General features: G+C 46.3%; 1 protein-coding gene and 1 long non-coding RNA gene across 2 annotated transcripts; one reads left to right on the top strand and one right to left on the bottom strand.

Moving 5' to 3' along the window:
• Positions 1 to 11,389: 11,389 nt before the first annotated feature.
• Positions 11,390 to 15,541, bottom strand: SOX9 (SRY-box transcription factor 9). The gene is made up of 3 exons (XM_035724629.1): positions 14,632 to 15,541; positions 13,453 to 13,706; positions 11,390 to 12,861 (listed from the first exon to the last, which is right to left on the bottom strand). Exons 1-3 carry the CDS (start codon positions 15,060 to 15,062, stop codon positions 12,011 to 12,013), a joined length of 1,536 nt encoding a protein of 511 aa, XP_035580522.1. The 5' UTR covers positions 15,063 to 15,541; the 3' UTR covers positions 11,390 to 12,010.
• Positions 15,542 to 15,646: 105 nt separating this feature from the next.
• LOC113939730 lies at positions 15,647 to 49,606 on the top strand. The gene is made up of 3 exons (XR_003525329.1): positions 15,647 to 15,679; positions 48,107 to 48,159; positions 49,404 to 49,606. It is a non-coding gene; the product is annotated as an uncharacterized LOC113939730 (long non-coding RNA).
• The last annotated feature ends 21,741 nt before the right edge of the window (positions 49,607 to 71,347 follow it).

Raw genomic sequence — 71,347 nt, 5'->3', positions numbered from 1 at the left:
TCAGTTGATCGTTGGACTCCTAGTTTTGACTCAAGTCCTGATCTCAGGGTCCTGGGATTGAGCCCCACGTGGAGCCGCATGTTAGTCTCCACGCTCGGCAGGGAGGGGGGGTTTCTGCTCTCTCTCTCTCCCCCTCTGCCCTCCCTGCCTTTCTAAAATCAATCAATCAATCAATCAATCTTTTAAAAAGCTCATAAGAAAAATGGATATCCAAACTCTTCCCATCCAAAGAAAGGAAATAAACATCTGAGTTCCAAAAGAATGTAGGGGATCATCAGATCTGACATCACATTAATTCTGTAATGCAGAAGAATGTGCAAGAGAATTACACAGGGCATCAAGGAAGAAGGGTCACTGTAAATGCAAATTAAAATCACAAGATACCATTTCACAAAAATAGGCATCAAAATTTTTAAATCTGACAACAAATGTTGCCATTGACATAGAGGAACTGGAATTCTATTTCATATGGGGGTATATAATGATTTAGACACTTAGAAAAATGGTTTCGAAGGTACTTACAAAGTCGAGCATTTACCTGTTCTACGACCCAGCAGTAACATTTCGAGGTATTTGCCCAAGAGAGATTTCTATCAGCTCTATTCGCAGTAGTCTCAAACTAGACAAAATCCAAATGTCCCTCAGGAGGAAGATGGATGAACTCGTTGTACACTTATACAAGGGAATGTGATTCAGCAAGAGAAAAGAATCAACTATTGACACATGCAACATTGATGGGCTTCATAGAAGTAGAATAGAATTGTGAGGAGCAAAAGAAGCCAGATATAAATAGGTACACATTGTATAATTTCATTTATGTGAAGTTCAAGAACAAGCAGATATAATGCGTGGTGATAGAGATCGGACCGGCGGTTTTCCGTGGGAAGGTGGGGATTGACTGAGGTTGACGAATTGTTCTCTGGTTATGTTCCCTAATTTGATTGGGGTGGTGGTGGCTCAGATGTATACATTTATCAAAGAGTGCAGAGGTACACACACTTAAGATCTATGCATTTCACCATATGTAAGGTTTTGTTTTTGCTTCCATTTTTTTACCTCAATAAAATAAGGGAGGGGCAGAGACAGAAAAAGAAAAGAGAATATGTGAAGGATGCTTTTGGGGGAATTGCTGCCATGCTCTCCATGCTCATCCTTTCTTCCCTGGGGAACATACGGTAGCGTTATCCACTATCTTCAAGTTTAGCAAACAGGGCTTTAAAAGATGCTACACTCAAAGCTTTGAAATGCATTCTTATAGTCAAGAAACGCAGACACCTGGTGCCTGACTCACGAGTCTAGGTAACTCAGGTGGGATGTGAGAAGCGGTGACTTCTCCTGGGTCAGCGATACGTCTCCACTCACCCACTGGGGTTCCCTGGGACAGAGATCAAGCAGGGGCGCTTCTTGACTCCTGTCTAGCAGAGTCGTCTGCACTGGCGAGACCTCACAGAAAGAGGCTGAAGGTGTTCTAAGGATGCTGAGCTGTGGCGTGGGAGTTGAAAACCACCAGTCTGAATAAGATATATGCCTGAGTCAAGGCAGCTGCACAAATGAAACATCCTGAAGGTGGCCCAGGGGAAAAAGTCAGCTCTGATCAAGTGCCTGGCCCACCAGGGTACCAGCTTTGACTATCTGCCAGGACCCGACGTGGGGTGCCATCCAGATAAATGTTTCTTTCCCTTTCCTCGACTTTCCTCCCCTGTTTGTCCCATCCCTTGGGACTCCGTTGGGCAGACAGGGAACAGCAGCTAGCCAGTGGGAGAGGGGCAGCGAAGGGGAGGGCTACTCTCTCCCCAGGTATGGGTTTCCATCCGGAAGCCATCATGAGGTGAGGACAATTAAGCCAATTCAGGTATCTCCTGAAATGGGACATTTCAGTGACTGAAATGGGACCTTGAAAAGTGATTATTATTTTGTAACTATATCACCAGAAGACTTTCTATTTTCTGAGATTGTTGGGACGGGTCATGCCCTCATTCCCCTCAGCCCCAGTCCCACCCCCACGATCACTCAGGGCCAAGCGAAGAAGACCCCAGCTCCTGAATAAAGCCTACAGAGACAGTAAAGGAAAGACTAAAGTTGCATTTTTTTTTTAAGATTTTATTTATTTATTTGAGAGAGAGAGAGAGAGAGAGAGAGAGAGAAACAGCATGAGAGGGGAGAAGGTCAGAGGGAGAAGCAGACTCGCCGCTGAGCAGGGAGCCCGATGCGGGACTTGATCCCGGGACTCCGGGATCATGACCTGAGCCGAAGGCAGTCGCTTAACCAACTGAGCCACCCAGGCGCCCTAAAGTTGCATTTTGATCACATCCCGCACGCTATGCTTGTTTTGTATTAGAGGTTACACATGTATTCAATGCCCACTGAGTATGCCCCTATATTCGACCATGTGTTCAATGGCACCACCTCTCACCAGGTCACCAAAGACAGAGCGCAGAGGTTATGCTTGACTCCATCCACCTTCTTGGTCTATATCCCACCAGTTCTCAAACCCCTCTTCTACCTCTTGAGTCTCCTCATGGTCATCTCCACTCCAATGTCTCCCCTTTTACCGCCCCTGCCTTAACCTTAGCTCAGGTTTTTAACGTCATCCGCAGTGGACTAAGCGAGAGACTCCCAAGTGGTCTCCCTGTTTCTGGATTTTGACAGCAAAATCACAAGTCTGGCTTGGTGTGGAGGAAAGAACACCCTCTTTTTAGAACACAACGGCTCTTGTCATTATCCCGGTTAAAATTTTTCGAAAATTCTACCCCTGCTTGTCTCTCAACTAATTCCCCTCCATTCTACCCACCCACATCCGACCTTAGTTGCACCCAACCAACCTGCAGTGGCCCCGAAGCGTGAACCTGTTTCACATCCCCACATTCTCACCTCGTCCCTTCTCTGTGCGTGAAATATTTTCCCTCAGCCTCCAGAAGGCTCTCTCTGCCAGGCATCTTCTGTATTTTTATAGCATTCTGTACGCACCTCAAGCTCAACCCTCGACACTATTGTTGGTTTAATGACTTTGCTTCCATCCTTTTTCTTGTGAGCTCCTTATCTTACTTGTTTCGGAGTCCTCAGCTTCTAGCCGGACGCTCATCACATGTTCACTTCATTGATTATTTAATTACAGAGGAATTGACGACTTTTTTTGCTTCTTAATCCCTAATACTCAATTCCCACCTGAGTAGCCGGGGGAATACAAACAGCTTATTCTCCCAGTGAACTTGTCAATAAATAGTGATGGAGCTCCTGTTATGCGTTAAATGCTTTTCCAGGTACAGAGGTAAGTTGAGAATAAGACAAAGTTTGGGGGCACCTGGCTGGTTCAGTCAGTAGAGTATGCAACTCCTGATCTCAGGGTTGTGAGTTCAAGCCCCATGTTGGGTGTGGAGAGCACTTAGAAATAAAATCTTAAAAAAAAAAAAAAAAGCACACACACAAAGTTCAAAGCCTTAGTCAAAGGCGCTGGACACAAATGACAAAGATGCTTTCAGAAAGTGATGGTGTTACAGCAGTAGACAGGATAATGGGAGAGTGACTGGGGTGACAGCACTGTCGACCGCTCGATCTAGGGTGGCCAGGTCCCATGGAGAAGATGACATTTGAGCTGAGATCTGAAAGATGGAAAAAGAAACATGGGAATGATGAAAGGGTGCTTCAGGCCAAGGAATTAGCAGGTGCAAAGGCCCTTAAATGGCAAAGAGCTTGACAGATTTGAGAATGAGAAAGAGGGCAGAGGGGTGGGGTCACGGGGAATAAGGAGAGTAATGGCAAAGGACGAGGTCACAGAAACAGGCAAGGGCTAGAGAGTGTAGGGAAAGGGTGAGTAAAGGGTCAGCTGGTAAATATTTTAGGCTTTGCAGATCATGATCTCTATTCCAACGGCTCAATAGTGCTGCCATAGCAGGAAAGCAGAATACATGATCTAGAAGCTAATGGGTGTGACTGTGTTCCAATAAAGCTTTATTGGCAACAATAGGTGAGGGGCTGGAGTTAGTCTGTGGGCTATAGTTTGCAACCCCCTGGAGGATCCTCTGGGAGGGATTTTGGATTGTATTCCAAGTGAATAGGAAGACATTGCAAGGTATTGAGCAGGAAGTGGGGGGGGGGGGTCATATGGTCAGATTTTTCTTCTAAAGAGATTCCCTATAAAATAATTTACAACATAAAGGGTGCCTGGGTGGCTCAGTTGGTTAAGCGACTGCCTTCAGCTCAGGTCATGATCCTGGAGTCCCTGGATAGAGTCCCTCATCGGGCTCCCTGCTGAGCAGGGAGTCGGCTTCTCCCTCTGACCCTCCCCCCTCTCATGTGGCCTCTCTCTCTCTCTCTCTCTCTCTCATTCTCTCTCTTTCAAATGAATGAATAAATAAATCTTTAAAGAAATAATTTACAACATAAGAATTTATTCCCTTTTTCCCTATTATAACTCTATTTCAAATTTTCTTTTGAAAACGGAAGATTCAGTAGGTGGGGGTGGGTAGTGGGTTGGGAGGAGTCAATGGTAGTTGTCTGTGCCATTTATTAGTTACAGGACCTTAGCTAGGTTAATTGTTTAACCTCTCTGAGCCTCAGTTTCCTCCTTAATAAAACTGTAATAATAACACCTGTCTCTAAGAGTTATTAAATGGATTAAATGAGATCATGTATATAAAACATCTGTCACAGTGCCTGGCAAAGTAAGGGCTCAATGATGTAAATCCCTTTTCCTCGTTTTCCTTCCACGGAGCCTGTATATATCACAGTCCAGTCAAGACAGAGACAAATGTAGAGCTTGGTAATTAAGTTCAAAAACTCAGTTGTACAATTACAGGATAGGTGAGAAATATCTCACCGTAACATAACTGGGTGCTTTGGCTACCACGACAATGAATACAGTTTTAATTTAAATTAATAAAAGCACAGTTTCTGATTACAAAACGGATGAATCAACTTATCTTCCATATTAGTCAAACTATATTTGGAGTCCTGGAATTAATGTGGGGAATGCTAGTAAGTGAAATACATTCAAAGAAAAATGACATATAATGTATTGTTTCAGAGGTACAGATCTGTGATTAAAAAAAAAAAAGAAAATGACAAGTTAGGGAAGGGTTTGGGGAACAGGTCATGTGTAAAAGGTACTGGAAATGTTTAGCATGCAGGGGAAAAAAACTGAAAGAAAACTTGAAAACTGTATAACTAATTGAAGGGCTATCATGTGAAAGAAAGACAAGTCTCCCACCATGTTGGTGTAGAGCCAGGTCACCTTGGACTGTTGGTAGAGACTGCAGAGATAAGACTTTTGCACAGTTAAAGCTCTCCTGGACAGGGGCATCTGGGTGGCTCAGTTGACTGGGCCGCTGACTCTTGATTTTGGCTCAGGTCATGATCTCAGGGTCATGGGATTGAGGCTGGCATCAGGCTCCGTGCTCAGTGGGGAGTCTGCTTGAAATTCTCCCTCTCCCTCTGTGCCTTCCCCCATGCTCTCTCTCTCTCAAATAAATAAATTAAAAAAAAAAAAAAAACACAAAAAAACCTCTCCAGGACAGGGAAAGTGAGTTCTCAATCAATGTAAGCATTCTAGAAGAGATTGAATAGTATTCAACGGCTGAGATATTGCATAAAGAATTTTTGCAATGAGAACACAAACTAAAACAGCTTCCATGTCTGATTCCATAAACCTGTGGGGTACATTAAGCAAGTCTCTAGAGATCAAGAGACCCTCTTGGATTTCAGGGACTGGGTCATTCTTCTGAGATCTCTGGCAAAAAGAGAATTAATTGTGTGATACATGAATGTGTGGTTCATCAAGAGGTGGAAAGACGAAGAGTATTATTGCCGGGGGCCAGGAAAGAATGACTGAGGTAAAAACAGAGTGGGTCACTTTTATGTAAACGGGGTCAGAGTAAATTCACCTCGCTGAAAAATGGATGGAGATTAGAAGAGAAAGAGCTCAGGAAGTTTTCACCAAAAATCAGTCCCAAATCCATCAACTACCCAGTCCCTCTGCATCCGAGACTAGACCACCATCATCTTTTGCCTGGATGATGAGACTCCCAACTAGTCCTAATCAGTTGCATTTTTTTCATAGCCTTTGAACACGAAAATACCAGAGTATGATTGGTTTCTGCATGGCTTCCTTTGCTACTGTGAAGTGTAAGCCCCCTGAAGGCAGGGACCACATCTGTCCTTGTTCACTGCTGAATCCTGCCCCACAGGAGATGTTTTGCAAATGTTTGTGGGGACAATGAGGAATAGATCTTCCTCAAGTGGAATATGGTGGCATGATATCATGGTAATTGGATTAAGTTTGATATAAAATCCCGAAATTTCAAGGGATGTGTCTAGCAGCAGCTTCAAAAGAATGTACATATTGCCTTGAATTTTGCCTGGTTGTTTCACATCCAAACCTGATATTGCCAGCCCCATGTTGTATTTGGTCTAAAACCATTCTTCTTCAGGGACGCCTTGGTGGCTCAGTGGGTTAAGCGGGTGCCTTCGGCTCAGGTCATGATCTCAGGGTCCTGGGATCGAGTCCCGCATCGGGCTCCTTCCTCAGTGGGGAGCTTGCTTCTCCCTCTGCCTGCCGTTCCCCCTGCTTATGCTCTCTTTCTCTGACAAGTAAATAAAATCTTAAAAAAAAATAAAATAATTCTTCTTCAGATATACAGAGGAAAAGGGGTCTGGTCTGTGAAGCACAGCAAAGGAATAACCCAGTCGGGGCCCAACAAACCTTTGTGAGGTGCAAGAGTCAATGGGACAGGCTAAGTAAATGCAAGAAAGAGGTGGTGTCAGACAGGAAAAAAATAGAAATGAGTCAGAAGTGTGAAGGAACGAGGAAGGACAGGTAATGAACAGTTTTATGCTCTTTACTTCATATAACCTCGATGATGCCCACGAAATAATATTTGAGAAATGAAAATCGTTTGCGTCTCAGGGGGCTAAGAAAACTGTGTAAGGTCTCATGCTAGAAATGGCAGATTTTTCAGTGATGTGTTCTGTGACACTGCCACCAAGTCCACGTGTACGATGAAGGGTCGTCGTTCCGTAAGTAGACCGTGTGCCAGGCACTGGTGAGAATGGAAATAGAAGTATCTACCTTGTATCCTCTGATGTCGGGCCGCGGTTTGCCGTCCAATAGCTCTGGTCTTGGGCAGACCCAGGTCTTGTGGGGCCTGGGGCTTATATAGTTCTGTGTGTGTGTGTGTTTGAGGGAGGGCACTCTTTAAAAAAAGGGGGGGGATGTCCATTTTTATTTCTTTATTTTTAAAGATTTTATTTATTTACTTGAGAGAAAGAGAGTAAGAGAGAGAGCACAAGAGGGGGGAGGGTCAGAGGGAGAAGCAGACTCCCCGCTGAGCAGGGAGCCCGATGTGGGACTCGATCCCGGGACTCCGGGATCATGACCCGAGCCGAAGGCAGTCGCTTAACCAGCTGAGCCACCCAGGTGCCCAGGATAAACATTTTTAAAATATGAGATTAAGGGGCGCCTGGGTGGCTCAGTCAAGCGTCTGCCTTCGGCTCAGGTCATGATCCCGGGGTCCCGGGATCGAGCCCCGCCTCGGGCTCCCTGCTCGGCGGGGAGCCTGCTTCTCCCTCTGCCACTCCCCCTGCTTGTGTTCCCTCTCTCGCTGTCTCTCTCTCTCTCTCTTTTTGTCAAATAAATAAATAAAATATTTTTAAAAAATATGAGATTAAGTACAGGGCCTTACAAGGACTCTGTGCGAGTGACCAGGCCTGAGGCTTACACATTCTTTGGCATCCACGGTCAATCTCTCCGTGCTATAATGACAGTTCATCAATTAAGTTAATTTACCCAGTGCCCCAGCAATGCCTCAGAAATGTTCAGGGTGGAAATCAGGGAAAAAGAAGGAGTACGAAGGAGTTCAGGTGGGAAAGTCAAACGCACAGCTCAAGCATTCATCCGTAAGTGCCATTTTCATAATTGCCCAAAGGACTGATTCTAAGTGAGGTTTTTATTCCCTTATGTTTATTCCCTTTTTTTTGTTAAAAAAAAAAAAGCCCTTTTTGTGGAGATAGTTTTTTTTTTTAAAAAAAAGGTTTTATTTTGAATGCAAATAAACAAAATAACCCTGGATCTAATTCTAAGCTTTTTCTGTTCTGGAGGACTCTTTCCTAGGTTTTCAATAAATGTCTTGTTGTCAGGGTGATAAGCTCTGCATTTCTAGATTTAGAATAAAAATTCCTCTAAAATATTTTATAATCTGGTGGTGCCGGGCTTTGCCTCGATCTGGTGCACGGGGGTGAGGGAGATTCAGAGGAATTCTGTCTGTGCTTCGTTGTCTCTTGTGTTTTCCTGTATATCAGAACCAGCCTGGGAGCACCCCATTTACTGTTTACCTCGTATGCCAGGCTAGTAGGAGTCCTGTGCGGACCAGACGACTCGGATGCAGTCAGTTGCCAGACTGCTTCTTGCTAAAAACCACTCTAATAGCAACCCTGTTCCAAGAGGAGAGTTTACAAATGTTCTTAACAGAAGGGGAAACCGAGGCATAGGAAAGTAAGCAACTTGCCCTATCCAATTATACCCAAATGGAACCTTCTGGCTCTAAGAGGATCTGTGGAAGGTCACACACTGAGGAAAAGAGCCTATTTCTAGGAGAAGAGAAAACAACCTTGCATACATTACGGATTCGGGAGAGGAAGGGGTGGTCAGGACTGGGTGGTATGTGTTGAGTTTAACAGATAAGGGGATGTAGGTGAATAAGGGTGGACAAGAATTGGAGGACACCACAGACACTTTAAAACGGACTTCGTGAGTGTTGGCAAGGGGACACACAATAGAGATTTTGTAAGAATGGAGGCTAGACTCTTGAGCCTAAGCCAACGGGCAGTGTGGCACAATCCAGCAACAGAATGTGGGGTCTGGGGGTGGGAGTGGGGGCAGGGGGAGACGTGCATAGCACCCTGCAGATCACAGGCCCTCAGTCGCTGTTGAAGGAATTTGCCAGGGAGACCGAGCACTAATGTCTCGATTTGATAACTACCATTTTCCTGGTTGCCATGATCCTGGTGTGGGACCCGAGCCAGGAATCCAAAAAAGCAAAAACAGACAATGTGGCGTAATAGCAGAGAGTCCGGATACCGGTGAAGACTGTCGGAGACAGGGGCCCAGAAGTCAAACCAGCCTGAGGTGACAGGGACTTGCCTCCCTTTGGAGACACTTCCCCGATCAGCCAGGGTGTCTGTGGAGGTGGGGGGGGGTGGGGGTGGGGTTGTCTCTGTGTGGGGGTGGGAGGGAAGGAGTGATTTCATCTGTTTAATGAAAAATGACCTGGACGTTTCTCTGATCCTGGAAACTCCCATCCCACCCAGGCCAAGAAAAACAGGATTAGGTCTCGTAACTTCTGCCACGGCTTTGCATCTTCTCAGAAGGAGTTAAATGGGAAGGAACAGGAGACTAAGGTAACTCGTTCCATTGTCCCTGCATAGACCAGGAAGGCTCTGAATCACACGTAACGGGTTAAAGGAACAGACTTCCCTCCGGTCCTCTTTGAAAACTTTTCTTTTGGCTTCTTCTGCCTCTTAAATGGACACCCTTGGTTGGTATGTGTTCATAATAGAAAGTTTGCTTGACTGAATTGAGGCAGGCAAGTCACCCCCTCTGGCATTCTGTCTACTGCTGACAAGCTACCGATTTCAGGTCTAAGATTCCCCCGTGAGTTCCGCAGGGAAACAGCTTTTGCCCTGAAGCATGAGGCTGTTAATAGCACAACAAACATTTTGCCTGAGCGAACAACTACGGACATGTGATTGTCTAGGCGACCTAACAGGGTGACACTTTCTAAGATTTTTCTGCGTGTATTTTTGGGGACACAGTCTTTTCATCACTGCCAAATTTGGGATAGCTAAAAGTGTAACATAAAAAATGAGAACCTCACAGTGATCAGTACGTAACACTCTTCAGTGCCTCAATTCTTCACATCATCCTTTGAAGGGGAGAAGAGGGCAAATAAGTCAGTCCACAGGGCCGTTTTCTTTTTAATGCAATGTATATTTATTGTAAACAATAATATACAAAAAGGAAAAGAAAAAAAGGAAAGATGAGTTTCACAGAGAGAACAAAAGGTTTGGGAGGAAACAAGCAAAACAAAACACAAACAACAAACCAAACCTTACCTAAGGACAAAACATGATTTAAATGCCAGGTTTCTTAAGTTACAGAAATATTTTTTTAAAGATCTGCTTTTATACAGAAATTGAAAGATGCCATATTATAAGAGTGCTTTAAGATTTTATTCTACTGACTTCTAAAACTGTTAATATATCTTTTTTTAAATAAAAAAAAGTTTGCTGTCTTTTTTAAAAAGCAATCCTCAAACTCTCCAGCCACAGAAGGAATTAAGAATTCAGGTCTCTGGGTGGGCTGATCCCCTCCACTTTTCCTCCTTGTCTCCAAGAGAACATGCACGGGGACTATCCATGACACATGCCAGCCTTGTTTTGTGTCCACACACACACACACACACATACACACACACAAACACACACACACTTTAGGCAGCCCAAAAATCTGTGGCAGAAAAACACTGAAAATGACTCAGTGATACACTACATTTGAAACCTCTCATTTATACAAAAAGAGAAACAAGTTTCCAGTTTGTTTTCAACAAAACAACAAAGGAAAAAAAAAGGACAGACAAAAAGGCATGTATATTATACAAATCTAGGACAAGAAATCCAAAGAAACTTGCTTTTAATAATAATAAAAAAGATTAAAGAGATAAATAAAAAAAAACTGGTTACAGTTAAGAACATAATTTAACAGATGACCATACCCTTTGAGGAAGGCTCCAACAACCTATTTTAAAGAAGGTAAAATTAAAAAAAAAATTTTTTTTTAAAGAAAAAGATTTTTTTTTTTTTTTAACGAAAACCTCTCCTTACAAAATAAATAATTTTAGCTCGTGGGATGTCTTGAAGTTTCACTGCTGGTGTTTGGAGAGGCACAGGTGACAGCACAAGGGACAGGGCTCTAGCATCTGTGTCCCACATGGGGCTCGAGCAGGCAACCAGGGGGCACTTACTGGCTGCTGAAACATTCCCAGAACAGATTTCATCTCCTTTGCTTCGTTTTCACTTCTTTCTTAAGATTGCAACAAACAAGCAAATGCGGAAGGAAGGAAATGCACTAACAGAGAGCACAAGTATTTTCCAGCAGCACGGTTTTAAGGCTCAAGGTATTTTCTCATTTAAAAAATATATATATGATAAAGCTTACCAAATGCTTCTCTAGACTATGGTTTACTCCCATATTTGCAAAATAAGGCCTTTATTTTTCTTTCTAAGGCAGCTCCTTCTTGAATCAGAAAGCCTGAGGAATTAAGCAAAGCTAACCCCCAAAACTTATCACGTAACACAAATCCGTGTTTTTTTTAATGTTAATGCAACAACACACACACACTTTTTTTTTTGTTTTTTGTTTTTTGTTTTTTTTTTGTAAGAGAAAGCTCATCTGTACAAAAATACTCTGGTTGCAGGAAAAGCTAGGGCACACTGTTCAACTAAGTAGTTTAGCTGTTGGAAAAATAAGAGCATTTAATTTCTTTATCTAAAAATATGTATAAATCCCCTCAAAACGGTAATGAATCATACACAGTACATACTAAAAATATTTAAAATAGAGAATATTCCTCACAGAGGACTTTTTTCTTTAATTACTGCTAAAAAATAATTACAAAGTTCAAACAGGCAGAGAGATTGAGCAAATTGGTCACACGATGATTCTCCATTTATCCTCCATTGCTTGCTTTGAAGAAAGTTTTCAAGTTCGGTTTCTCCTCGATTCCGCCGGTCCGCCCGGCCACGAGTGGCCTGGCTACTGATTTGCAGCAAGGTGGTAATGCGTCTGGATAGCTAATGGTTCGGTCCTGGAATCTGGGTACGAGTTGCCTTTAGCTTAAATGTCTTTAAGGAATAAGAAAAAAAAAAAAAATGTCCCAAGGAAATTCTGGTTGGTTCTTTCTTTCTTCGGTGCTTTTTAGGATCATCACGCGGTCAGCATCCCCCTTGGCGCAAGGCCTCCTCAAGGTCTGGTGAGCTGTGTGTAGACCGGCTGTTCCCAGTGCTGGGGGCTATGGGTCTGCGGGATGGAAGGGACCCCGGAGGTGTCGGCGATGGGGGTGTACATGGGCCGCTGCGCGGGGTTCATGTAGGTGAAGGTGGAGTAGAGGCTGGAGCCCTGGCCCGCCGCGTGGCTGTAGTAGGAGCCGGAGTTCTGGTGGTCTGGATAGTCGTACTGCGAGCGGGTGATGGGCGGGTAGGAGGGGCTGTAGTGCGGGAGGTTGAAGGGGCTGTAGGCGATCTGCTGCGGCGAGTGCTGCTGAGGCTCGCTGTAGTGGCTGGGACTCAGCTGCTCCGTCTTGATGTGCGTTCGCTGCGACTGGCCCGGCTCGCTGCTCAGCGTGGTCAGCGTGTGCGCCGGCTGCGGCTGCGGGGGCGCCGGCTGCGGCTGCGGGGGCGCGGGCTGCGGCTGCGGGGGCGCCTGCGGGGCCTGCGGGGCCTGCGGGGGCTGCTGCGGGGGCGGCGGCGGCGGCGGCGCCTGCTGCTTGGACATCCACACGTGGCCTGCGCCCGCCGGGGTCGCCGCCGTGCTGCTGATGCCGTAGCTGCCCGTGTAGGTGACCTGGCCGTGCGTGGCCGGCACCCCCGGGTGGCCATTGGGCGGCAGGTACTGGTCGAATTCGTTGACGTCGAAGGTCTCGATGTTGGAGATGACGTCGCTGCTCAGCTCGCCGATGTCCACGTCGCGGAAGTCGATGGGGGGCTGTCGGCCCCCCTCTGGCAGGGGGCGCCCCTCGCGCTTCAGGTCAGCCTTGCCGGGCTGCACGTCGGTTTTGGGGGTGGTGGGTGGCGTCGGTGGGCCCTGGGATTGCCCTGCGGGCAACAGAAGAGAAGCAGCACAGAAAATCAACAAGGGCTGTGCAAAGGCCCTAATCTTAGGAACCCTCCTGCGACCCTCCCTCCAAGTTAAAGTGTCAGGAGGACCCGCAACCGCGCGGGAGGCGCGGTGCACCCGAGATAAGTCGCCAAATGATTAACCTGCCAGTACACATTCTGCGATCTCCTTTTATGGGGGGGCAGTTCTGAGGCCTGGAGGATCGGGAGCACAGAATTGCTACTTGTGAAAGAACCCTGTGAGTGCTTCTGGGGTGGCGGAGCGAGAGGAGGAAGAAGTCCTGCAAAGCTGTAAAGGCATTTTACCTCGCAATAAAAATTAATCTGCTAGAATGTAGAGATTGAGGTAGGGCGTGTGTGTGTGCGCGCGCGCGCGCGCGCGTGTGTGTGTGTGTGGTGTGTGTAGGAGCTTCTCGGGGCCCTGGGTTGGGAGGGGAGGAGGATTAGGCGCTAGGGGTAGTTTTTCCCTCCCCAGGGAGCTCAAAGTCCCTAAACCTACTCGGTGGAGACCTGGGGTGTGCCCGTGGGGCCCACGGGAGGCTTAGCCTGGGGCTGTGGGGGGGGACTCACCCGAGTGCTCCCCGGGGGAGTGCACCTCGCTCATGCCGGAGGAGGAGTGCGGCGAGTCGGCCTGCAGCGCCTTGAAGATGGCGTTGGGGGAGATGTGCGTCTGCTCCGTGGCCTCCTCGGCCTCCGCCTGGCCGTTCTTCACCGACTTCCTCCGCCGCGGCTGGTACTTGTAATCCGGGTGGTCCTTCTTGTGCTGCACGCGCAGCCGCTCCGCCTCCTCCACGAAGGGCCGCTTCTCGCTCTCGTTCAGCAGTCTGGGGGCGGGGGAGGGGGCGCAGAGAGAAACAGAGGGGGTTCTGTGAAACTGGCGGAACTGTCAGGTCGGCGGGAGGGGGAGGTGACCCCGACCACTCGGCTTCTTCGCACACAACCCCTTCCTCCCTCCTCCCTGCTTTCCAGCCGCTGCTGCAGCTCATAACTTTCCTTAAATTAAAAAAGAAAGAAAAAGGAAAGAAAAAAAAAGGGAAAACTAAATCTCGGTTCTTTTAGTCCGACCTGAGCGGTCACTCCCCGCCCCGCCCTCGCTCCTTCTATTTTGGAAAACCCTGGAGATGAAAATAGCTCTCCGCTGCTTCTGCTCTAAGTGCCTCTGCTACTGCAGTTATAACGCCCCCCCGCCCCCAACACTCTTAAAAGCTTTCCAAAAAACCACTTAATCGGCAAGGAGCTCCTCCTGCCCCCCCCCCCCGCGTCCACCTATTTCCAGCAGCCCCCCCCCCCAATTCCTGCCGGGAGTCTCCTCTGGCCTTGAAGTCTCCCCCCCTTCACCCCATCTCCTTGGTCTGTGGGGCTACACGAGAGAGCGCAGTTGGAGCGAGAGAGGGACAAACTTTACTTCCCACCCAACCCCCCACTTGGGATCGAACTGAACTTCACAGAGACGGGAGATAGGGCTGGCAGCCCCCTCCCACCGTGCCTCCCACAAGTCTTCTCCCACCCTTTGGCTCTCTCGGCCCCCTTCCCCTGCCCCCCTCCCCTCCTTTCCCCCTGAAGAGGAATCCAAGAACTTCGTCAAACTCTGAGCCAAGTTACACTTCGCCCCCCCTACCCAGCCCCCCCCCCCGCCGCCCCCCTGCTCCGGGGCCGGCAACTCCCTCTTGCTGGGAGGCGGGGCGCGAGAGAGTGTCCCGGCCAGCGCCCCCCGCCACCGCGGAGCCCACCCTGCCGCACCGGCCCTACCTCCAGAGCTTGCCCAGCGTCTTGCTGAGCTCGGCGTTGTGCAGGTGCGGGTACTGGTCGGCGAGCTTCCTGCGCGCCGCCTGCGCCCACACCATGAAGGCGTTCATGGGCCGCTTGACGTGCGGCTTGTTCTTGCTCGAGCCGTTGACGCGCACCGGCATGGGTACCAGCGTCCAGTCGTAGCCCTTGAGCACCTGGCTGACCGCCTCGCGGATGCACACGGGGAACTTGTCCTCCTCGCTCTCCTTCTTCAGGTCCGGCTCGCCCTTGGGGAACGTGTTCTCCTGGGGCCGCGTGTTCTCGGTGTCCGAACCGGAGCCCGAAGGGCAGGGCGAGCCCGCCGAGTCCTCGGACATGGTGGGGCTGGGGGCGCCGGACAGGCCCTTCTCCTGCTCGTCGGTCATCTTCATGAAGGGGTCCAGGAGATTCATACGCGGGCCCGGGGCAGGGGGCGGGTGGCAGGGAAAGGCGAGAAGCCGCGGCGGCTCGGGGACTCGAGGCGCGGGCTCCTCTCCCCTCGGCTGCCCGAACGCGGAGCGAGCGGCTCCCGGGGAGCCTGGCACGTCAGCCGGCTGCGGCGGCAAGCACTTGGGAAGGCGCGCGGTGGCCAGCCCGCAGCTGTCTGCTCCAAGTGGGGTAAGGCGAACTGGAGAGGAGAAGAAGGAGGGGAAGAAAGAGAGCAAAAGCGGGGCGCTTGCACCCCTTTTCTTCTCCTCCTGCAAAGAAAAGTTCCTGGGGTGAAACTGGCAAGTCGCGGCGCAAGTTTCCAGTGAGTTTCAACCTCCGCTCTCAGCTCCTCAACTCGCAGCTCTGGGACTCTTTAATAACTACTGCTCCTCACCTTAGAGACGGCCAGCCAATCACAGCACGGCATTTCAGGGGTTGGCAGGCAGCTGATTGGACTGGATTTTGCGAGGAGGAGGATTGTGGCAGTGGGCTTGGGTGACGAGAGGGGAGGGGAGGAGCGGGGAGGGGAGCGCTGCCTCTGGTCTGGCGTTGGGGGGGGGGTTGCAGCGGGGAAGGCGGGGGACCCGGGACGTCCAAGTGTGTAAGTTTGCCATACTCTCGTAATGTCAGAAGTTTGGTGCCGTCTCCGCACGAATTTTGCGTGCGTGTGTGTGTGTGTGTGTGTGTGTGTGTGTGTGTGCGCGCGCGCGCGCGCGCGTCTAGACTAGGATCTGCCCCCACCCCCAAGCATTTCTTTTCACTGCTTTCTGCGCGGTCCCGGAGACTTAGCTGGAGTTTGTAGCATTCGAAAAGCAGTCGTTCTTTAACGCGTAGCCCAGTTTATGCTTCTGGAGCCTGCCTCCTCCGAAAGTGCTTAGAAATGGTCTTTTGAAGCAAATGTTTTGGTGACTCAACGCCCGCTGTTCCTCTGTAATAATCCATATAAATAGATTAACACGCTCTGGTTCGCCGGGACCGGTGCGGCTGGTTGGGATTCTGCTGCGCTCTTGCAAGGGGAATCAATGAAAACCAAAGCTAAGTCCCGGCGAAGGCTGGCGGCAGCGGCGGGGACGCAGTAGCCCCGCGCTCGCGGGAGCCGTCCCCGCGCCACAGCGCCCTTGAACTCTGACAAGTCCTTCTCCAGCCCCCCAAGCCCCCACCCCGCGACACTGCTCTGTGACAGGCAACCGCTTTGACGTTCTGCTTTTCACCTCCTAGCCGAATCCAAACGTCAGCAGGGTTGCCACTGGAAAGAGCTTGCAAACTGCTCTGGCTTTGAGAGATCGAACTTTGCGAATGTGGCCGTCCCGGGCCGAGAGGCTGAGGCCAGTCCCTTGGTTTGTAAAACGCCAAACACACGGGCAGCACCGCAGACAAAACACTCCACTTCGGCGGAGTCGTGCAGCTCGCCTGTTTTCGTCCTCCTTTACAAAACACCTGGAGGGTTAACGCTCCCGTCTCCTGACTGTAATCGGGTTCTTCTCCGACTCGCAGACAGCTAGAAGTCCTGGGGGAGGGATTGGGGGTGTCTCTGGTGTATCACAAGTGTGATTTGAGCACAACCTTTGTGTTTGCACCAACTGCCTTTAGTGCTTGGCTAGGTATCAGTTCTGGAAGAGAAGAAAAAAAAATCCTAGGCTCCTGCGGGTTACATGTCTTCAGAATCACAAATAAACGCACAACTGTGGAAATCTCCTAATTTTTAAACTTCCCCCTTTCTGGCTCTCCCAGATGTCCGCCTCGAATTAAATTATTGTTATGGTGAATCGGGCCGCATCATAGCAAAGACTTGTTCATTTCTAATTTGTATATTGCGGACACTATTGCAAGATTTAAAAGAATGATTTCCTGGAAGATTTAAAAAAAAAAAATCTCGTTTTCTCTCATTTTCTTCCGAAGAAGTCGACCTTTCTTATAGGAAACGGAATTCTTCAGAAGGTAGTAAGTTGCAACTACAGTTAAATACTATTTACTTTTTAAACGAATGTAACTCACTCACAGTGGATGTCTGTAGTACCCTATAGCTTGTTTACAAGTTTTAGAGACCTCCATACAGTAGCCACGTATTCATGGCTCCGTGAATACGCTGGAAAAGTATAAGAACAACTTTGTCCTTTCTTGGGAGAAAAGAGTCCCGCGTAGTGTCAACTGATTTCTGTGTCGTGGTGAGGGGACATTTGTGAGTATAACTGTGTGATTTGTAGGCACCTGACCCAGGAGGACACTCAGAGACTAGAACTTCTGGCAGAAATTTTAACCAAGGCGTCTGTATTTAGTTGCATTTTATTGCAATTCTTGTGTTTACTGGCTTAAAGGCACTGAAGACTGTGACTTTAAGATATTTTGGAATATTTCTCTAAATATTTGTCAAGATAAATAGATGCACATAAATACATATTTAATACAATTACGTCATAGGAGATACGTAATTTATAGAATTTTAAATCATAAATTTACAGTGTTTTGTACATTTTCTGTTCATTTGATGCAAACACTCTGTATTGTTGTATCTTCTTCAAAACTGATAAACTGGACTTTTTAAATGGTGCAATTTTCAGCTTCATCCAGAGGGGGCGCCAAAAGCTCAGAAACTGTTTAACTCACAGAAAGGGCAGGAAAACTTTGATGGTGGTGGGGGCTGGTGGTGGTGTGCTCCACTCAATCAGGGCTGCTTTGCTGCTGAGATTTATCTCTGCAGAAATTCCTACTCGATATTTCCTCCCGTTTGGATTCACCTCTAGGCAGCCCAGTTAGAGGAACTGGGAGACGTGTGTCTATACGGGACCGGGCAAGAAAAGAGCGTTCAAGGTGCCTGACGCTTCTAGTCTGCATGGAACGGGGAGACCGGGTTCAGGAGAAGGACCCCTGTCCCCAGATTCCAGACATTGCCCTCTGCTCGTGTGCCAGGACCAGGACAAGTCTGAGTCGTAGACACCGTTGATTAGTCCTGTATTTCTGCAGGGGCTCCGGTGCCAACTCCCCCACCCCCACTCAGGGGTTCGGCTCCGTGTGAGTTTCTCGGGTCGTCCCTGACCTCTCCTCCCTGCCCCAGGAAGACGCTCGCGGTCCGCGACCAGAGGACCCGTGTCAGAGAGCGCCAGAGGGAAAGGAACCCATTCTCAATGTTCAGGTTACAGATCGGGAAACTGAGGCTGTTGGCTCCGTTTTAGCCAGGGCATGCTGCCGAGAGCCAGACGCGGTGGGCTCCTCTTTCTGGTGGGGAAAGGGCGCAGGTCAAGAAAAGCGGCAGGCAGCGGAGGGCCCTTCACCAGTCTGCGACGTGCATTCCGGGCCACGCTCTAAGCAAGCGCCGCGAGGTCTGCCGCGGGGGCAGAGACTTGGAGGTGCAAGCAGATCCCAAGACGGACCTTGAGAAGCCGAGGTCCGGGATCACCCCCCCGCCCCGTCTCTTTCAGCGACTAGGGCCGGCGCCGGGTTCAATTTCCCTAGCCTGGGCCGCCGAGCTCCCTCCGCGTCTACGCGGGCGCCAAGTCCGGAGCCCAGAGATGTTGGATTACAGCGAGTTTCGTGGGCTCTGTGGGGCGGTGTGAACACACGGCACAGGGGGGTTTTCCGTCTTCGGATGGCAGTGGACGGCGTGGGCGAATGGGGTTCCCTTTACCTGGGGAATTAGAGACCGTAACCTCTCTTTCCAAAATTTCCTAGCAAAAGTGGGGAGCGTGTCTAAATCCGTTTTCAGCAGGGGTGCATGTCCCCGAAGAATTCGGTTGGGTTGAGCAGCAGAGTCTCCTGAAGATCTCAGCCCCGGGCGATGTTCTCTATAGAGGTGCTCAGGGAAGTGGATATACCTTCTCTCTGTCAAATTTTCTGGGGGCTCGGTTCCCTTGAGGTAAAAGACCCCAATCCCTGGCGGGACTCTCGGGTCCCCGCTCTCTCCTCGGTGGTTAGTACTTTTCACGCGGCTGCGAGCCCGTTTGCAGGTCGCTCTTCAGGTCGGACACCGGTTCTCTAGGGAGAGGCGGCGGGTAAGCCGTCTCTCAGGACGGCCCTGGGACTGGACAGCAACAGCGCAAGGGAAAAGGAAAATGCCAGGTAGCTTCGTAGGTGCGCAATAAACATCTGTGGACAGCCGAATAAATGCGACCTTTGGACATTCTGCCCCCTTGGGTGTGGGACCCGTCGTAGGCCTCCAGAGCTCCCAGCAACAGGTCCCTAAACGCACGTGACTGTAGAGTCCTACGTGGATTTCTCCCCAAACGGGCGCCCTACTTTGGGAGATTATCCGACATGTGTCACCTAGGATCATAGAGTCCTAGCGCCCCCCGAAACTGTAGGCCAAAAAGGGCTTTCCGTTTTCTTCCCTTTTCTGTTTTCTAACAGAAAGAGGAATGCGGTGGACGGGAGGTGCTGGCTGAGGGAGGCATGAACCTGCAAAGTGCTCCAGGGTGACCTGGCCGGGTTGTGGGGCCGCGGGCGGCTGTGGCCCAGCGGGGCGCCCGCAGGGTGAGGGCCAGAGCCCAGCAACAGATGGGAAGAGCTGGCTCAACCTGGACGGACTACCAGAGGGGAGGCGGGGAGGGATTGGGAGTAGGAGGTCCCAGTTCCAAAGGGACTGTGCTTCCAGAGGGAGTGTGAGTGTGTGTGTGTGTGTGTGAGTGTGTGTGTGTGTGTCTCCCTTCCTTTTCTGAAAATATCTGTCTTTTAGGCAAGGTACAGGGGAGACGCGCATCATTTGGATTCCCTCAAAGCATCCCTAGAACGGCCTGGAAATTTCCTTAGGCCAAGTTTTCTTTTTCCCTCTCCAATTTTCCTCTTTTTAAAAATCTTTCAGGCATTTTCATTTAAATGTGCACTTTGCCTTGCTGATCTAAAAACATAAATAAAGTTAAGTGTTCAACGCAGCAGTACTCCCATTGGCAGCCCTGTCCACTGAGCCAAGGGGCTCCCTTCAGCACCAAGAGCTTCCTCCGCAGTTCCCGGGCTCACACCTGTGCCTCCTCCTCCCCTTGAGTCCCCTTTCGGTTTAGGGGTGTTCGGTTCCAGGGAGGACATTGGCAGAAAAGAGCGGAGAGTCTCAGGACAGTTTTGTGTGATTCTCCCCGGATAGACTGGGTTCTATAGCGGGGACTTCATCTCAGGCTGAAGAGACTATAACCAGCTACTCCCACTACGATGTCCTATTGGGTGGGTTATGATGTCGGATCTTTATTAATCAGAGAAAATGTTTCCATCAAACCACAGAAAAGGGAGAAATGCTACTAGTATACAATTCCAAAGGTAACTGTAAGAATTAAATACAAATTATCTTGTGACGTTCTTGTAAGCCTTTTCTCTCTCACCCGGGCCTCGGGCTCCCCCGGGCAGAGCGCATCTTCCCGGGGTTACTGGAACCTATAGATTCGCGGGGCGAAACCGAGTGTCCTGAAGCTGCGAGCTGAGCTCGGCTTTGGAGAAGCGTGAGCGCGCAGCGGGGGTTGCCGGACTTTGGGCAGCGGCGGGGGAACCAGGAGTGCGGAGGCCCTGAAGTCAGCCCCCAACTTTGGAGTTTCCTGGAGAGTGACGTCTTAACGCGGGGGGGGGGGGGCGCTCTGTCGGCGGAGGGCTCTCAGATCTGTGACGTCATAAAACTACCCGGAGGTTGGCTGATCCGGAGCCACGGAGAATGGCCCGGGGGCTTCTTCAGAAAGTGAGGGCCCGCAGGGAACGCGGGGACCCGCCAGGCTGCCTACCATGTCATTGTTTATTTCAAATTAATTTCTTGGTGCGCGTTGCTGTCTGCAAGCCTGCGGGAGAGAGAGTGTTATTACAGGATTCCATTCTGGGTTTGTTTGAAGGGGAAGCCAGGGCTCTCTGGTACCGTCTCAGCTTTGAATAGGCAGATCTGGGAATTTGGAGAAAGCAGGTCTCCCCCCCCCCCCCCGCCCCCCCCCCCCCCCCCCCGCTTTCCTGCATTTCCCCTTTCTCTTCAACATCTTTCTCCCAAGACCCTTTCACTGATGTGAAAGGTGTAAGTAGAGTCTTAAATGCCTTTTTCCCCCTCTGTTACATCTCCTCCCCACTTTTTTTTTTTTTTTTAATGAGAATGACATTTGGCCAGGTGAAGGCGAGAGGGACAGTTTTTTGTTTGTTCCTTTCTCCTCCCTTAAATCTCCAGAAAATCTCGCAGCGTCCCTGCTACTATCTTAAGAACACAATGTATTTACATCTTATGAAAGGGCAGGTTGTTTGCTTTCACACAGAGTTCTAGCACTGGAACCTCCTTCTCTCCCAATTTCCAGATTGGCTGAAACTCAAGGGAAGGCCTAACAGAGCAGGGTCTGGACGAGGTATGGGCTGTTTGCAGAAATGGCCTCCCTTTGGGGTGCTCCTAAAGCTCACAAAATTGTCAACTCAGGTTGGCAGTGGACTGTCTTTTTACCCTTAATATCCATGTGCAAAGCAGAGACAAATAAGCAGTTCCTGCTATAAATTAGGGATAAGGTCCCCCTAGATTCAATCATCAGAGCATTTTATTATTCTTTAAAAGAGAAGGTCAAGTCTCAGAGCACCCTAAATGTAGGCATCTTTCCCTTAAATACTTTCTTGGAGCAATGGAGACATCTCACAGGGTGACACGTCTCCTTCAGCAACTAGGAGAAACGGTGGTATCTGGTGAGGGTTGATATCTCTGTAGGAAAGGAAGGCACCCTGGTTGGTCTTGGCTCAGACACTGTCCCCAGTCATTCACCGACACCCCCTCTGCCTCCAGGGTCCACTTCTCCCCAGAGTCTCTCTTGGACAAAGTCTCCCAAGAGAGCCCAGATTCCAGTTTTCCTTTGAACCTTGACTATAATAAAGGCATGAGGTATGTCAGGCAACAGGTGCTTGCAGATTTTGAGGCATGGGTGACCCCAGAAGGCTGTGCAGGACCTGGAACAGCAGGGTGCATGGGCCCCAGCATTGGGCTCCAGATGACAGAGCACAGTTGGGGGTGGATTCAGCCCCTGTCTGCCCATACCCCATTTTGCCCCCCCCAGGGCATTTTGTGTTCTGAGAACCTCTTTCTTTCCTTGCTCTGAAAGAGTGCATGGATCACAGAGGGCTGCCTCCTATCCTTGGTCCTCCGTCAGAGTGCTGAGGGGAAGACAAAGGAGGGAGGAGGGGTCCCTGAACACCTGGCTCAATGGCAGATGCCTTTCCATCCTTTTCTTGGGCCCCAGAAGTCACCTCTCTCTTCCATCGCTGGTGGTTGGTGATGCTGTGCCACTCTTGGCCTGAGCCATCACCTCCCACCCCACCACCCCTCCCCTTTCTCGGTCCAAGCCCAGAAATGCCTTGTAGTGTGTGGTACGCTTCACTCTCTCTTTGGGGGACATCTGCCAACCAGCACAGTGGTGATGACAGTTTCCAGATGATTTTCCAGGAGCAAAGAAATCTTCTGAGGGAGGAGAGAGCGGCATTGGCCAAACGCTGAGTGGGCTGAACATTGTGGTTCCGGAAGAGGCCCAGGGAGGTGGGGTTCTGTGGGGCTCCAGGATTTTTTTTCCCCCTCCAGAGTCTGCCTAAAGCAAAAGTCACTAATTGCTTTTTATTTTCCTGGCACTTAAGAGGTTCTCTGGATTCTGACTCTCCTCCAAGAACTTAGGTCTGAGGAAAGCAGGCTTTCAGGGTGATAACGGGGGAGGGGGGGTGGTAATTGGCCTCCAAGCTCACCTGCCTCAGCTCAGCAGGGCTCGAGACCTGTTTCAGCCAACTTCTGGGCTAGTTTCATTAGCCCAGAACACTGCACATGTCAGACAGATGACGGAAGGAACACTCCCTTACCCCCTTCTTCTGTCCCCAGCCCAACTTCACTTCTGCCAAGGACACTTTGATTTTTCAGTCAAACCAACCAGGAAGTGGGAGTGAGGTTGCCTTTGAGAATTAAGAATGAGTTCAGAGAAAGGATTTGGTTCTCTCTGGATCCTGAAAAATTCCAAGAAATGCTCCCTTAGAAGGAAAGAAATATTACTATTAATTATTATTATTATTGCTCATGCCTAAGAGCATCCCTAACTCCTCAAATCTCCCCCATGTCCTTTGGCTATTTCTCCAAGACCCATGGGTAGAACTAGCCCTGTCTTCCTAGACGAATATACTGGCTTCTTCCCCGTCTTCAAGAGTTTCCTTTCTACTGTACTGGGGAGCCTTCCCTACAACTCTCGCTTGCAGTCCTCATCTCTCTTTTCAGGGAAGGGTGTCTCTCCCAATATAAGCCGTCCTCACCTACCGTTCTCTTAGAAAAGGTGTGAGGCTCATTCAGACTATGGAGTAAATGACTATTAGGGCTCAGTCTCTTCTCAGTCTGAGAGGCATCCAGACTGTGGTAGGGAATGGAGATCCAGTTCAAAGGCTAAACCCTCCGTGAAGACTTGAATTCTCTCCAAGAAAAGATATTTGTGTTCTTATAAGATTTTGTTCATGCCCTTTCATGCTGTCGTTTGTCTACTGTGTGTAGTGTGTATGCTCACCCCCTCAACTGTGATCTCCTTGAGGACAATGACAGAGTGTTATTCTATTCTGTGTGCCACATAGACTCTGCCAAATAAATGTGTAGTGCAGGAATGAATGACCAAAATTTAGCCAAAGCAATGAATACCTGATAGTACATTTCAGCTACCAGGCACATAGTGGGATACCTTGGCCAGTTAGATGAGATGTCTTTATGGCTTCCCTCAAAATGTGGCCTGTAGATGGCTATCTGTGCCACTCACAAGGAAGTCTGTCCTTGCCCGGAAACTTCTTCTAAATTTCCTGTCCTCTGGAAAGGGTGTTAGAGACATGCCTTTGGAGAATATTTGGAGTGATGGACATAAAGCTTTCAGATTGCAATCTTTACACATTTCTGGCCTTGATTTACAGGTTTTGAGAAAACAATCAAACCACAAACTGAAGTCATTATTAACATATCAGAACCTCTAAAACCTCTAGACTTTGCTACCCAAATATACAATGATAATAAATATTTTTTTCTTCCTGGTTTTCTTGCTTGCTTTTCTAAGCACAAAGCACAGCCCTTTCATGGATGAGCCCCAGAGTGGCTGACTGCTGAATGAATGGTGGGTGGGGTGGGGGTGGAGGAGTGGGGGTGGGGGGCAGGGCAGAGGGGACAAGTTTGACCTGCTTTCCCCTGCAGCTCCTCTAAGGAAGGCATTTTCTTTTCTCTGCAAAGGGCACTGCTGTTTGTTTGGAGAAGGAGAGCTGTGGGTATGGAATTAGGGGGTGTCATGTGGGCTGCACGTGTGGCTAGAGCTACCTGAAATCTGTAGGCTAATCACTCCCAGATGGCCCCAGGGACTGCAGTCCCAAGAGCCTCAGGAACACAAATCCCTCCCCAACTCCTCCTGGGGGGAGGGATTTAAAGGGAAAGCAGGATGGAAGTGTGTGTATATGGATGTGCCTTGCCTAGGCACTTTTGGGACTTGTGATTCAGTTTGGACCTAAGGCCCTACATCCTTTCCGACCAGAGGCATTTGAAAAACAATGTCACCCATCTCCTTCCCTGCCCCTAAATCCAAACTGTGATTTACTTAGAAGAAGGAGGAGGTGCAAGAAAATGAGAAACAGAAGGAGGAGAGAAACACTAGCTTCAGGAACTATCCACTGGCTGGAGGGTGGGGTGGGGTGGGGTGGGGTGGGGTGGGCGGAGTTCATTTCAGCAGGTATTTATTTAGGTATTAAATGTCAAAAGTGCCTTAGCTTTTTGCTGCTCCTGGGTGAAACTTTTTTGCTCAGGTGGGTGGGGCCATGCAGTGAGGGGTCAAGAGTGAGCATTCTCTTCTAGCCAGTGGGCAGCCACCCCACGGAGGAAATGTGGGGTGCCGGCTTGGAGAGGAGAAGCCTTCACCTTGGCCTCAGTCTGTCCGGGGCCTGTATTCTCCCTCCTCCGCCCAAGGCACCGTGTCGGCTTCGGTCCACACTGTGGGCTGTATCTCACTTAGGACAGCTCTCCACAGTTCCCACCCAACACGCGTCCGGCCGCTGCAGAACCAGGATCCCGGTGTGGGGGACCGGGGGGGGGGGGGGGGGGGGGGGGGGGCGGGGGGGGCGGTGCGTGGCTGCCGCCCCCGCAGGGCCCTGAGCGGAGAATTTCACACGCTGCTGTGAGCGTGGAGCCCTGCTCTCGGGCACGCAATCGGCCGCCTCGGCCGGGGAGCCCGCTCCCCCGCGGCGGCCCTGTCCTCCTCGCACTGGCGCTGTTTTTTTGGGTCACGCGGGGAGGTTGGGGCTTCGCTCTTTTGTGAACTGCACTTTTTGATCTTATCTCCTCCTTTCTTTCCTAATCAGAGTTTGGCTGTCTCTCTCTCGGGGGAGCAGAGAACAAAGTGTGACTTGAACCATGCACATCTAACGTGTCTTCCCGCCTCTTAATTTGTCTTTCTTGAGAACTGCTCTGGGTTTGCAGGAGTGGCGCGTTGGCTGATTTGGTCTCCCGGCCATCGCTTTGCTTTATTTTACTCTGGTGTGTGTTGGATTTCTTTTTTCTCAGAGGCATGTGGCAACCTTTGTACCCCTTGATCCTGGCCTGTCCAGATTTCCCAAATCATTTTGTTCTGCGGGGCAGAAATGGGTTGTCACTATCCCCTTTAAATCCAGGCAAATCCTCATTTGGAAGTGCAGGCCCTCCATTATCATCCTGGTCTAAATTTTTCTTTTCTACTCCGTTGGGACATTTATTAGCAAGAGGAAATGTTTGCGGAGCCCTTACTATGTGCTCCGTGGTGTGCTAAGGGCTTTCCGTGGATATAGCACCTGGCTCCCCCCCAAAAAAACCTTTCATAGGACTTCTTAACTCCTTTTCCCTTTTAACAGATGAGAAAGCCCAGGTCTAGAATGGTTCATTCTCTTTTCTAAACTTTCAAAACTCTAAGTGTTACGGGGTTAAAAACCCACTCACAACAAGTGTGGAATAAGGAAACAGTAGCTACCAACTCTTGGATGCTTACTTACTTGTGATAATTCATTTACTAGGAGACCAGTCGGGCTATGCCTTCATCATCTCTCTTCTATGGTGGGGGAAACTGTTTACCCACAGTCTTGTATCTTTTGGGCCCCGCCTTATTTTCTCGGGACTCTGTGTTTCATGGGGCAACGCTAATCCACGTTTGCGGTCTTGCATTTAGCGCAAGCCGTGGAGGATGTGGTGTTGACACTCACTGTTTGCTCTTATGAGCTGTCCTCCCCTTTCTGCACAGACTCCTGAAGCTGAAGGACATGTCCTTTTCGGGATGAATCAAAATAGGATCCTCTGGTTCAAATGTGGTCTGAATGATAACGCGTTTCATTTGTACGGCGGACGGACGTTTAAAACTCGGTGGTGTTTCGCATGCCCAGAGAAGGCCGTGATGCCAGTTTAAGGAGAGAGGAAGCTGGTACACAGAAGGTGGGGCAGAGACACTCGGACCCCTGACCATGGTGCGGGGGTCTATCCACTGTTCTAGCTGTTTTTTTTTTTTTCCATGCAAGAGCCAGCTTAGAACTCCCTGGGCCTCCGTCTTCATCTTTGGCAATTATTCCCGTATGATGGGTTGGAAAAGATGGAAAAGTGGGGTAAAGGCGATTGGTAAGGACTATTTCCTGAGAATGAATATACAGAATGCAGACAGCAGATTTCAGGAGGACAAAGATCCCATTTAATTGCTGTTCCCTCAGCTCAGATCCCTCTCAGGGGAGCCAGGGAAACCTACTGGGGACAAGAACGATGACCAATTCAAATGTCAGGACTCCTGCCTTTAAGAAGCTTCCACTATGTTCTAACAATGACACAGAGCTCTTTAAGGAAGCAGCGCACATTCATTCCACAAACATTTCACCAATGTCTAAGAGAGGCCTGGCTCCGTGCTGTATGACTAGCCCCACGGACCAACTCAAGGGCAACTGCATTTTTAAATCCATCATGGCTTAGCTCTAAAGCCCTTGTCAGTTTGGCCTTTTGTGAAGGAAAAAAAAAAAAAAAAAAGAAAGAAAAGAGAAAGAAAAGCCAACAAAAACAAAAACAAACAACAACAAAAAACTCCCAAACAAAACACAGACAAACAAAACCCCACTGCGTTTGGGACCTGATCAGCAAAAGAGAAAGCCACACACCCGTGCCACATAACCGGACCCTCCCTTATCCCCTCCCCGTTGTGGGGCTGACGCTCAGTCATTGTCTTCTTCTAAGTCTGCGGCCACAGAGGTTTCCATGGTCGTTATAAAGTGCTTTGTGTATTGGAAACTGCGAATAAAAAGGTAGGGGGAGAAAAAAAAAAAAAAGGCGAACCACCAAGTTCACCCAAACCCTAAACCTCAGGCTCCTGGAAAGAAGCAGCTGCACGAAATTGTCCCAGACTGCAAACATGCCATCAGCAGGGAGGGCGAATGACAATCGTTGCCTGAGATACTGGTGGTTCTGCCACACTTCGGAGGCCTTGGCTGCCGAGTCCACACCGAGGAGGAGTGGAGATCCTTCATAAGTTTCTGAAAGCAAGGCACTTGCTATCTGCTGCCCTCTCACCTCGCCCCCTGGGACAAGGCTGGTCCTCTCCCCCTGGGGGCTCCTGGCTGACCCCCAGAACTAGCTAGCCTCCTTCTTGAGAGTGGTCACCTTTCCTTCCAATGCTGATCTGGGAGAGCAGGAGGCCTACCTTTCAAATTTCCCCACAGTTTCTGAAAGAAAGTATTATTTCCTCAAAACTGCCCAGGTTAGGAACAAAGGCAGACTCTGGGTCTTCTTTAAGCAGGATAGAATGGAATTGACATTCCTTTAAAATGGCTTGTTATTATAGCCGATTTCTGCTAACAATTACCTGACAATAAAGAAGGGGATCTGACTCCTTGAGGGGCTTGTTGAGTTTCCCTTTCCCCCCGTTTTCTTTTGGTGGAGCCTTAAAAAAATGGACGCATACTTGGAGTTCAGATTTAGACAGGTCTAGTCTATCAACATCCATGACATATGTGTAAATCCTACTGGACAAATAATGATTTTATATGGGTATGCATGCATGTGTGTCTGAGTGTCTGCGTGTGTATGTATGTGTGTTCTCAGGGAGAGGGACATAGAGATAATTTCTTTCCTTTTATAATCAAGTTGTCTTTTCTTGAGAATGGGATGGTAGGAAAAAGAAAAGAGGGAGTTGCTGAATTTTAGAGACACGTATATGGAAAGTCTATTAGGATGGTTGGTCTCACAAGCAGATTCAGTATCTTTTTATTATCTGATTTGAGCAAATGCTGTGCATGTAATTGATGTTCAATAAATATTTGTCGAAAAGAATTGCACCTGCTATGCTTGATGTGTTGAAGGAGAAGGAAGCCCAGACTATGGACTGGAATTTGTCAGCTGGGAGTAACATCTTTTGTGGTTGGTTTGGGGGATATGAGCGTTCCCCCAAATGCGACACAGCATAAACAGTAGGGCTGGACATTTGGTTAAACCTAAATGTTTGCCAACACAATATAACCTCCATATATCTTTCTGATAGTAATCCTGAATTCTTAGACCAGAAATGTGACCACATGTTCCGTGGTCTTCTGTAAAACACCGTGCTTCTCAACAAGCCAGTTTTGTCATATTAAAAATAAGAAGTTGTCTTGTCTGAGTTCCCGTTGATATTTAAGCTGCATTGACCCCGGCTTACTAGGAGTTTTGACATGCCAGATAAGAGCTAGATTCAAAAGGCCAATCCAAACCAGACACCTGGCCTTATCAACATTGTTATTCCAGTAGATCTGTCTGCTTGATAGAGAAACTGGGGGTAGAAGTGGTAGGTGCCCTAAATGCCCCAGCCTAGTGAAAGGTACGGTGCTCCATAAATACCCCTTGCAGCCTGATGGACGTACTTCAGTGGCTCAGTAGACAACCAAACAGAAAACTCCCTGACTGCCAGAAGGTTTGGTTGTTTGGGGATGGCCAGAAGCTGCCTTGGGACTTCAGATGTGGGCTAGACTTTTCAGAGGTAATACGAGCCAAGAGGGGGTCATGTACATGTAATATTCTTTGTAATGTGAGCCTCACACACCCAGTGAGCAGAATCCTTTTTTGATGAGGATGGGTTTAATAGCAGATCAATAGGTTTTTTTGTTTGTTTGTTTCAACCCAAACTGAGGTATCACCTTTCCCTTTCACCCCTTTGTTCCCACCTTTCTGGCTCCCGCTTACGGGGCCCCACACATTGATTTTAATTTTCAACACTTAGCGCCTGACTTAGTGATCTAAGATCACTGACTCAGAAAACGGGAAAGGTCAGTCTGACTAACACCTCACCCAGCGTCCTGGGATTAGCATCCAAAACAAACAGATCAGAGATGGGATGCAGACTCCCAAGAGACAATTCCCACGTGTGAGAAAGCCCAGGAGAAACGGATGGCATTTCTCAAGCTCACTGACGTCACTCAGGTTCACGATCCAAGGCTTTACCTTACTGAGGTTGGGGGTTGGGATTCTACCGGAAGAGCCCAAGAACGAGGCTGGTGGGTTAAAAAAAAAAAAAAAGGAGGGAGAGGGAGAGGCATTCTTTCTGCTAATCAAAGGAGAAACCAAATAAAAAGAATGAGGTCCAAGAAAAATATACCTCTATTGTTTTGGGGGCATAAGATGCTGGCTTGGAGGCTTCACTGAGTAATCCAAGCCACACCCTTTCTCTGTGGGACTAAAGGAATGTTGGCTGTTTCTCTGGAGGCCAGGTGGGAGGTGGGTAGACAGGTCTATGGAGATGAGAATTTCTTGGAGCTGGAACTCTGCGAACATCCCCCATGGCCTTGCAGCTGGGAGGCTGGGGCACAGAGAAGCAGGAATGAAGGGCTGAGTTAGGGCCAGGCACAATGACCACAGTAAGGGATGGGGGGGGGGAGCAGAGAAAGGTGGAAGGAAACGAGGAAACAGGGAGGGAAATGACCCTGTTCTTTTTGTCCTTCTCCGAACAGGGGCTTCTGTGTCCTCAAGAGCCCCTTGGCTTTCTTTCATGAAACCATAGGGCGGATACCCAGGGAGAGGTGGTGTGTCTGGGTCTGAGGTGCGACAGGAAGCAGGAAGTACCAGTCATTTCACAAGAAGGCTTGACAGTGTGGAGAGAGCCAGCGAAAACTGGCAGCCCCCCAAGGTGGGGTAGGAAAGTCTGGCCTGGCGTAAAGAACACTTGGCTCCACATAGTTTTGTGGGTATGTTAAAAAACAGGGCAGTCCACAAAGTTGTTCTGCCAGCCCACCTAAAACATCACTTTCTCTTCCCCATCGCTGATTGTTTCTCTATGATGACAGATCAGCTGCTGGCAGTGAACTTCCCAAGGAAGGCCCAAGGAAGGATTAATGTGACCAAAGGTCTTGGCAGGACGGTCCTTTCCAATAGCAAGTACTTAATTACAATTCTCATGAGTGTATGTAGGCTCCCGATGGACCCTACTACCTAATGTATCCCTCCTTCTCCCCTTCATCCTCTTTCTCTTTAGATTTTAGCAAGAACCTACTTGTATGGATATAGCTCTGGAATCACCTGTAACTCTATTTGGGGGAGAGTTTCACTGTTGGATCAGTGTTGGATTCATTTCCTTCTGAACACTTCCATCCCCCTTTTATTTTTGGATCTTTGTCTGTCTCCTGGGCTGGGGAATCTCTCACTCCAACTGTAGCTCCAATTCCTCAACTTCTAACTTATCTTCTTCAACTATTACTGGCAAAGACTCAGAATATGCCTCTGCTTGGTCATCTTGGATGCAAAATCTGTGAGATTCATCCACAGTGTCCTATCTTGGTCTATCTGAAACTGCATCCCTTTGAGAAAGACTGTATCAGTAGGGCACCTTCACTTTTCCAGAACGCTTGTTCTATAGTTGATTTGTTTCAGTTGTCAGGTCTCTGGACTTATGCCAATGGGCGTTATTAATTATTTAATGCACAGCAGCACTCTGGATTCAGAACTCATGGGTTTGCTCTCTCCCTCCCTCCCTTCCTGTCTTCCTTCCTTCTTTTGTTCAGTTTGCTCTGTGACTCTAGAAAAGTTATAGCACTTGTCTGGGCTCCCATGGTATCTCTTATTCAAAGGTGGTTTTTCATCAAAAGTTAGCATCCACTTATCCTTTCTTTTGCCTTTCCCAAGGCTGAGAGACTTACCTTAGAGATCCGTGACATGCTCCCTCATGGAGGAGTCTGGTTAGAACGAGTTTGAAGGAACTTAGGATGAGGGAAGGGTTGGAAGAAGTCCAGAGATTTTTGGGCTGAAAGATGACAGTCTAGTTGCCTTTCAGGAATCCCATGTCTTACCCTAGAAACAGAGAAGAACTAAGCATCTATGGGGCAACGGCCCCAGAACTTTCAGGGTTTAGAATGTGTATGGCAGCTACCATGGAAAATATCTTTGCACTGAACAGATGAGAGATGAACCAGTCTGGACATATTTCCATGATGTCAATAGCCATGTTTACAGTAGAACATATGGACGAAGTTTAGATTTGATAAGTCTCCATCACTTTTCACAAAAAGATGATCCAGCCAATAAAAGGTATACTTTAGCAAGTGCTTGTGTTAGAATTCTATTTGTCTGATACAGCGTGGAAGTACCCACCTGGGGCATTTTCACATTTTCCAGTTTCTTACCAGAGCTGTACCATCCAGTGTTCTGAATTAAAAATCTGAGCGCTCTGAGCAGTGCTTTGCAAGAAGAGTCTTTGCCACGCCATACAGAAAATAGCTCTCCAGGTGCACCTGTCATCTAGGGTGCTACCCTCACCATACTTGAGGTGGCCTTGACTATTAAAACAATGAGGTACAGGCAGCTGAAGCAATCAAAAACACTGCTGTTGGTTATGTCCTGAGCTGTAATTGGGTACTGATTGGGTGCCCTCTCTAAAACACTACTACAGCTAGTAATAATAATCCTTGAATTATTCCTTGAAAAGCCACTGCAAGTGAAAGCTCTGTACTAAATGAACCATGTGTCGCTCATTTCACAATGGCACCACAAGGCAGTGGCCTGGGTTTTCAGCCGGATTCCCCACAGTCGGTTACTGTGAGGATCTGGGCTAGCCGGTGTCACGTGGAAGAGTTCCTGGCGTCTGATAAATGCTCAACATAGGTTAACTGGAGTTAGCTCGATGCCTATTGTACATTGAAGGCAAACTGAGGCTCAGAACAATAAAATAACACACCCAAGTTCCCCTAGCCGGTACGTGGAAGGGTTGTGATAAAAAACCCAAGTCTGTCTGTGGAGAAAGGGAGTCCTGGCTCCACAAACACCATGCAGAACAAGGCAATCACTTAAAATTTTATCTCATGGGGCGCCTGGGTGGCTCAGTCCTTAAACGTCTGCCTTCGGCTCGGGTCATGATCCCAGCGTCCTGGGATTGAGCCTTGCGTCAGGCTCCCTGCTCGGCGGGAAGCCTGCTTCTCCCTCTCCCACTCCCCCTGCTTGTGTTCCTGCTCTTGCTGTGTCTCTCTCTGTCAAATAAATAAATAAAATCTTAAAAAAAAAACTGTATCTCATGAGTGATGACCCTATGGTTTATTTGTTTTCAAATTTTCTGGATATTTGACATTTTCATAATAAGATGCTAAGAGAATATTGGTGCCATCGGAACATGATGAGGCTCATGCAGAAGGCAAAAGGGCCTCGGCCAGGTGATCCAGGCTGGAATGTCAGCGTCTTCTAGAGGTGAGAGGGAGTAGCCACAGGAGCCGCGGCCTGAAGCTCTGCGCTCTCCCGGGGACATCATCCAGAGGCCGTCCCCACCTAGTTGGAGGATCGGTGGTAAGGAACAAAAAGGCTTTTCCCCCCAGCCCTGGCTGATGGTCACATTACATAATGTAAAGTTATGTGTCTGCTGCGTGGTTGGCAGGAGCTGATCGCGATATGTTGATAATACACGGAGTCTTGCATGCAAACTTTGTTTATACGCTGGGCCCTCCCTCGAGTCTGGGGCAGGTAGCTGGTTGCGCAGCCTCCATCGGAGCCTGGAAGTGTCAGTATTTTGTGGATACTCATGTTTATTTTGCTGTCTAACTATGTTAGCCATTGTGAGTTTGGTTAAAACAACGCACTTGTAAAGACACGGAGAAAGCATCCTTTGATACAGAGGCAACTACACTTCCACGTGTATCTGCCTTGTCAGATGGCACCCCTGTCCACGGAGGAAGGGACCACCCCTGGTCCAGAAGATGAGAGCCCTGATTTGATGCTTCATCGAGTTGCCTAAAAAATGTGTTTTTATGTGAATGCCCATTTAAATACATAACCAAGTTTCATGTCAACTGTGGCTGTTGGTTTCTGAGAACCGAGAACTGGCCTCCTGTCTTTGAAGGGATAGCAGAAAGATGCGTTCCAGTCTGTCTCTTCCAAGCCATCAGATCTGACTGGGAAAAGAGACCAGCCCTTCTCAAGAAGCCTCCACCATCCCAGCCAACAGGGAACTTGGGCCTCAGGTTGAGGCAGGTTCCCACGAAGCAGCCAAATGTTTGCAAAACAAGCACCAGGATGAAGAGGCTCGTTCTGCAGAGACATCCCAAGGTTGCGACAGTCTTGGAAGATGTGAGTGAGCTGATGGAAGCGCCCTGGGGAGCCAGGGTTGAGAGGCAGACCTGCCTGGGAAGAGCCAGGTCCCCTCTGCTCGCTGCTGCCCCGACCCGGCGTGCCGAGCAAGGGAGGGCTGACGGGTTGGGATAATTGTCCTGTGTTTATATTTGAAAAGGGATACTACACTTCCAGGATAATTCCCTCCAGCCTCCTCTTGGGCTAAGATTTCCAATTGGTCTAAAATCCCGAAGAAAAATCGGGGGCTGATTACCTGGCCGACCGGACTGCAATCACACCTTTCAATACTAATTATGTGCTCGTTGAGTTCAATGACATTGAGCATCCAGGCTCTGGCTGGGGCGAACCTTGCCCAGTGGCTTGCCCCACTGGCTTAAGACAATGATTTGAATGGACAAAGTACCCGCACTGTGCCTTGATAAGCAGGAAATGGACGCTTGTTTGCAAATAAGATTGGGAAATGTGATCAGCTTCTTGTTCGGCATCTGTCTTTCAGTAACTAACCCGATAACACTAATGTAGAAATAAATAATATGTCAGAAGACACCAGCGGGAGATCCTTTTTTTATGACTCCCCCTTACCTCCCAACTTTCTGTACCTGAAACAAAGGCAGAAGTAAATGAGATGTAGTTTTGTGGGTCCCCCCCACCGAAAGTATCTGGCTTGAATGTTTCTTTGTGGAGATTTGGGGAAATGATTTGGTGTGAGTCTTTGTCAGTGTGGGGATCTGTTCATATCTGGCTTCTCCTAGATGCCTGTCTTTGATCTCAGTCTTTTCTGACCCCCCCCCCCACGCCCCCGCCAGAAAGCTTTCCTTCATTACATAGAATAAAAATTTTACTTCTCCTTGGATGCAACATAATCAGCGTTCATTAGTTACATAAACAGCTTCAGTGTAGGTTCATTTGAGTGGTGTTTTACTTGGTGACTGGAATGCATTACCAGTGCCTACAGGCTCATGGAGGAGTAGCATAAGGTCTGGGTCAATGGACAGAGAGATTGGAGGCCGGTCATCTGGGAGAGTTGCCTGCATTGTGTCCGTCTTAATGTATCACTTCTGGCGAAGGAGTATTGGGTACGAGGAGTGAATGTTCGTGGTCGTTAATCTTTTCAGAATGTTACTTTCAAATCCTGACTCCTTGATCATGAACTGTGTACCCTTAAAAGATGTTGAAGGCCTGACTCCTCAGGACCTTGGAATGTGACCTTCTATGGACATAAGGGCATGGTAGATGCAATTAGTTAGGATGAGGTCATGCTGGAATAGGGTAGGCCCCTCATCCAATATGACTGGTGTCCTTTTCAAGAGGGGAAATTTGGACACAGAGAGAAAAGAAAGAAGTCACGGGGAGGATGTCAGGAGAAGACAGAGGAGAGGATGGACGCATCTATAAGCCAAGGACTACCTGAGGGGAGCAGATCTGGTGCCTTCCGAGGAGGGAGCATGGCCTTGCTGATACCATGGTTTCAGACATCCAGGTGCCACAAGTGTGAGACAATACATTTGTGTTGTTTTAACTCACCCAGTTTGTGGTGCTCTGTATGGCAGCCAGCCCCAGGAAACGAGTATACCTAGCTCCGCAGATCCAAATAATTTGGATGGGAAGAGCAGTGTCAGCCTGCCCAAGCCAAAGAACACATAAGTCCTTTGATTTTCCAACTTGGGCAATGAGAGGTTCTCGGGCTCCTTGGTCTGTTACCACTGATGTCTCAGAAGTCCCTGGCCTATCTTGGAGGTGTTTAAGTTTCAGGGGACTGAATCAACTATAAGCACACCTCAGGCCACATTACTAACAGAGGTCAGGCTATAACTGAGACAGCTGTTTGGTATGATAGACTTCTACTTTGAATTCCTACCTCATCCCCTTCCTTCACTCTGGAAGGGCAGCCAAGAGAGAAATGCTTAGAATAGGGCTTCACTTTAGAGTCAAGCCTGGTTAAAGGTCCAGATGGTTTTAATGGATTTTCTTACCTACTTGATCAATCTCAGGGCCCTTACTTTTAATGGCCATGTTTAAAACCAGTGGATCATAGAGGTAAAAGGAACTTCAAAGATCAATATTAAAACTTTCTTATTTTTGCTTAAGAATGCTGAGGTCCAAAGAGGGAATCGAACTTGCCCCAGGTGTTCTTGCCTTAAAGTAGACTTTGAGTCCACATATTCTGAACCTTGCTCTTAGTTAGACACCACGGCCCCTTCCTTCCTCTTCTCTGCAAGCTTCAAGGCTTGCCCCATGACTTGACAGCTTCTCACTCCTCTGTCTTCCCCCAAACTCCCATCTTCTTGCCACCAGACCACCCAGGATTGTTCTCTCTTTCCCTACAGAGCCTGGTCTCTCTCCCTAAGCTACTTTGGTCAGGAAGGAAAAGAGACTTAATGTGTGCTGCGTACCTGCTCTTTACCAGGCATTGTGCTAAGTGCTTTACCTGTGTTAGCAGATGAGGAGGCTGCAGGTCAAAGAAGTAAATGCCCAAGATCATGCAGCTATTAAAGAATAGAGCTGGGGGAGGTGCCTGGGGGGCACAGTTATTTAAGTGTCTGACTCTTGGTTTTGGCTCAGGTCGTGATCTCAGGCTCGTGAGACTGAGCTCCGAGTTAGGGCTCTGCTCTCAGGACAGAGTTGACTTGAGATTCTCCCTCTCCCTCTGCCCCTCCCCCTGCACTCTCTTGCTATCTCTTTCTCTCTCTTTCAAATAAATAAATAAATCTTAACAACAACAACAACAAAAGAATAGAGCTGGAATCCACATTTCTCTGGGGAGCTTCTTTCTCCAGCTAGAATAAGGGGACCACACCCAGTGGTACCATGCATGGGCGTAGTTGTAATAAGCAAAGGGTGGGTGAAAATGGTACCTCCATGCTACATTTCCATTCTCTGCCATGTTCTTCCAGCTCATCTGTTTCTTGTTTCCATGCCAACAAGGACATTTTGATTCAATAAGAGCAATGCCTGCTATCTGTAAATGAGGTGATTTATTTTTTTCTGCTCTGTACCTTCCCATCATAAATAGAACACATTTGGTGGTGGTGTACACAGACCGCTTCTTTGCACTCTTATAGGTCCAGCATCAGAGTCAAAGCAAATCAACAAATATTTGGTGGGTGCCCACGATGCCCAAGGTAAAAGGAGTGATGTGTGAGTTCCTCTGTTTGAGTTGGTTACTGGCCTCGAGAGGGATGACTCAGGTGCCACTCAACGAGTCAACGTGCCAAAAATAAGGATGTTCCATGAAGAAACCAGCCGTTGGCCACCCCTCAATTCACCTCCAAGCCTTTTCTGTCACGTCTCCCCACTCCCAGCCTAGTCCTGTTGCCACGGCCACGGCCACATCCTGCTCACTCATTTTGGTGCTGTGGCTGAGATTTTGCCTTGCCTCTTCTGAAAATGGCCCAGATGATGTAGTGGAAAGACTGGGTGCCTGGGCTCCTGACTCCCTGATCCTCCTCTGTTACAGGACCCAGGTGAGGGAAAAACCCACTGGACATCATTTTCTGCATTTGTAAATAAGGGGGCTCTCCCAAAGGAAATTAAAACAGGATATGGAAGAGATATCTACACTCCCATGGTTATTGCAGCATTTTTCACAATAGCCAAGATATGGAAACAACTTAAGTGTCTATCAGTCAAGGGATGAACGGAGAAAGATGATGCAGTACACACACACACACACACACACACACACACACACACACAACGGTATGTTGTTCAGCTATGAGAAAGAAGGAAATCTTGCCATTTACAATAACATGGACGGACCTTGAGAACATTATGCTAAGTGAAATAAGTCAGACAGAGATAGACAAATACTGCATGATATCACTTATATGTAGAATCTAAAAGAGCCAAACTCATAAAAACAGAGTAAAATGGTGATTACCAGGGGCTGGGGATGGGAGAATAGAAGAGGTATTTTTTAAGGGCACAAACTTGCAACTAGGAGACAAGTCCTGGAGATCTAATGCACAGTGTAGTGAATAAAGACAACATTGTATATTGTCATCAAACTTGCTGAGACACTAGATCTTAATTATTCCCACCACAAAAAAAATGATAATTATGTGCCATGATAATTAGGTGCTAATGATCTCAATCTAATGGCAATCATATTGTAATATATCAATGTATCAAATAAACATGTGTTTCACCTGAAACTCACACAATGTTATATGTCAAATGTACTTTGGTAACAAAGAACACGGTAATGAGGGGGCTCTACTTAATAAAAAAAATTTCAGTTTAAACCTTTATAATTTTTCTATGTCTGTCCCTGTTCACTCACTCTGTTCAAGACTTTAACCAAAACTCTTTAAAAATTGTTTTCTCCTAACTCATTGTAATTCACTCTGAACGTCAACACACTTAACTAAGTAGTTTTTTTAAAAAAAGATTTTATTTATTTATTTGAGAAAGAGAGCATGAGAGAGAGAAAACACGAGCATGGGGGAGGGGCAGGGGCAGAGGGAGAAGCAGGCTCTCCGCTGAACAGGGAGCCTGATGTGGGATTCGTTCCCAGGACCCTGGGATCATGACCTCGGCTGAAGGCAGACGCTTAGCTGACTGAGCCATCCGGGTGCCCTTAACTAAGTAGTTTTTATATTGTTTTGTTTTTACAGGCTCCTAGGATAGTTTCACAGTTGTATATTTTGTTTTCGAGCAAGATTGTTGACTACTGAATGTAGAATTGCATCATTCATATATTTACAATCCCAGGCACTCAACAAATTTGTATTGTATGAATAGACCTTAACTGTGAATTCCTATGTATTAACTTGTCGCCGATAATACTTTTCATTTGGTCTGCTGTTAAATTCTTTAACAATTTAGGTATTTTTATAAGTATACTCATAGACTTGTGCAGGTAGAAAAGATTCCCAAGTGGGTGTTGGGAAAATGTTATCCAGTTGGGGTAGTATGCTGGTCTCAGATTATAAAATATACAAAAGAGTTTATGCTGATTAGTCTCCTTGGTCTTTTTAACTCTACATCTTTCTGTCACTGATATCTATTTTTCCTGTGAGTGCAGTCGAAGATAAAATTGCCCACAGGATCAGGGATTCTGGATTCTGGTGGTTGTTACCTCTCCCTTGTGCCAATTAAACCTAGACAAAGCAAGGACCTTTATTCCTTGATATTGATTGAGTCCCCATCAAATTCCAGGCACTGTGCTGACATAGCAGAGGGCAGCCCTCAAGGAGCTTCAAGTTTGAATAGGAAGACAAAGCAAAAAAAAATTATTGGAAATTGTGACAAATATTTGAAGAAAGCCAATGAGTGCCCCAAACAGAGAATAATCGGGGTGAGGGGAAGCTGGGGGAAGGCTCCTTGAGAAGATGGCATCGAAGCTGAAACCTGGAGGAAGAGGAGCGCCATCAGGGAGAAGGAGGGCAGAGACAAGAGCACATTCAAAGGCCCTGAGGAGGGGAAGACTCTGGTATATGGGAGGAACCAAAAGAATGTTGGTAAGTTTTCAATCGTGGAGTCTGGGCACAGAGGCTGAGCAAATTTTCAAGCCCACCCTGCTAGAGAGTGGAGAATCCACGTTTGTGCTTTTTCCTGCCTGCCATGCTTCAAGGACTTACAGTCTGCTGGGTGTGGGTGTCTCTGCAAGGAAGTCAGAATGGATCACCTGTCAGGACTAAGGAGGCTGGGGCTTGGCTGACAGGATGTGGAGTGTGTGTACTTTCTGTTTATTCTTAAAGTTTACTTCCCTGCAAATCCATGCCTAACTGCCATGCACCCCTTCTACAAGGAAGCCAACACCAGCACTCCATCGCTCATGAGCAACCCTGCAAAAACAAATCCATATCCTCCATGCAACCCTAGGTGCCAGCCAGTCAGGCCTGCACTGGCCGGGCAGCCCAGAGCTTAGGAACAATCCGCTCCTCAGGAAGGGAGGGAAGAAAAACAATTTCAAATTCCAGGCGCTGAGGGCCTCTTACAGACGGCCATTGTCGGGAGAAGGGCAAACGAAACTGAGTAAAGGAGTCCCAGTGGCGCCTCTGGAAAGCGAGAGGATATTGAGGTTAGGGACTGCTGCTCAGGGTGCGTGAACGGTGGGGATGGGAATGGGTGATCTGAAGACAAGGCTCAACAGTGAGCTTGAGCAGCTTGTCTTTAAGGGGAGTCAGCTTCCCCATATTTAAAATTCTGAGAAGAGTAGTATGTGCCCTCGGGTTGAACACAGGAATGAGGATAGTCTTAGGAAAGGGTAACAGACTCTTTAGACGTCAGGGGTTCCCACAGGGGGCTGCCTCTCTCTTTAATTATGTTGTTAGCTAGACTTTCTCCCTCTCCCACCCCAGAGTGTCTCAGTGACTTACACCCTCCTGGGCAAAACTGTGTGAGCAGGGTCCTGTAGTTTCCTATTTCCAAAGATGAAGGTGGTGGGTGAATGTTTTTCAGTGTGATCTAGAATGGCTTCGTTAGCTGCAAAATGGTGCCATCAAGTCTTAAAGAGCAGGAGCCAGCATGGAGAGATGCCGTCGGGCTATTTTGACATTTGATGACGTATGATGACATATGATGAATGATGGTGATAAAGAGGAGGATGATGGTGACGGTGGCCCTTTCCTGAGTTGACTGAATACTACTGCCCACCAGGTGTCTTAGCTCAGGCTACTGTAACAAAAATATCACACACTGTACGGCTTATAAACAACAGAGATTTATTTCTTACACCTCTGGAGGCTGGGAAGTCCAAGATCTAGACGCCGACAGATGCAGTGTCTGGCGAGATCCTACCTCCTTCCTCCTAGACGACTTTCTTCTTCATGGGTAGTTCACATGCTAGAAGGGGAACTCTCTGGGGTCTCTTGTGTCAGGACATTAACCCATCCATGAGGGCTCTACCCTCAGAACCCAATCACCTCCCAAAGGCCCCACCTCTTAACACCACCCCATCGGGGGATAAGGTTTCAACATATGAACTTTGGGGAGATATGAGCTGTCCATTCCCCCTGGTAACTGATACTCAGCACTTCATTCTTATTGTCTAAATTGATCCTCACAACAACTCTGTTGGGCAGGTGCTAGGGCAGCCCCATTTTGCCGATGAGAAGACTGAACCACAAAGAGGTTAACAATTTGCCCAAGGTCATGCTGTTAGTAAATGGTAGAGCTCACTCTCAAAGCCATGTGTATCTAACTTCAAAAAGGATGATCCACCAATGAAATATGGATCATTCTTGAGAGATGAACCTTGAGATCTGATTAACTGTTATCTTTTTAACAAACGTGTATAAGCATATATAAACTACATTTAACATTTATTGGTTAAAAACCATTTTATCATATGGGATTGCTTTATTTGTTGCACTGCACCCTCTTCCTTGGACCTTTCAGACCAACAAAATATTGATAGATTGCAAAAACTCAGCTGTGGGCTTATACTCTTTGTTTTCCATCATATGCTTTTTAGTCTAGTAATAGCCAGAGAAAGGAAAGGTGGGGGAAATAATTTCCAGACAGATGGAACAGCAGAGGCAAAAATCAGGTATCACGAGAAATATGGCAGGTTCTGGGAACTACAAGTCAGCATGATGGTTGGACTGTAGAAGGCTGGGGGTATCTGGGGTAGGCTATGAGATGAAGCTGGGAAAATAGGCTGGTTCCAGATCAGAAAAGGCTCTTTATATAATGTTTAGGACTTTAGAGTTTATCCACAACCAAATGAAGGTTATGAAACTGGAGACAGACGAGGTCCAATTTGCATTTTTAGAATAGAATGGTGACTGCAATTGACCACTTCTCATGCTGTAGACCTAGATTCATTCCTTCTCCCACCCACACTCAGATTGTGAGAGCAGTTGAATTTTTTTTCATGATCAGGTCGAATACTCCACTGGTGCCTCTGAAGAGTTACACATTTTCCTCTTTGGTGTCAGAAAGTTGAGCTAACTACAGCCATTGGGGCAGCCCTGCCCTAACCCACTGAGAACATGGGCTCCCTTTCTGGTGTTCAGTCCAGGAGTGTACTCCCCACCATTTTTCTTTATGGGATACTAAAAGGACAGGTGCTGGGTTTCAAGGCTTTCAGTCTATTCACTATTCGCCTTTATGCTGAGTTTTGAATAATGTTTAGCTGAAGCCACTTGGGCGCAGAAACTGATGTGAGGTCATAAGTGGTTTTTCACCTTAGCTGTAAGTCATCCTACACATCAGGAAAGGAAAAGGTTAAAAAGAACCATGGCATCTCTGGACTTAATGACAAATAGAATGTGCTTTTTCTTTTTCTTTTTTTTTTTTTAAGATTTTATTTATTTATTTGACAGAGAGAAAGACAGCGAGAGAGGGAGCACAAGCAGGGGGAGAGGGAGAGGGAGAAGCAGGCTTCCCGCTGAGCAGGGAGCCTGATGCGGGGCTCGATCCCAGGACCCTGAGATCATGACCTGAGCCAAAGGCAGACGCTTAACGACTGAACCACCCAAACACCCCTCGAATGTGCTTTTTCATCTCCCGTTGGCACTTAGATCCTTAAATGTAGTCTCTACTACCATCAAAGCAGGATATCCAGTTAAGTGACAGGTGAATAAAGACTTTGAAAATTGGGCACATTGGCCTTTAAATGTGTCCAGTCTGCTAACCTCTCTCCTTGACTTCACTTTTCCTTGAAGTCAATGACACCAGCTCACCAGTTTCCACGTCAGAAACCATGGGTCAATGTGGGAGGCATGAAGGGGTGGGGGGGTGTATAGATCCGGACTTGTTTTAACATTGGGAGTGCTTCGTACTTTTTCTGATTCAGTTGTCCAATTTATTCAGATCACTAAATAACAAATTTCTTGAGGCTCAGTTGTGAAGGCCAACTAATTGGAATCGAGGAGCCTGGGTAATGACTGTGCCAGGAAGCAGAGCCAGAAAATTCCTTCCTTGTTACTTCATAGGTGTCAGGTCTTCAGAAGGTGAAGGACTGTTGTTTGCAGGGTGGGCCTTTGTCGCCTGAATGGAGCTTGGGAAACTTCGCAGCTCCTCTTCGAACTCCCCCGTAAGAAGTCAGAGCAAACACTGGAGGTCAATGACTAAATCATGCCTTAAACCCTTTCCATGAAGTCAAATTCCACTGCCAGCTGTTTAACCAGGACAATCTGGTACCTGGATGTGAAATTCTGACATCTATTTTTGAAGGGACAGTCCAGTGGATGATCACCTACCACCACCTTCTGACCAAAGGAAGAAGAAGGAATAAAAATAGCAGAACATGCTGTGTTGTCTTTGATTTAGTTAAATGGTTTGACAGCCCCAATGGCATATTTGAAGGTTGGCCACTAAACAATTGGTTATAATTACATATTTCTCTTCCATTTTATTTTCCCAGGGTGAAGTGGCTTCAAGTTCTAAATCTTCTCCATGTCAGAAGCCGTGGTTAACTTAGGAGGAGAGCAATATCTTGTGATTAAGCAAACCTATGGAGGTGCACTTTTGTACAGCAACAAACTTCCTATTTAGCTCAGAGCTTCAGTTCTCTAACAAACACAGTGGAGAAATAATCCAACATCATGAATACCACTGTTTGTATCTTCACTAACTCCTTAAAAATCAGTAATCTGTGTTATGGACATGATGGCAGGCCAACACATTTGTTCTTGGTATTTTAACACTTTTCACCTTTAGTAGGGTAATTGTATCATTATTAAAACGTATGAAAACATTTGAAGATCAGGCAGACAGTCTCTCTTCTGCTGACCTGCTTGTCATCCCTTGTAGTGTCTTCAATAAACTTCTATCTCCTTAAAAAAAAAAAAACAATTAAAGATTATGTGTAAGACTTTGTGTCAGGTTCTTCAAGGAACCTCCCTACCCCCATGGGTGTTCTTCTCTAATGGGGGATGCATTGCAAGGGTTGATGTGGGTTTTGGGGAAGAAAGGAATGCTGTGTCCTCCATCACAGTGTCTCCCTAGATCTTAGTAGATCCCGGGCTGTGAGGTATATCAGCCCTCATGGAGAACTGGGCTTCAGAGATTAACCTTCTCTTTGCCTAATAGTCATAGTTTCTGAAAGAAAGGATTTTCTTGCAGGGCTTAGATGCCGCCATCCTACATGGGCAGCCTTATTGGGCAGAATTAAGGAACAACATGCCCAAAGACATTTAGCTTTTTTCATATCCAGTGTGTATGTGGTTATCATTGACTTATCATCCCTTCTTTGGGGCTATCAGGTGTGGTAAGAGAGCAGGGCAGGCTGGTTTACCCATACAACATGGCGGGAACTATATCATAATATATAGGAATGAACCATTTTAGCCATTTTTCCTTAATTGTGTGTGAAAAATTAGGGCATCTGATGATTTGGTGCATCCCCTGCAGCCCCTTGCTCAGGCCATTCTCATCTTGTCCAAGGCCTTGGAGTATAATATCACTGGTGTGCCATTTACCAATGCATTTTGTCCCAGGGATAGAATTTGGTCTTTATAGGTGTATCTAAAAGAACTCTCTCTGCCTAACTTGTATTTGAATAAGCCTATAGACATACCAGGTGGAAACCCAAGGAACCTCAAGTGAAGACTCTAGATGAGCTCTTAGAACCACTGGTCCCCTTGTCAATGTGAGTTTTGTCCAGAGATCTCTGGGAATCCTCAGATTAGCTAAAATCTGAATGTTGATCCCACTGTTGTATTGGATCCTGCTCTGCTCTTGCATCACGTTTCCCTTGAGAATTATGTGTTTTCAGTAGACATCATGACACCATGAGACAAACAACATTAAGTAAATGTTTCTACACTGCTGTCTCCTTGCTTGTCATTTCTTGCAGAGCCGGGACTATGGTGAGGTGAGCAACATACCTAGAGAGCAAAATGTAAGGAAACACTCACTCTCAGGGTCATACAGGTGCACGGTTGGTGCCTGAGAGTGAGTGCCTCCCGACTTTTCACACCCTTGGTGCTTCTTTACTTCACCCAAGCACTGAATAAAATCATGTTTTCGTTAATTTTTCACAATCATAATATTAACAACAACAGGGTCCTATTGAAATGGGGACTTCCATGTATTTGGACTTTCAAGCCAGATATTCCCTAACACCCGTCAACTCATAACACATGGGACTTGACGCTGTGAATTGCTGAAGGTCAAGAATTCTCAGAGTAGCTCTCTAATAAGAGAAATGTCACATATCAAACCCAAAGACTCCTTATTCTCAGCATGGCCTATTAGGCAAGTGATCCTTGTACCAATTCACTGATTCATTCCTTTAACAAATATTTATTGAACCCCTGCTATGTGCTGGAGACTGTTCTAAATGCTGGGACCACAGCCATGATTAAATTAATCAATGTCTCTGCCCACATAAAGCTTATATTCTAGCAGGGGAGGCAGATCAAAGGTAAGCAAATATGTGATATGATGCCAGTAAGAAAAATAAAGCAGATCTAGAGGGTAGCGAGTGTTGGGTAGTGGAGGATGCCATTTTAGAGCGAGTGGCCAGGAACGATCTCTCTGAGAAAGTGGCATTTGAGTAGGATCTTGAGTGACATGAAGGAGAGACACAAAATGCAAGCATCACGTAGAAGTACAGTGGTTATTTTGTGAACTAAATGCTTTCTACAGTGCATTTGACTTTTCAGTAAGAAAGTACAAGGTCAACATGGACAACAATGTCAGAACAAGACTGTCACTCGCCAAGCAAGGCTTTCTGAGCTATTTTAATCTACTTGCTGTGGCAAGAGGGAGTAGGTGGGGTAGATGGTCCATAAAACTGTTGGCTCCCTGGGCATCATGTTCAGACTGGGGATTTGAGGTCTGCTGAGTGATCCTCTGTTTGTTCTTCTGAATTAAATTAGAATTGGGCCGGCTCCATTTCGCGGTTTTGTTCTTCAGTCTCTGGTGGACCCGAGCATCAGCCAGCTTTCATTTGTGTTGATTCACTTGGAGGAAAAAACTGCCTGACTTGAGTGAAATGCAACCATTTCTGGTCGGTGGCTGCAGATGCTGTTTCCATTAGCCTTTCTGGGGGGCAACGTTGGTAGGGTTTTAGATGATGCTGCACGTGGCACGACCCAGGAGTGCTCGTGCAGTGGATTTCGAAGTCCCACCTGAGGCTGGGGGTGGACAAAACCTGCAAAGACATTATTATGTACAGTTGATGGGGCCGGCGAATACGTCAGGGGAGGCCTGGACTCCACCTCGATGGATGAAGCTCTAGCCTGGGATGAGCCCTTTGGCTTGAAGACAGGGGCTGGTTTGGGCAGCCTCTTTCTTCTCCTCCAGCCTGGCATTCAGATGAAGTTTACATCACAACGGGATCCGGGTAAGCGTGACTGGGAGTGCTGGGAGATGCCCCAGGACATCCTTGGCCAGAGGTAATATTGTAGCCCTGTTCCGAGCCAAATACTAAAATTGGGCAAAAAATGAGCTCTGCAGCTCAACACTTTCCTGCTTTACCTTGATGAGTTGTTAGGTGAAAAAGCTCAGGACCTCAGCTCTACCCGCTCCTCCCTTATATTCCCCCTTCCTCTTCCAACTGCAAACTCCCCAGCTCAAGGCGGTGCCCTGAGTAGATGTGTGTCATGCTCTAGGAAGATTGGTAGGAAGAACGCAGGGAAGAAAGAAAAGGCACAAGGGAAAGAAGGAAGAAGAAATTTCTAACCCATCCAGAGTCAGTCTTAGAGACATTGCTCTACAGGACACGGTACCGGCCTCAGGAGTGAGAATGGTCTGGTTCAGATTTGACCCTCTGCGGAAAGCACTGTGTGACTCAGACACCTATCTGAGCCTTGGATTTTCCTCATCTGTAAATGATTCATTTCAGCAAAATAACATCAGTCGAATGATGCTGCGGAATTGCTGAGCAAATTGCCTAACTCATCATACAAGCATGTAACTTGAGAGTTGTTTCATCTTTACTTTATTTAGACACTGAGACCCCCATGTCGGGAGGAGGGGGCACTGCCTGACGTGGCATGAGGTGGCACCCACCTATCCCAGGCCCACAAGGTCTGGGGCTTTACATAGCTAAGAGTTTTGAACAATCCCAAAGCTTCTGCTAATACAAGAACTTCATAGAGGTTCAGATGCCAAGGAAGCCATCGAAAGCAGTGATGGTTACTTTCATGTCGACTCGGCAAAGATAGAGCACTGACCTATTTAATCAAACAGTCGTCTAAATATGCTGAGAAGGTATTTTTGCTGGTGTGGTTAACATTTGCAACCAGTGGTTCTGTAAGTAAAGGAGAGTACCTCCAAAATGCAAGTGGGCCTCGTTCAATCAGTTGAAAGACTAAGGAGCAAAAGCTAAGGTTTCCCAGAAAAGAAGAAATTTGCCTCTAGATTGCAGAATCAATCCACAGCTCAGGTTTTTTTAAAATTTAATTAATTAATTAATTAATTAATTTGAGAGAGAGAGAGAGCATGTGGAAGCAGGGGCAGGGACAAATAGAGGCCCCCTGAGCCCAGAGCCCGACGTGGGGCTTGACCTCATGACCCTGAGACCATGACCTGAGCCGAGACCAAGACTTGGACGCTTAGCCAACTGAGCCACGCAGGCACCCCCACGCCTGAGTTTTTAGCTTGCTGGCCTGCCCTATGGACTTTGGATTTCCCAGTCCCCATAATCACATGAGCAAATTCCTGAAAATAAATTTCTTTATTATCCTCACATAGAGATATATATACACACACACACGTGTATCATGTAAAATATATATTTTATGATTATTATACATACACATATATAATGTGTATTATAAAACTATGTATTTATATTTATATGTAAACTATATTAAAATATAGAGAATAAAAATTATATATATATGTAAATAGATATTAATGCCCTATTGATTCTGTTTCTCTGGCTAAACCTGACTGGCGTAGAAACTCATGACTTACGTCTATGGATGATTTTTAGCTGGAATCTTTTTTCAGCTCATCTATTATAGGAATCTAGACTTGAGTCTTCACTGAAAACAAACAGAGAAAAAGGATGAAGGCAGGAGCTCCTGGCTCGGTGGGGACCGGTGTGGGGAAGGATTTCCTAATCCTAACCTGAAAAGGGAATTTCAGGGTGGAACGGACAGCATCCCAAACCCCAGCCCGGCGTCCCGTCTCTGAAAGGCTCAGGGAGGAGTAAACAGTTTGGGTGGGGTGTGGAGTTTTGCCGGCCCCATTGCCTAGCATTCTGGGCCTTTCCCCCAGGGTTGGTCATGGTGGTTTGTTTTAAAATTAGTTCTTGTTTGGCCTGTGGGAGAAGAGTGAATTGCAGAGTCTGGGATGTACTCTGAGCCTTTTGCATTTTAGGTTCTGAGGCTGGATCACTTGGCTATTTTAAAAGTGGACAGACATGAGCCCAGGACTACCCTGTGACCAAATCTCTGTCCTCATGGTCAGAACTGGCTAGAAGCTGACACTGAACCAGAGGCCATCACCCTGGTCCAATCTGGGAAGGATCTCCCCTGTTCCAAATAGAGCTCCCTGCCTCCCACGCTGGGAGGCCCCCCAATCTTCCCATATGGTTGTCCCTTTCGGGAATGACCTGGCAGCAGCTGCCCCCTTGCAAAAACATCATGCCAAAGATGCCCCTGACCGTGAGCATCCACTGACATTTCATTTCATCTTAAGGGCTAACCGGCGTTGCCTCAAGCGGAGTCACCGTAGAACAAGACGCAGGACAGGTATGCTTGGATGGGATGGGTGGCAGGATGGTTGAGATACTAACTGCATGTAATTACTTTGGAAATTTGGAAAAGAAGTCTGGCTCTCTGGGAGTCAAGACACAATCATTGTGGACTAGGGAGTGACAGACACTAATAGGGGGGCTTCTACAAAGGGACATAAAAGAGCATAAAAACTGGCATCCACCCACTCCACCGGTGTGTTTTCAGCTGCCATGAAACCTTCTTCTATTGCGGAGTTGTCTCCTCTAAATATGTTTCCCCCTCTTCTGTCAAGTTGGTTTTGATTCCAGCATCAGAGTCAGGCTCCACAAGGCTGACTATACATAGTGGCTGGTCCCTGTGAAGATATCTAAACCACTCTTGAGTTCAGGGGTACCGCTGAGGGCTGTGCTTAGTGCATTTACACTGGGCAGCAGGTATTTAAGTCAAGAACCATATCGACAAGTCATATCGCAAACATGTGTTGTCAGCTAATAAAACACACCCTCATAGACACACTTGCTCCAATAGACATGCACACACATGTACAAGCCATTCTGCTACATTATAACCTGAGTTTAGTTCTATTCATTTCAATTCAGCAATTCTTGATTTCTTTGCCAGATATCCATGGCAACTGGGCCTTTAGACACTTGATGGTACCTGCTTAAATCTTTGGTTGGCAATTCATTCTCATGGCTACCAAAAAAGTGATCCTTGAGGTAAAAATAAGCTTGGTAAGAACATTAGGATTTTAATACCCCAGATAGAGTCAAACAAACAAAAAAAGAAGTTAGAAATAAGTGGATAATTTGCTGTAAACTCATATTAAATTATAATAAAAAACTTCCACACATCTGTCGTATAGACAGTAGATTCTGTTCCAATTACAGGTAACTGCGTAGTCTGCCATTCAGTTAAGAAGGTTTATATAATTTGTGTTCAGACAGATAAATGAACAATGAAACAAGATAATGCAATTGTTGACATGTCTCCCTAACAGAACCCTGATTTGGTTAAGGTTTGGAGAAGCAATGTGTCGGGGAAGGTGGGCAAGGTGGATGCTAAGGGAGGGTCCTTGGTTAATCTAAGCCAATCATGAGACTCTTAAACTTCCCCTTTCCAGTGATAAGCTTGGACGGGGCAATCTAATCTTAGCATATGAAGGATGATGGGAATATGCTAGAGACTTTGGGGAAATATTGCACAAAATGATTTATCAAAACAGACTCTTCCTTTTTGTCTTGAACTTTGCCTTATAGGAAGTAATTTTCGAAGCTTGCAACCATCAGGGAAAGCCAAGAGACTCTGAGAGAAGCCAACTATTGAGCTTCTGAATTAACCCTTCCTGGATCCACCTACCTCATGACTTCTTGATGTGTCCCTCCTGTTTAACGCACTGTTGTTACTTCCATTGGTATTCTTTGCAACATTAACTAAGAAGAAAAATAAAAGCAAATGAGGTTTCGTCCTGAGTGAAAGATAATGTGGTGGACAAAAAGTCATTTGTACTTTTTATAACTCTGGTAGTCATGTAAGAAGAATACGGCAATTTGACACCCCCCCCCCCAAACACACACACGTGTACGTGTACACACACATTCCATTCTCGAGGCTGATATATTGGAGTTGCCAAGTATTGGAAGTGTGATAAGCTGGTGATGCATTAACAGATAAGGAAGGTAAACAAGGGGTCCCAGGACCAGTGGGGTAGATAATCTCCAAGGGGAGAGCAATGCTCAGCCTTGTTGGGGTTCTCTTCTAGCCACATCATTTCCAAGCTCAGAAGTCACCTTTGCTAAGTGTGCTTTACAGGTAGAAAATTCAAGATGCAGAGAAGTTAGGACCTGCTCATAGGAACTGAATGATCAAGTTCTCAGTGCCCCCGGAGGATTTTCATTACTGCACATTACCTCTGGGTTGTCTCCTCTTATAAACAAGGATATGCATGCCTGCTCAGCCCTCTGAAGATCCATTGCCTCTTTATGAGCTTGAGTGGAAAGGAGGTTAAGCTACTGCTGAGTCTGCTTCACTTGAAACTATGAGTTGGTCACAAGAAAAATGGCTTTCATTTCAATTAACCCAGGCATCTGTCCTGCTCAGGTCCTAATAGCCAAATGTAAGGAATGGCATTTGGAAGAAATTAATTTACTTTTGTAGTTTAGCAAAGGGTTCACACGGGTCACTCTTAGGGCCTTGCCAACACCAGACCGGCCACTGATGGAGATCCTAACTGGGTGTGACAGGTCTGAAAGTCATGCCTCCAGGTTGCTTTAGGGACACACTTCCTGAAAATCATCTCTGATTTAAAACTTTCCCCTGACACAAAGGCACAGTATCCATAACATCCACCAAAGGAGCTAAAGAAAACATCCACAGGTTATCATGAACACTTCTAGTTCAATAGCCATCAAGTAATTTCTTAAGGACAAAAAAGTGTATGAAAAATAGTGTCCACGAGGGACTAAGATGGTTCAGACGCTACTGCTGTTTTGGGGTTGGGTATTTCTGGTTGGTGTTCTGAGAACACCACAGAGTTAGGAACCATCACAAACAACCCCTCTCCATTGACTAAGGGCAAGAAATAAAAAGGTTTTGATACAAGTCTAGTAGGGAAGAGATACAAAGTCAAGGACCTCCAACTTTCCACCACTTCCACTCCACCTCCCTCTTGGTGACACTGTGAGGTGGTCACACTTATCCCATGGTGATGCTGCTCCCTTTTCTTTGTGGGAGTTGGGGAGTGTGAAGAGAGGTTTTTAAATATCCTTCTTTAGACTAAGACAGTCAAAAGCTTTTTAAAAATTCACTTTTTTTAAAAAATAGATTTTTATCTCAAGAAAACAGAAAAGCATTTGAACATGAAATGGATGTATTTCCAAATGTAATTCTTAGAAAACTAAAATAGTCCCCTAGAATAGCTACTAGGACCGACAGGTTTTGTCCTCATTTCTCTGGTTCCTCTTTCTGTCCCATTTGGTCTGGAACTTTTTTAAGAAACCAGTTGGCCTAAGCTTCCTGCTCTGATTAAAGTTGCCTGTTGACTGGCATTTTTCTTCTTGTTGTTCAAATATATGTGGTCCTCAGTGTGTATTATCTGAAGACAGGATTATGATTTAGAGGGAGAATCTTCCTCCGTGTGTATTTATGCAGCATATAGGATTAATATACCTTGTGCTCAACAAAGGCACAAACTCTTCCTATTTTTCCTCTCACTTTCACTGCTATCTGGATTATTCTTCAGATAAATCTGTCCCCTCCTTCTGGGAATTTTCTATCAAGAGTCTAAAGAAATCCGGTAACTGTTGCAGTGGAATAAAGTATCATCTCCCAAAATATGTTTCATGGAACACTGATTCCCTGTGAACTGGTATTTCATGTTCCACCTAACAACACCTTCTAGGATCCATGTTCTTAGCGAAGCAATTTGGGAAATGCTGGAGTGATGCAATGTTCTGGGGAAACACACAGGTAGCACTGACAAAAGTTGCCTTGGAATATTGGAGAAGGTTTCCCAAAAGAGGGGACACTTGATCTTGATCCTGAAGACTGGTAAGAACTCAACCATGAACTCAACTAGAGGAAGAGGCTAATGGCATATTAGTCTAGATTATGTTGAAGTATGGACAACTCAAAGAACGTTGTATGTTTGGGACTTCGGAAGGTCCATAATGGAGGCTACCTGTGAATGAGGGCTGGAGAGAAGTGAGGAGGAGTTTGAACCAGAGCTTGAAACGTCTTCAGTACTGTGCTGGATTTCTTCTGTGTGGTCTCTCCAGGTCCCTCTTCACCCTTGTCCACTTCGTTCTTAGAAGGACATCAATGAGCCCCCTTGCCCTTCAGCTTCTGATTAGATTCTCCCAGCGCAGAGCTCTGGCAGGAAGCTGGAAGAAGGGGGCTGAGTGAGGTCAAAGTATTTGCTCTGTTGGCTCCTTCCATGAGAAGTCATCTGGGGTTAGCTGCTTTCCCCAACTGAAGGTTGTTGGCACTCTAAAGCTGGCCAGGTCAACTTGTCCTTTAAGGATCAGGTAAATTTTGTCTCTTCTCATCCCAGTCAGGTCTTGTTATTGGGTGTGTTAATAAAGAAGCATATATGTCACACATGACAATTTTGTTTTCTGAGGACTTGAATAGCCATAATTCCACATAATTTATTTTTTATAATCCTATGTATTTCAAGTTACGCATTTAAACATACAAGTCTAGGGCACCTGGGTGGCTCTGTCGGTTGAAAGTCCAACTCTTGATTTTGGCACAGGCCATGATCTCAGGATTGTGAGATCAAGCCCCACGTGGAGCCCCACCTGGGGCTCTGTGTTCAGCAGGGCGTCTGCTTGAGATTCTCTCTCTCTGTCCCCCTCTGCCCCTCCCCCCACTCATGCTCTCTCTCCCTCTCTCTCTCTAGAATAAATAATAAATAAAATTTAAAAAATAAGCACACAAGTCTATAGGCTTTAACAAATTTCCAAAAGAGTTCATGGCACACAAATTGTTAAAAACCTCCATTCATAGATACTCATTCAAGAAAATATAGCAATGGCTAGGTCTCAGGGATATATCTTCCCAGAAAACAAAAAAATAAGTCCCCAGGTACAGAAGGCCTGGATAATTTATATATGTGAAGTTTCTGGACAAAATTCTTAGAGTTCAGTGTGTTGACTATGTTTAAATCATCCTAAATATTTGATCTGATTCTATTTTTTCTCTAATTCTTTGTGTTTCATAAATGAATTTCCTATTTAGCATTTGACTTTCAGCGTTAAGAGCAAAACTTGTCATCATTGGCCTTATTTTAATTTTCATTATGTAAACCTCTAAGAAGTAACTCACAACTCAGTGTCTCATAACTCACTTCTGAAACATCCAATGAGAAACTGCCAAGTTCTTCACAGTTGTTTATTTTGGTCCCAATACACTGTCCATGCCCTGGTTGAATATCTCGCCAAATTTCCTCCAATTCGTTGCAAAACCAATTGGCAGAACAATGAGGAAACCTGTTTGGGGCCAATTTTAGGCAATTGATGGTGCCGCCTCTTTCCCTCACCCCCATTTTCCACTAATCCCTCAAGTTTCTTCCAGATCTAGCCATTCTTCATAGGAATATAACACCTTGGCATGACTCCAAATATGAAAGAAACACATTCTTTCTATGCTCACCCTATTTCCGCCCCCCTCTTTTTCCCATCCTTTCCTCAATAATGACACCCCTAACACTTAACATCTCTCAACAGGGAGAATGGTCAACCTGGCATTGCAACATCCAGAATAAATCTTATTTTGAAAACGGATGATTGTGCTCTTATCAATAAAGGAAATTGGAGATTTCAACCGCTTCCTGTCAAGGTGTGAGTTTTTCACAAAGCAGCGAATCTGGAATGTTTCCTGTGTGGTTGACATAGGTGGGAGGAGCTGTCTTGCAGAGACTATTGAAATCAAAACTAGTGTCTTTACAGCCCGTTGATATTAAAAGTAATTTTGAGCAGATGATGGTGTCTTTCTAACATAGACCTTGAAGGTCTTTCACATAGACATTCTGCTGCATTTTTGGGACTGAGCTCCCATTTATGGTCTGAAGACTAGAGGCCAAAAAAAAAAAAAAAAAGGTTATGTGACTTGTTTAAGGTTATTGAGGCAATCCGTATCCAACCCAGAGTGAAATTATTTTCTCTATTAGACTGTTGCCATTTTGTGTTTAAGAATATGTTGGGTTGATTCTCAGATTTCTCCCTAGGCAACAGGCAGAAAGAATTTTTGGATATTACATTTGTTAAGAATAGGGTAGGAAAACAGAAGCCACATTAGGAATTTCAACAGAGGGAATTTAATATAGGGGAATACAGGGGGAGACTAGGGTTATGGAGCCTAAGAGGTCAGAGGGAGGACCTGGAGGAACTGGGGCCCAATCACCTGAGGAGGAGGTTCTGTATGGCTGCTGATAGCAGCTGACGGGCTTGGAGGAAAGGCCTGTGGAGTGGGACTTCAGACCTCTGAGAAAGGAGTAATGTTGCCCTGCTGAGGCCTGTACCTCTGAAGAAGCTCTTTGAGGGATGCCTGAGTGGCTCAGTCAGTTATGCTTCTTGCCTTCGGCTAGGATCATGATCTCAGGGTCCTGGGATCCAGTCCTGCATTGGGCTCTTTGCTCAGCGGGGAGTCTGCTTCTCCCTCTGCCCCTCTCCCTGCTCATGTTCTCTCTCTCTCACTCTCTCTCTCTCAAACAAACAAAAAAATATCTTAAAAAAAGAAAAAGTTCTTTGAAATTGGCTCTGGGAGGTGGAGCCTGCATCAGCGGCTGGTGTGAGGTGTCCTTGGCAGGAACAGCTAGTAAAAAGGGTGAGGGGAATATATTGTTCATTCTCCTGCTCTCAATCTCTCTCCAGTGTCCCTACTGACAGGACCTATTAAGAAGCAGCTAGCAAAGATGGAATATCATTTGCAGAGTTCCTTTGGCATCAGAAGCAGAGGATAGGTTTTAGAGCTAGGGGACAATAGCTTACTACCTCACACAGGTATGTGGGACACTTTCAGATTACCAGAGGATGCATCAGTCACCAGTAGGGACATTTGGTATCAGGAAGAGTCTGATTTAATGGTAAGTCTCCTGGTCATGGAGGTATGGTCTAGAGCCGGCATGTGAGTCACTGGGACCTCAGAGTTCCTGGGCCCTCTCTCCTGTTTGCACAGTCCTGTGGCTTGGGGCGGAGAGAGTGGGGCTGGTGTGGGAAGAACGAGATTGCAGCATGCCGAGCTGTGGGAGGTGGTGCCAGTGCCCCTTGTCCAGCCATGCAGGTACTAGAAACTCCACAGCAGTCAGAACTAGGCTTACTGGGCTGAGCTGCAGTCTGGGGTTTGGCAGAGAGGAAACTAACAGAATATCTGAAGGACCACACCAATATCATTTTCATGAGCAATAAGTGTATTGGTCTATAAGGCATCTGCACCTGCTTCTGGCTCAAGTTTCTGGAATTATAAGGAAAAGAGAGAACCTTGATAATATAAATCTACAGATTCATGTGCTCATCAAATAATTATGGAATGTCTAGTAGATGCTGCCCACCGTGCTAGATGAATCGGGCAAAGATGAATCTGCCTTTAGGGGAGTTCAAATATTAACGGGTGCGTGCAGTAGAGTGGTATAGTCATTTTTTTTTTTTTTCTGGCAGAGTGCGAACAGAGTTGAGGGGAAGGTAACTTAATGAGGGCACATCAGGGACAGCTTCGGGGAGAAGATAGAACCTGAGTCTTGATATAAGAATGGACACTCAGTGGATGACAAGGCAGAAAGAAGAAGCAACATGAACAGAGGCCCAGAGGTGTAGAACTGTCTGGTGCATGTGAGAAAGTGGGAGGGATAGCATAAGAAGCTTAGGGTCTCCACTAACACAGCAGCTTCAACTTCTTTCTCTGCTCGAACATGCTACCAGCTAGCAGCCTGACCGGTTTGGGTTTCACCTTCTGCTCACCTCTGATGAGAGCAATAATCATCACTATCCCAGAGAGCAGCAAAAGGAAAAGGAAACGCAGACGATTTGGACAATACATCATTGGGATAATCAGCTCTTGGAGAGTTGAGAGAAGGCGGCCACATGAAAAGTCTTGATTTACTTATGAAGTCAGAACCCAATGCCCTTGGCGTCTGCCTTTTTCTAGAACCAATCCGTGCTTTCTAAGATAGAGAGGTCATGTTGGGACCTTTGTTTCCAAGGCCTTTTGGGGTTCTTCACATTTTAGAGAGGAAGGATCCACAGCATCTGGATATGCAGGGTGTGATGAGCAGGTCCCTCTGAATGAGTGGGCCACTGCAGTCAGTCACTTCCAGGAAGCTGTCCTGATTTAAGCTTAACAGCAGCTTCCTCTCAGCCTCCCTCCCCCACGCAACCTTTGGCTTCCATCTGACCAGCCTTGACACCCAGTGTCTAAACTCCGATAAAATTGATTCCCCTAAGTGTGGGAAAGTCCTAGAGCATCGATTGTTTCCGCCTCTTCACCCCCCATGCCCTGGTATTAGCACTCTCCCAGAAAGTACCTTGCTTGTTTGGTTGGAGGAGGTCAAAGCCCTGGTAAAGAATGAGTGGAATTCCACAGGACGAGGCCAGTCCTGATAAATGACAGCAGGGGATGGTATGGGGAGGGGAAAGGATCTGGACGTGGGGAAAACCGATTGGCTTGACAAGAGTCAACTGTGGCCTTTACTTGTTCTTCCAGTCTGTCTAGTGCTCTTAGAGGGACAGAAGCCTTGCCATTATAAATACTTGAAATTTCAAAAAAGGATCTATGGACTGTGTTTCTTTTTTTTTAAATTAAAATGCTTCAAAAATATCTTTGAGAGCGTTATTGTTAGACCTCAGAGGACTTAGAACCACACAAGCAGGATTGGCTGTCATTGCTCTGGGGCTTCTTTACATCTTGACACTATTTTTTTCTTATTGCTGTGACCCTGATCAATCCATTTTTAGCTGGGAATATCCTATTGTCCTCTGCCCTGGGCTCTGCCATTAAGTAGCTCATGACCCTCCTCAACTTGCTGTCAAATGAGGGGTTGGTTGGTGGCCATGTGTGTTCCCACCAGCTCTGACATTTATGGTCTCTAATGCCAAGGTACCTCACTGAGTCTCCAGGATAGACAAAGGCAGCTTCTAACTTTAGATAAGCTGTCTACAAGGTGGTACCAGGATGAGACGGAGAGTCCTCACACAGTCTTTTATATCTCCTCAAACCCAGCCAGGGATCACAGTGGCAACACACCATGGAGAATCATGGAGATGTTTTTGGTTACTCCACCATGGGTAGGCTAAGATGTCCCCTGGGAAGACGATAACTGCCCATTTAATCAGGCAGCTAGACACAGGTATGATGCCTTGGCTACAAATGCTCTCCCGGTCTCCTAGTTAGGATCACAGGTGCAGAGAACCAAATGGCTCTTGAACATATGGCCAATACTCTTCTTTAAAGGCCTCTCCCAGTCATGGGAAATGTCTTTTTATTATTTAAGCTTCTGCATTGACGAAGAAGGGAACTCCATTTCTGTCAGCTCTGGGTTTAAAATCAATGAGGGACTTTGATGTATAGGATTAACTAGGATGGGATTGCAGTTATACACCTCTGTTCCTTAAGATGAGGATTTCTGTCCATTTAGGGCAGTGGTTCTTATCTGGAGGTGATCTTACTTCCAGTGGACATTTGCGGTGTCCATAGACATTTTTGATTGTCAGACTAGGGGGATGAGTGTTACCACTCACCTAGTGAATAGAGGCCGAGGTTCCTACTAAACAGTCTACAATGCACAGGAAAGCCCCACACAACAAGGAATTATTTGGTCTCAAATGTGAATAGTGCTTGAGAAATCCTGTGAGAAATTCTGTGAAATCCTGTGAGAAGTAGTGTTTGAGAAATCCGGATTTAGTGCTTCCAGGTTCCAGAGCAGTAGGATGGTAGGGGGGGTTGGACTGAAACTTTCCTGTGGTTTACTGGGAAGATTCAAATTCAATATCTATATTTGGTTTTGCTTACGGCCAACAAGCCTGGCTGGCTGTGGAGTAAAAGGAAACACCTCCTTTATCAACACTGGCTTCAAAAGATGGCTGCTCCCCATTTTCTGGTGAATCTTATCTTCATTCACAAGTGTGGAAAGAGGGAAGGAGGCCACTCAGAGGCTCCCCAAGGATATAACTGGATGAGGAAACCCTAGAACCGAAGGGCCCCTAATGACCACTTCATCCATCCCTCAGCTTGGAAGCTCCAAAACCAGGGTCATCCAAGATGAAACTATGAATTATGCAATTTTCAACATTTCTGTCCATAATCTACACTCCCCTCCATCATTCACACTCCTGTTGGTGCCTTCTTTCCTTCTGGATTCTTCTCCCTCTTCTCTGAGCAATATTCTGGCTATTTTGGATCCCCACATCTATGGGAGAACATAATCTAATTGGTTATTTCATGACCAATGTCAACAACTCATTGTGCCATCATTAGCAACCCTACTAACATTTTTAAATGGAGTTCTTGAGGAAAACATAATGCTTAGTCCACTTTTCCAGCGGTGGAGCACTAGATGTGATCTTACTTGCAGGAAGAAAACATTTTTACAATGGGTTTCTCTCATCTGTCTTCAAATTGTTGTGTGCAGGCAATCGTTTACTCAACAGCTACCTTATTGATGATACTATTCTGAACAACATAGTATACATATTACATATTATAATATATATCTTTCTTGGAAACACACCTGAGTACTTAGCAGGATGGAATCCTCTAGATAACATCACTATATTTGCCTAACTCTAAACTCTTGAATAGAATGAAAAAGTAACCCATCTGAATTGTCTCAGAATATTCATGATTTATAGCTGCTAAACTGCAAACCAGTTAAGTCCCCTGACATTAAACATGATTTGCATCTAGGTGTGCCTTATTAGCACTTCTCCAGGCCCCTCTGACGTAGAGTCCCAGACCATTGATGAGGTATGGGTGAGCTGCTCCTCTGGCTCCTGAATTTAACAGAAGGAAAGAAGGTGGCACCTTCCTGATCAGGGAAAGAAAAGTCGAATGAAGCTCAAGAGCCTACCCACCTCCCCTGCTTCTTTCTAATTCCTTAAGGAAAAGGCTGAGCCTGGGGTTCTCAGCGATGAACCACAGTCTGTTTTCATCTCCTCAGGCTTCCCCACACCTTTTATGACTCTGTTCTAGAGAAAGAAAACCGCCCTTCAAAGGCTTGGCTCTACCAAATTTTCCTGCCATAGGTTCTTATTAAAATGTTTATGACACTCCATATCTTAAGATTATGATGTTAGGACTGCCATCAATTAACAAAACATACTGCAAACTATAACTTACCATTGAGATTTTTTTTTAATATGGGAGTAACACATACATGGTTTTAATAATTTTTTTAAGCCAGTCCCAAAGTATTCTCAATTTCAAAGAATGTTAGCAGGTCACTGTTATTATCAGGCTAGGAAAACACTGAATATATATTTGGTGATGTTGGGGTCACACTCTTTGTGATGTTGTTTGTCACAGAAATAAACCAACAATATTCCAAGGCTGAGAGCAGCAGAGTAGTAATTGACACAGCTTAGATATTTTTCAATTGTCTGTAATTTGTCATTATTAGACAAATATGGCCTCTGTAATTCCTTTGATGTTGGTATTTTAGCCAAGCAATAACGTGTGCTCATATATTAGCATTAAAAGTACATGGTAAACACTCTGCTTCCATTAAATATTTTGACTGATTATTAAAGATACTACACTCATTGTAAAAATTTTGGAAAGCATTAGAAAGTGTAAAGGAGAAAATAAATATCAGTCATGATCCCATCACCCATTTATAACACTGTGAACTTTTTGATATACATGTGGATACATTAGCATTTAACTATATCATACACATGCATACATACAAACAAGTAAAATATAGAAGTATTTTGGTAATTCTTTTTTTTTTAAAGATTTTATTTATTCATTTGAGACAGGGAGAGAGCACAAGCAGGGAGGAGGGTCAGAGGGAGAGGGAGAAGCAGACACTCTGCTGGGCAGGGAGCCTGACGCGGGGCTCGATACCATGACCCTGAGATCATGACCTGAGCTGAAGGCAGACACCTAACAGACTGAGCCACCCAGGTGTCCTAGTATTTTGGTAATTCTATTACATAGATGATTTTCTTTACTTTGATTCGTCTTATACTCTGAGTGTTATCTCCTATTAGTGCAGAATTCTATATAAATGATTTTTAAGGATCTGGTGGTAAAGCATTATGGGGGCACAACATAACGTTACTCTTAGCAGTTACACAAGAAGGCTGGCTTCAATTTTTCACTCTTACAAACAAGGCTGCAATGAGCATTGTTGTCCCAATCTGTAGACTTCATGAGGATGAAATGAGATTATTCATGTAAAATTTCTAATATAATACTGGTAAACGTTCAAAATACTATTCTTTCCAATGGTCTCCCCCCACCATCTACTTTTCTGTTTCTCTATCTTTAATGCGTTTTCCCCCAAAGAATAAGACCCTAGAATTGTAGCTATTTAGTGAAAGTATTACACATTTTTTAAGATCTCAATATGGATTGCTAGGTTACTTTGCAGAGAGTTTACACCAATTTTTCTTCCACATTGAGTGCTGTTATTTGAATCCAGTTCCTGGTTGGTTTGTGCAACTTCATTATACTCTGCTTCAGTCTCAGGTTATGCTAAAATACAAGAGGATGGGGAGCAGGGTGTGCTCTGGTGTCAATTACCGAAGACCGGGAAGGCGTGTGAACAGGTTGCCATGTCAAATCCTTGCCCGCTTTTAGCTTTATCCAGTTGAAACCACCAGAGGATCAGCCCAGCTGGTTCCTGAACCAAGCTTGGCAGGACTGGAGGTACATTGGAGTTCCATCGACTCTAGGGGTCCAGAATTAGGTTCGTTGTGGGTGGTGAGACACAAACACCTTCCTGTCCACCAAACCCATTTTATTCCACCTTACTTATTTGGTCCATAAAATTGAACCTTTGCTCCCCAAATTCCTGACTTATACTTCACTTCTTCTTTGCATTGGAAACCCTGTCCTAAACCCTAGCTTACCTGGCTGGGGGCTTGAGCCACAGTCTGGTTCCTGCCGTTTCCTTACCCCTGGGGACATGCAGTCTGTTTCCAACTGCATGAACCACACAGAAGCACACTACTGTCATTCTGTCGCACCAGCTTAAAAAAGTTTGCTCCTCTCTCCCACCTACAAGGGCCAACCTCCTTGAGCATTTACTGTCTTCCAAATCGAGGGCAAATTTCCATTCCTCTTTGGAGTTTTGGTCACCTCTCATCCCAAAGCACTGGCTCTGGGGCTGAGGGGGCTCCGTCATTCCTAACACCCTTCCTGCACCATCGGCCAATGCTGCCAAGTTCTGAGCCTGTTCGTGGCCAAGCCAGCTCACAAAATAACACCTTCTGATGTGCTTCTGGCTATTTTATGGCTTCAAGGAGCGGCAGAAATTGGCAGGAATCATGCTAAGTAGACCGGGCTCCTATGGGAATCACAGAGTTAAGCATTCCCACCCGTTGGGCCATCTTTCACATTTGATCGATTTTTTTCGATTGGTTGTTTGCTTGACCTGATCAGAGAGTTTGGGCAGCAGTTTCTGTTGACACTTCATTTCACTTTGGGTAAAGTTTAAACATGACTTATCACAACACTGACACATCTAGAAGGCCATGTTTTGCCCCCCCTACCTCTTTCAGTGATGAGAACATAGGGTTTCAAGTCATTTTTTTATACATAGGAAACAAGTTCATTGCTTTGGATCTTTTTGGAAAAAAGTCTTAGACATTCCACACTGTTAAGGTATTAGACTATTCTTTTCTTTTGCTCTAGAGTTTAAAACTTTCATATACAGGTCGAAACCCTCCATTTCTTGGAGAAGTGCTGCTGTGAGTTTGCACGTCCCAGGACCAAGTATGTGTCTCTTTTTTCTTTCCAGTGAACTGGCTGAAGGTCTGGAGTTGAAGTGGCAAGTGTCATGGTATCGCTGAGTCTCAGGTCTAGACTGATAACAGTTCTTAAAAGTTCTCTGATTCAACCTTCTGCTTAATGCGGAAATGTTTTCTACAACATCGCTGCATGGGAATCCCAGACCTCTGTGCTTGTCTGGCATACTCCACATGGGGCTCATTCTCATAATGAAAACATCTTTCTCGTACTAAATGGGCAACGACCTCCAATTTCCATTCACTCCTTATTTGCTCCATACCTACTAGATGTCAGGCATGCTGCTCAGCCCATGGAATAAGAAGTTGGGTAAATTCCAGGATTTGCCTTGAAGGGGTTCAGAATGGAGCAATGAAAATGGTCACAGAGTATGATGCTCAAAGTTCTTGGGAGCAAAGGTGGAAGTGCTTTTAATCCTGCTACGGCAGGTGGAAGGAGGTTCTACTGATGATGTGACCTCAGAACTGAACCTCGAGAGGTAGGGATGGGGTCACACTTCTAAGCTGAGAAAGTAGAAGAAGAGTGTATTGAGTCATAAGGAAAAGACAATCATCCCTCTCCAAACTAGAATCATCCATCCATACCTGCTGCTTTCTGTGACAGGTGTGTTATGGGATGGATGATTGTGGAGAGCTGGCCTGGAGTGAAATCGATGTGAACCTTGGATGCCCAGCCAAGAGTTTTGAACTTTTTGCTGCTGAGAAGAGGAGCCATTAAAGTGAGCAACGTATGGGCATCAGCAGTATAACTTCTGACTGAACAGGGGAGCCAGGACAACAGCCACCCTGTACTTTCATTCATGTTGTATAACACGTGGCATGCACTGGATGTTTTTTTCTGAGCAGGTTGACATGAATTAGCGCACTTCGTTCTCATAAAACACTGTGAGGCTGGTAGATACTCATTGACCTCCCCCTAGTCAGGAGGAAACTGAGGTACAGCTGCTCAAGGTCACACAACTAAGAATAAGAGTCATCAGAAGGCAAACGTAAGAATTTTGCCTCCAGGCTCTACACCCTTTACCAGTAGGTTGTATAATCTCCTGCAAATAAGGTTGAAAAGAGAGAAATGCTATGAAAGAGAAAGTGCAGATTCCTGTGCCTGGAAAAAGTGGTCCGTTTTGATCCCTTTGTAAAGGATTCATCCCTGGTGTGGACTTCTCTCGGGCAAGTTTCCGGGTGTGGGGGAGGAGGGCCTCATCGCCTTACCTCGTGCATCCATCGGCTGCCACCTGCATTTACAGCAGGAGGGCTCACACCCAGCTGGACCGTGGTGTTAAAGTGATAATGTTTTATGCTTTGGCTTTTAGCAGGTGACAATAAAAAATCAATTGTTTATAATTACAGGTCCTTGAAGTTTAGCTTTGCCGCAGACATTTAATGAAAATTCATTTGTAGCACGACAACCACAGATTAGCAATTTATCTCTCCTAATAGCAGGGTGGTTTCTTATGTTGTTGGTTTGCTGCCTTTTACAGAAGGGACCAGATCATGTGCCAGGTTGTCCCAGTGAGTAATTGCCTGGTTTTATTATATGGGATAAATCAATCACATAGACTTCTTGCGTTGGCTTAATGAGGTTAGATCAGCAAGCGCTGAGCTTGGGAAACAGTTGGTCAAGAGCTTCTGAGCGCTGACAGAGGGCCCTCGAAGGGCTGAATTTGGAGTGAATGCTCAGCAGTTGGCCTGAAGGTGGGTGGTAAGAATCTGAGGTTTGGTTTGGGAATTGCCTTTCAAGAGGGCGAGAGTTCTAAAATACAGTTGAACCTGCAGTAAGCTTTCACGCATTAGTAGATCAGTAACTAAATAAGCAAAACAAAAACAAATAAAAAACAGTCTTCTCCCTCACCCCAACTGGTAACCCTTGTCACTTCCCCATGCAGTGATAGCTTTATTTGGGGAGGGGGGGCAGTGTATAGAAGGCAAATGGATTATAAAACACCACAATGGCCTTCCAAGGGGAAGCATCTTGCTTCTTTACAGCTAACACGGGTTGGGGGTGGGGGGTGGGAAGTTGTGTAGTTTGGATTTCCAAGCTCCCAGATGTTGCAAGAGCCAGCCTGCATTGCTTGAGCTAGGGTCATGGCAGAGGAAAGGCGTTGCAATTTCCTTCTGCCCTTTGTACATTGGCTGATCTCTAAGTGATATTTCCTCTGAACACCTCTTGGGCATTTGCCAACAGGGACAAATCGAAGACCATTAGGACCTTCTCCCTCTGATGTGTCCTCCTGCCTAAATGTCCCTGAAGCTACCCCATTGACCTCCCTCTGTGTGTATATACCACACACTAGAGACTAAAGTGACCCCAAGAGGCTGTGTTGAGATTGCTAGAGTAGAGAGAAGCACAGAGAGGAGGTTCAAGGGATGTCCACTATTTAGATTCTCAATTCACAGTCATGTCTTGCCCCTTGGCAACTCCTAAAGAAACTCGGGATGAGGAACCTTGGAAGACTTTCGGCCCTAGGTGATGCATTTCATGTTTTCCTTCATCTTTCTACTTTGCCCTTTTCATGACAAGACTTAGACTTACATGAAAAAAAAAAAACAAAGGTTTCAGTTCTCAGCTCAGAAGATAGAAATTTCTTGACCTCTCAGCCCAGAAGGCACTTCACGACAGGGGCCATGATGGTGTATCGGTCAGCACTGGCTTCACCCTCTCAGTTAGTGTGGTATGGGAGGTAACAAACAGCCCCCAGATATTTTTTAACCCTTTAGTGTAAAATAAAAGACAGATACCACAACCCCTGAGAAATAGTATTTATCACATCATTATAAGGCTAACAGCCTTGTAATAGGCACTCAAGTTAGGAAATGGGGCTCAGACTGCACCCCAGAAGTTCTTCACATGCCTTGTCCCTCTGCTCCCTCCAAAACGAACCACCTTCTTCACTTTTCTGTAAAAAGCCCCAAATCGTAATGGATTAAAACAATTAGAGTTTATTGTTTACTCATACTACATCTCTATTGCCAGAAGCTGAGAGCGCTGCTCCCTTGTCATTGTATCCATATTCGGGGACCCAGGCTGACACAGAATTTTCCGGAACATTGCCAGCAAGCACAGCAGAGGGAACAGTGCCTTCTAGGGAGACACACATTGGCCCAGCCTGGAAGTGATAAAAATGACCTTCGTTCACAACTCCTTGGCCCAGGCCGGTCCCGAGGCTCCCAGGAAATGTAATCCTACCATGTCCCCAGAAGGGGGAGCTGAGTGGGAAAGGGGGGAAATATTTGGCAGACAGCATTAAAAAGTCTACCAGGTTTGGATTTGGACTCTGGGTTCAAATGTTAGCTGTTCTGGTTGGCTAGTTGTGTGTTTTGGACAAGTAACTTTTTAAATACTGGAACCTCACTTATAAAATTTATAGAGTTCTGAGAAGTAATGCTTTACAACCTTAGGACAGTGCCTGGCAATTGCAATCTTTCCTGAAAGCTTATTATGAAGACCGTCTAAACATCCCCTATTCAGGTAAGATGTTCAAGATTGGACGAGATTTCTTCCAACTGCTGTCTGAGACAGGGTGGGGGAGCGGATCAGATGACTTGAGTGGTCTGAGTTGCTCTAACCCCACGTGTAAACACAAAGTAACAGAGATAGGGGCCATTTTTGGAAGCACCTTGGAGTCTTTCTGTTTCCTACACCAAGACCTATCAGTTTGAGGAGGGGGTGGAGGGAGAGACAAGACATCCTCATTGCTAGATCCCTTTGGGTTTTCAACTGTGTTGTTACTGCTTCAGGATGTTGGTCTTTCTCCCTTTTTTTGATGACAAGAAAGTGATTCACGTCCAGGGGAGGGATCCCATCCCCTCTCTTGCTGACAGTGAAACTGTCAAAAAGCCCATCCCTATAAACACTAACCTGGCAAAGGAGACCAAGCCTCCATATGGAAAATCAAAGTAAGGGTTCTGGCAGGGAGTCGCAAAGATGGTTTGAATCAGAGGCAGAGACAGCCCATGGATGCTGGGGTGGGGGTTGGGGGCTGTCTGCGCCCTCGTGCCAAGATGGCTGGGAACCTGGGCCAGTGAGTTTCCATTCGTTGGGGAAGGCAGGCCCTGTCTGCCCTGGAAGCCAGATCATGGCAGGTCTCTGGTTTAAATTCGGCTCATCGGAGGGTCCTCCAAGCTAATTGGGAAGGAGTCAGGCTGGGTTTTCTTTCTTGCTTAATAACAAGGAGAATTGCTTATGGCTCTGGACTTTATTAGGGGGGAATTTGACATCGTTTTGTTGGACAGAGGCTTCGTCCAGGGAGCTAATCTCTCACACCTGTTTGGCTTTGTTAAGGAGCCAAGAGGTCCCGGCCTGTTCGCTCTTGGTTGCTGCAGGGACAGATGTAAGGGGAAGAAAGGAGGGGACCAGAGACAGGATGAGAGTGTTCCTCCTCACTCCACACTCAAAAAATCTAGGGCTGAAGTAGATACAAATGTCAGTGATGGAGTTAAGCAATAGGACATTGGCATCTGGAGTAGACCCGTCCCACAGCATCAGTGGCCTAAATATGTAGTAAGCATTGCTGTCTACATGGCACTGACCTGAGCTCACAGGACGCAAGATGGGCAGAATTCCTGCCCTTTTGGGAATTCATACACTGGTCACCCCAAGAAAAAGACAGAACTGTCCCTCATGATTCTAAGAAGCCAGGTCCCAGGGGGACATGTCCAGGAATGGCCGTTGGCTCCTTGCCTACATGTTGTCTCTCACTGGACTACCTTCCACCCTTGCAGGCTACTCACCACTACTTTACCTTGCTCTTTATCCTCTGGGGAAACTTTATGCTTATTAGTGCTGCTGGAATTATGGTTGGTGGCACCTGAAGAGAATGTCTGTGGGAATCTATACCTGTGGGAGAAGGGATGGATGCAGGACACGCCTGGGGCTTACGGTTCCTAGCTGCACATATTCCCTCTTCTTGTGACTTGGCTGCTGGCAAAGGCGGAGTCTGTCAATGCTGGAGCAAGAAGCTGACTGAATGGCTTAGGGAATAATAACAAGGTGCTTACCCTCATGGATAGAAGAGGAGGCATCTCACACAAGGATCCATATTCCATCTCTTGACTTGAGGTATCTGGGTTTGAATCTGAGCCAAGTCCAGCTACATGGGGCATCAATGAGACCACAACCTCCCTTCTAGAATATACTCATAATCTGGATTGGGGGTGCGTGAGAGCCCCCCGCAGGCATGCACTTGACCCTGTCCCTATGTGTGCCTGTGCCACAGTTGCGAAAGTTGATGACTGAACACGAATTTCCCTTGTCTGCCCACTGCTCCAGGTGGTGGGCAGTTGTCAGGGACAGGGGTGGCGAATGGGAGGACAGACAGGCCCAGAGCACCAAGGATGGGAAGCAGGTAGATAAGAACCCATCCTGGGAAGGCTGGTAGGCAGTGGGAGGCAGGACCACAGGTGAGCAGAGTCTCCAAGCCCCTACACGTGCTCCATCTGACTTTATTTACAGAACCCAAATTCAAAGATTAAAATTATTGAGAATTTTAAAACAAGTGTCTGCGGAACATTACAGCCCAAGCATGGGCCCTTAGCATCTCCCTGGATATTTGCACTGGTTGCCCACCCAGGAAGCCAGCCCCAGTCACCCGCTTCACCACTTATAAACAGTAAAAAGCTTGAGAATGTTACTTAACTTCTGCCAGCATGAATTTCTCCATCTACAAAGTCATGACGATGAAGGTAACTATCTCAAAGGATGTTATAGAACATTTATGGATTTGCCTGCTTACTTTTCTAGGGGAGGATGGAGGATTGAAACTTTATTGTTGTCCATCCAGGTCACTGAGGAGCTCCTCTCTTTCCTTTTGCCTTTTTGTGACCTGTGGAAGAAAATTCCAGAGTATTTAGCCAAGCTTAAGGAGGAGACCCACAATATAGAACATGGGGCCCTCTGCCCCCTGGTATACACACACACAGGCACACAGACACACATACTGCCTTCATTAACATTAAATGCTAATGTGGATTTTTTTTTTTTTTTTTTTAGACGCTTCAAGGAGACTAGGTCTTTGGTGGTGCTGTAAGGGTCCCCAGGAGCAGACAGGAATTGTAAGGATAGCTGGCTACCCTCCCTCAATCTTCCCATTCAACCACAGAAACTTGCCTTTTGATCGGAACTGTATTTTGCTATCTTGTATAGGATTTTGCTTGAAAAAATTAAAAGGGTTTGGCTATTCTAAAAAAGAAAAAGTACAAAAGCCAGCACACAAATCAGTGGAGCTTGTGGGCCTGGACTCTGCTGTAGCTATTTGTCCATTGGGTTTGATTCTCTGGCCGGGTGGATGCTGACCTGTGGTGGCAGCTGCAGGTGGGCCGGCAGCCAGACCAAAACCGGGCCCCTGACATTATAGGTTCCGTGCCCAAGGACATACAACTAGTAAGCCTGATTGAACTTGACAACAGGACCTCCAGATTCCCAAATGTCCTCTCTTTCCGTGGCATTGCCTCCTTGCTTACGCTCAGGTCTAAGAAAGATGGAACTTTCCAGAAGCATTGCTTCAAAGCAGGTATTGTGATTCTCTCTTGAGAAACACTGTGCTAGGAGTCAGATCTGTGTTCTACTTTTATGTTGGTACCTACCCTCCATTGTGTGGGTACTTTGGCAAGGTACATATGCTGTGGGAGCCTCAACATGTTCATCTGTAAAATGGGAATGCTCTGTCTTGCCTTTATCACAAAGCCCCCACGAGGCTCTCGTGATACAGTTTGTACAAAAGTCCCTTTGGAAACTGTAAAATTCTATCCAGATGTATGAAAATTTTAAGGGTGGACTCTTGCCTCCTTTGCCTGTCCTTTGATGAGCCTTGTTCTTGGAGGCCCTGATGGAAGAGTAGGGCAGATAATAGCTCATACTGTGTCGTCTTTCTATCAATAGCTTTCTTTCAGTGTTTTGTGATCCACCTCTATTAAGCCAAAGCCAAGTGATGAACCAAACACATATACACGCACACACGTGTGCATGTGGCCTGTACACGTATGCACGTATACACACACTTCTACGTAATGGTCATCCTAGAAATCACGAAAATTATCCCCTTTCCTTACATTGCAGTTAGACTGTGGGACCGCGGTGTGTTGGTAAATGTTTAACAACCAGCTCTCTGAAGAAACTGTGTTCATGTTTATATGTACACAAGTAGATTAGGAATTTCATTGACATTAAAGAATGTGTAGCACACAATTTGCAAATAATTATAAAATATGCAAAACCCTTCACTGTAAGTTCCATATAGTTAATTGATTCTTTTTTTTTTTTTTAAGATTTTATTTATTTATTTAACAGAGAGAGAGAGAGAGAGAGAGAGAGAGAGAGAGCACAAGCAGAGGCAGCGGCAGAGGGAGAAGGAAAAGCAGACTTCCTGACTCGGGACTCGATCCCAGGACCCCGGGATCATGACCTGAGCTGAAGGCAGACGTTTAACCAACTGAGCCACCCAGGCGCTCCTAGTTAATTGATTCCTGAAGAAGATCCCACCGACTTTTCTTTTGCAGTTGAGAAAAGAATCTATCCTCTTTCCAACATGAATGCTGCTTGATATTTTCATTTTTGTTAAGAAATAAGATAGAAGAATGAAGACATTTGTTGGAGCCTCACTTCTTAGTCGATGATGTAAGGGATTTCTTCACTGAATCAGGGAATAGTTTTGAATACTGAAAGAATATTTCATGTGTGTGTGTGTGCGTGTGTACATTCCTCACAATGTAACCACTATAGATGTGATACATGTGTAAAATATTTTTTTCATCACTCTCAAGTCTAGACAATTACAAAACCATAAATCAAATCCTGATTTGTAGCATTTTTAGATTTCCATGGTGTTAATGGTCCCCCCATGACCAATTTTAAGCTACAAATGTGATATCCCCGAACATAGAGTAGGGGAGAGATGGACAGTGGTCGGCATTACACGGTATTTCTGCCATGTAGACGCAATAGACATAAATAACCTCAAGACCAGAGATAATAGTAAAACTCGGTTAAATAGTAAGGAAGTGATAGCTCATTGACCTTCGTTTTTAATATAATTTATTTCATTGTAAGTTTATAGAATTTCACTTTTAATAGTGGCTGTGTCTAAGAACTGGCTCACAAAACGCTTGTAAATCTAACAGTCAGCCCCTGTGAGTGGGCATGAGCTGGCTCCAGCACCCCACTACATATTTGTTTTTTTTTATTCCTTGTGAATCTGGAATGTTTCAACATTCAAAAAGAGTTATTCAGTACCTAGGTGTGTTCGATGCTGGGATGTAGTGATACGGTCGTGGTTCTCATGGAGCTTACAGTCTCTTTGAAAACCAAATAGGGAAAGCTGTGATCTAGAGAGTTTTCTAAGTGAGGGTTGGGGTTTTATTTATTTATTTATTTTTAAAAGATTGTATTTCTTTATTTGACAGAGAGAGACACAACGAGAGAGGAACACAAGCAGGGGGAGTGGGAGAGGGAGAAGCAGGCTTCAGTTTTCTAAGTGAGGGTTGGGGTTTTAATGACAAGACAGACAAATCCTGTTTGGTTCAAGTGCAGAGCGGCCCCGTCTTTATTTCCCGGTTACCTTCCAGGCCTGGCTCTTTCTGTCTGCCATTGCTCTTCAGTTTTCTGGCTAAACATTCTTCCTCTTAATGAAGAACCTTGGCTCGGGACTGTGGGGCTCGGGGCCACGAGGGGCTATCTCCAAGTCTGCAGTCTGCAGCTAAGTGGCCTGGCACCCACCCCATTTAGAAGAGAGGGCCTCTAAACACCTGTGATTTGTTTAGAGCTCCCTGACTGCAAACCACACCTCCCACCCAGCCGCCCCGCATCATCAGAACTGATTCCTAAGGCCTCCATGCTCTTCCATGGGCAAGTGCAAATTCTGGGATCCTGAGCAGGAATAAATACAGGAATAAAAACTTGAAAATGCCCACTTACCCTTTGTTAAGAACAAAATAGGGTTCATGTCGAAAGGGCTTCCTCGTTTTGTAGATGCCCCTCCAATCAGGGACGTTCCGAGTCATGGCTATGCTTCTGCTTAAGCAAGGTGGCAGGGCTCTGAGAATATTGATCCTGTTGTCCAGGACTGGATGCCTGTGTGTGTATATGCATGCACGTGCACACACACACACACACACACACACACACACACACGCACGCAAAGAGAAGAAGCCTCTTTCCATAGAGGAGCAGAGGTTGCTCATCAGAAGGGCTAGCAGTGAATTCTCTGTCATCATTTGTAATAGCTCCTGGAGTGAATTGGAAAACTTTAATCATGTTACTGCCTTATTTCCAGCTTCTGTTATCTTTTGAACTCCTAGCAGGTCGGGGGATGGGTTAGCCAGCAGCCTGAGCTTTTTCTAAAGAGCCTTTGTCTCTCTGCCCAGGTATTAAGTTGGTGGCGCAACAATCATAGGTACATTTGGTTCACCAGTTCCCCCCCCCCCCAACCTCCCCCACCAAGTGCCGTCCTGGGTCTGAATGTGGGCCTGTGTTCTCCTGGTCCACCGTCCTCAGCCCTGCACAGGGGACTGAAAGAGAATGGGCCACAGGAATGCACCCAGAACAGAGCCAAATTGTTCAAGCTGCGTGAAGAAGAAAGAAAAAACGAGTTGGGGGGGGTAGTTGAGGGAAGAAGAAAAGGTTTCCTTGTTGGTTCGATTTCTCTGGAGATATTTGGAGGATAACACAGCAATTTTTTTTTTTTTTTTTTTTTTAGGAGGGGCAGCGGGGAGCAAAAACGAGAGAGAGCCGAGTTTTATCGGCACAG

The sequence above is a fragment of the Zalophus californianus genome, chromosome 16, assembly GCF_009762305.2.
Source record: "Zalophus californianus isolate mZalCal1 chromosome 16, mZalCal1.pri.v2, whole genome shotgun sequence".
Lineage (NCBI taxonomy): Eukaryota > Metazoa > Chordata > Mammalia > Carnivora > Otariidae > Zalophus > Zalophus californianus.
This window is presented reverse-complemented; position numbering and strand designations above follow the sequence as displayed.

Excerpts from the sequence above, each read along its gene's own strand:
- SOX9 (XM_035724629.1), bottom strand. The coding sequence starts at position 15,062 with ATGAATCTCCTGGACCCCTTCATGAAGATGACCGACGAGCAGGAGAAG. Across the intron at positions 13,707-14,631 it reads ACGCTGGGCAAGCTCTGGAG|ACTGCTGAACGAGAGCGAGA; the intron begins GTAGGGCCGGTG and ends CCCCGCCCCCAG. Across the intron at positions 12,862-13,452 it reads CTCCCCCGGGGAGCACTCGG|GGCAATCCCAGGGCCCACCG; the intron begins GTGAGTCCCCCC and ends TGTTGCCCGCAG.